Genomic DNA, 72,089 nt, shown 5'->3' on the forward strand with positions numbered 1-72,089 from the left:
AGCAATATCTGGGGGGAGATTTTGGCCTAAAATCCAGTCTCATGGTTGGGAGGAAATTTTTCAACTTATAGTTGAACCTAGTCCAAGAGGACAATAGTAAATTCTATAGAAACCATATAAGTATTTATATCTTAGATCATGAAACATATTGTTAAAAAATTAAAACATTGAATTTTGTTTGAAAGAAATAGATGAGTTAGCCCAGGGGGGGCTTTGGATTGACGGTGAATGGGTGCACTGCTAAGGCACTCCTTGCAATAGGTCACTGGTTCAAATCCCTCGTGGGTGCTTACCTACCAAAAAAAGAAAAAGAAATAGATGAGTAATTTCAGTGAAGTTCAAAGTTTTTCTTTAGAAACATTTTAGCATATTAGCTATCTTGCAGGAATGTGAAAACTTTAAAGAAAAACCACATTGGAATACTGTAAAAGAGATTAGAATTATTATATACAAATCTTTATGAACGAAAGTTAGGAAAGCAAGAAAATACTCTCAGTGAATAATGAAACTGTTAGAAACTTTCCTAGCAAAAGTATTATAGTTGTAGAAAGGAAATAATATTATTTGTAGACATTCTAGATAGGAAAATTATTGTTGTAGGGTTTCCACACTTTCAAACCCTTTAGCTATAAAAGAAACAAGAAGAAACAGTAGATTAAATTCTACAATTTTAGGGTTTCCACACTTTCAAACCCTTTAGCTATAAAAGAAACAAGAAGAAACAATAGGTTAAATTCTACAACTAATCAAGCTTAATGAGTTCATTCTAAGAAGAAAACCCGAAATAAATTCACCCTAAGAAATAGAGCAAAACTTGAACTAATTATATATACGAAGTAGTCTTGCCATGCAAAAATTGACACAGAGAAATAGAAATTTAAACCAGATATGTGTGAAAATGCTAGGAAAGAAGACTAATAAGTTTATGCTTTAAAAAATATAGAGGAAACACATAAGCGATTTATTGTTGAGGCATGGGTAAAAACCCCAACTACATAGCAGTATGAATGCAAAATTGACAACTAAACATATAATAATATTGCGTGAAATACGTATTTCCTGAGGGATGCCAGACGTATTTCCCATGGAGATTATGGGACTGCCTCCAAAGAGGAATATAGACTTTAGCATTGAGCTGATTCGTGGGGCTTCCCAGTATCCTGAGCCCCTTATCACATGAGTGTACCATAACTCACTCAATTGAAAATGAAGTTACAAAAGTGTTTGATAAAAAATATATACGGCCAAGTGTCTTACCTTGAGGAGCCCATGTACTCTTCATCAAGAAGAAGGATGGAATCTTATGGATGTGCATGGACTATCAACAACTTAACAAGCTAACAATTAAGAATGAATACCCTTTGCTTCGTATTGATGAATTGTTTGACCAGGTAAAGGGAGCAACTGTCTTTTCAAAGATTGATATTCACTTAGGGTACCATCAAATTAGAATAAAGGAAGAAGATATAGCCAAAATAGCGTTTAGAACTCTCTATGTGAATTACGAGTTCATTTTGTTTCCATTTGGATTAAATAACGCTCCAAAAACTTTTATGTGTCTAATGAACACATCAATATTTGGATAAGTTTTTACTAATCTTTATTTATGATATAATGATTTATTCCCGAAATATAGAGGAGCATAAGGAACATCTACAGATTGATCTAGAAACCCTCAGGGAGCATCAGTTTTATGCCAAGCATAGAAAATGTGATTTATTTAAGGAACAAATTCAATATTTAGGACATATCATTACCAAGGAGGGGATAGATGTGGACCCTGAGAAAATCAAAACCATCATGAAATGGCTCGTCCCAAATAATGTAGCTGATATAAGAGCATTCATGCTTCTGGATGGGTACTATAGGAGGTTTTTTTAAGGTTTTTCCATGCTGCCATACCCCGTTACCTCTTTGCAAAAGAAAGGAAAAACATTCACTTGGACCAGGGATTGTCAAACAAGTTTTGACCAACTTAAGCACTTACTTACTACTGCACCTATTCTGAGTATTGCAGACCCAAATACAGAATACATTGTATGTACAGATGCTAGCAAGGAAGGAGTTGGTGGCGTGCTAATGCAAGAAGGCAGAGTTGTAGCTTATGAGTCTCAGAAACTTTAGGAGCATGAACAAAAGTATTCAACTTACAAAATGAAGCTGGAAGCAGCAATCAACACATTAAAAATGTGGCACCATTATTTGTTGGGTAAGAATTTTTTATTAATGAAAGACCAACATAGTTTAGCTAACTATTTTAAGCAGCCTAGTATGAATCCCAAGCAACCCTGTTGGATCAATTTCCTGAGTGAATTTGACTTTGACATCAAACACATAAAAGGAAATGAAAACCAATTCTCGGATGCCTTAAGTCCGAAGGTAAAATACATTTACGAAATTATTTTTAGTTAGGTACATACCACTTTTAAAGAACAGATTAAAGGAGCAACAATACGAGATCTTGAATACAAGATGTTTGGGTGGCAAGAAAAAATTCCAAACAACGGAAAACAACAGTTAGGATATGAGGTAAATCAAGAAGGTATGATGATTTATAAAGGAAAAATCTATGTGAAAAACCATAAAGATTTTAAACAATTAATTTTAGATGAATGCCATAAAATTCCTTGTGCCAACCATTTCGGATATAAAAGAATTAATCACTGCACTTAGAAAATAATTTTTCTCACTCGACATGAAGAAAGGGGTGGCCAAATATTTGGTTCTCTTTTTGGAGTGTCAAAAAGTGAAAGCAGAACAACAACATCCAACTGGACTACTCCACCCATTTCCCATACCGAAATGGAAATGGGAAACTATTTCCGTTGATTTTATTACACGACTACCTACGTCTAAAAACAAGAATGACTCACTAATGGTTGTGGTAGATAAGTTGAGCAAGTCTTCTCTCTTCATATGAGTACAGTCTGCTTTTAAGGCTGTTCAAATTGCTAACGTAATTATGAAAAATATTTTTAGACTATACGGAATACCAAAGGTTATAATTTTTTACCACACTACTACACCAAGGGCACTTTTAAGACATTTTTTTAAGACAAAAGAAATCTTTTGTCTTAAAAAATCATTTTTTATTTTAGTTATTTTAGATTAAAAATTAATATCAATTGATTTGTCTTCAATATAAACTTTAAGACAAGAATAGGTTGAGACAAAAATATCTTAAGACAATTTTATGTTTAAGACAAAAATAGTTTAAGACAAAAATATTTAAAGACAAAAGTAGTTCGAGACAAAAATATTTTAAGACAAAACTTTATATTTAAGACAAAAATGATTTAAGACAAAAATATTTTGAGACAGAACTTTATATTTAAGACAAAAGTAGTTTGAGACAAAAATTTAAAGACAAAACTTTATATTTAAGACAAAAACAGTTTAATACAAAATTATTTTAAGACAAAAACAATTTAAGAGAAAATTATTTTAAGACAAAACTTTATATTTAAGACAAAAGCATTTTGAGACAAAAATATTTTAAGACAAAACTTTATATTTAATACAATGACCGCTTTAGATCAAACCTATGTTTAATACGATATTTCACTTCGAATGAAAATGGAGAGTGGAGCACTTAGGATTTGACGCTGCTCTGCAACTGGGAGACCTTTATAGACTGCGTTGTTCTGCCATTAACCTGCAGCCATAAGGCCGCTACAGCACAATAAGGAACAACTATCACGCAATGTAACCCCCTCAGGGGGAGGACATGATGTCTCCCCCCGCTGATATGGAAAATGGCCTACGGCAGACTGAAAATGTTAGGATGGACCATCCAGAAGATACAGCAACAGAGAATGAAAATACGCCAATGAATAACAACACAAATGAAGAATCATGAGTGACGTCGAACACATGCAAGCCGATAGTAGTTGACGGACCCAAAATCGAGCTCCCAAGTTAGCGCATGAACACTCAAGTCTAGTTTATGAGGGATCATGCTTTGATAGGAAAGTTCACAGGCCTTTGGCCAACGGAGAAAGCTTTGCACAGCTGGATCGTAGCCAAATGGAAGCCAAAAGGGCACATAACACTAAAGTTACGGCCTAAGGGCCTCTTTACTACCAATTTCAATTGTCTGGAGGGCCAAAATAGGGTATTGGATGGAGGACCATATTTCTTCAACGCAACAGGGTTATACCTAAGAGGATGGATAAAGTACTTTAACCCAGACAAAGAAGATCTGATCTAGGCCCCAGTGTGGTTGCACCTTTATTCTCTCCCTTTGGAGTATTGGGACGAAGACTCTTTGTGAGACATTGGGAATGGTTTAGGTGAATTCCTCAAAGTGGCATAGGAGAGAAAGCTGAAGCGATACACCTCCTATGCGCGGATCTATGTATACATGCACCTCAGTAAAGCTCTCCCGGATGCGGTAAGCCTCTACCATGATGATTATGAATGGTTATAAACAATAGATTACCAACATGTACCATTCCGTTGTCGAAAATGCCATGCCCTGGGCCATTTATTCCGAGACTGTCCCTCCATAATGAAATCCACAACCACCCCTTCAATGGAAAAATCCGACTCAAATGGGTTCACAAAAGTTCCCAATCACAAAAAGACCCATAAAAAGCCCTCTACCTCAGTCAAAAAACCTGTCACCAGCACGTCCTTGCCTTTAACAAGCAATAGCTTTGAAATCCTGCTCCAACCAGAGGTTCACATTTTAGATAATCAGAAACAACCTGAAGCCATTCCTAAGACTTCCATTCATTCTCCTCCATCAAGATGAAAGAAAGGCCTCACTTCTAAGCAACCCGCAGACACCAAAACGGCCTCTCCCAATAACATGCAGAAAAGGACTGCTCAAGGTATGGAGGTATATAGCACTTAGATGCAGCTTAGATTGTAGATGATACAGAGGCAGAGCAAGAAGTAGTACAACACATGTAAGTGGAACTAGAGAGCTTTGACATTGGAGATCTAGATATACTGGGACTTAAACAAGCTTGTAAGAAAAAGGAATATGACAAAATTCCTGAGTGACAGCTAGAGAACTTAGAAGTAATTCTCTCAAGAGCACATAAGCAAAGATCATTAGGCGTCCAAACTGGTAGTCAGTGGGATGGAAGAAATATCTTCAAAGACAACAAGGAACGAGGACAGAAAACCATCTTTAGAGAACCATCCACATAAAGGAGATGCTGGTGGAATCTGGAAGATACTCTAAGCTCACCAAATACTACAATCCCCTTCCCAATTGTGAATCATGAAGCTCATCTCATGGAACACTAGAGGGCTCAAAAGATCGGGTAAGGGATGATTAACAACGAATATGCTACAACAAGAAAAGCGTCAAATTCTCTTCTTGCAGGAGACCAAGTGTAATTCCACAACGTTGGATCAGATCCTTGTCAAAGCATGACCAGGAAGCAAAGAAGTGGCAGTGGAAGCCATGGGAGCCTTAGGAGGGTTAGTGGGATGATAGAGCTATAACACTTACCAACATACATGCCATTAAGCACTTTATTCAGGCCAAGTTTCATTTGACAGGGACAAATGTTCATGGACACTTAACTAATGTCTACTTCCCCCAAGAGACAACAACAAAGTAGACACACTGAACACCCTAACTCAGATCAACTCAGAAAGATCCCACCCACTTTGGATCATAAGAGGGGACCTTAACATGATTACAAGATTAGAGGAAAAAAGCGGAGGACGGATCAAGCTGGACTGTGAAAGCACGCACTTCAAAAACTACATTCATAACAACAGGCTTATAGATATGGAATTCAACAATGGCGTTTATACTTGGAACAACAAGCATGCAAATTCCCACCAAATTGCATCTCGATTAGGCAGATTCCTGATCTGTGATAACGCAATACATCTTGGCGGGGATCTCTTGGCCTCTATATTTCCACTCTCTGGCTCGGACAATTGGCCTATTAGGCTTCACTGGCAAAGACCGGGAGACAATGTTCGCAAGCCCTTTCGCTTTGAAGCCTTTTGGCTGAATCACCCCAATTTTCATAACCTAATAACAGAGACATGGAGAAATTTCACACCACCAGAAGGCGCAAAAATGTACAAGCTCCAACAAAAGCTAAAACATATCAAGGAAAAAATAAAACAGTGGAATCGCTTTACCTTCGGTAATATCTTTCAGGCGCAAAACACTCTTGAACAAGAAATGCAAAAATTACAGCAGAGAATCATAGCTGAAGGCAGATCCAAAACCATAGTAGAACAGGAACATCAAATACAAACACAAATCTCAGAAAGAGCAAGACAGGCAGAGATTCTTTGGAGACAAAAATCGAGGATCCGATGGCTTAAAGAGGGCGAATGCAATACAAAATTCTTCCACCATACCACTATCTAGCTGAGAATGCACAACAACATTACTCTCCTCCAAAATCGACAAGGGGAACATCTAGAGAAGCATGAAGATATAGAACAGGAACTCCTCACCCACTTTCAGAGGGTGCATCAAGAAATTGAGACTGATCGGTTGCCAGTTATAGAGAAGATCATCAAGGTTATTCCTAAGATCGTAACTAAGGAACACAATCAAATACTCCTCAGGCCTATTTGTTTACAGGAAGTGGAGACATCTATGCTATAGCTCAAAGTTGGGAAAGCACCCGAACCAAAAGGCTTCACTTCAGACTTCTTTCACAACTTCTGGGATCTAACCAAGGAGGAAGTCTGGCAAGTAGTCGAGGAGTCCAGAGTTAATAGATGGATGCTTCCATCCTTGAATGCCACCTTCATCACCCTCATCCCCAAGGAGGAGAACAGCCAGACTCCGGACAAATTCCGACCTATTGCACTATGCAATGTATTGTATAAAATTGTCTCCAAAGTGATCGCCACACACCTCAAGCCCCTGCTTCCTCTTCTTATATCACCAGATAAATCAGTTTACATGGAAGGAAGGCAGATCACTAATGGCATAATTATCACTCATGAAATCATTCACTACCTAAAGCAAACCAAAAGGGCAGGTATTCTCCTAAAAATTGACCTCTCAAAAGCTTTCCATACTTTAAGCTAGAAATATATTCAAAAAATGCTGCTAGCCTTTGGATTTAACCCCCCTTGGGTAAGATGGATTATGAGTCTCATCACTTTTACCTTTTTCTCAATTCTTGTCAACGGGACCCCCCCATCCCCTTCCACCCGTCCAGAGGTATCCGACGAGGGGACCCTCTCTCACCCTTTCTATTTTTTATTATGGTAGAAGGTCTTGGACGTTACATCAAATATGCCCTTCAAAACTAGTAATTACGTGGCCTTTCTTTCCAGAATACCCCTGCTTTCACCCACCAGCAATTTGTGGATGAAAATATGTTATTTGGTCATCCTTAAGTCTAGGAAGCCCATAAGCTGAAATCAATTTTATCCGACTTTTCAGATGCCTCTGGCGCCTGCATTAACAAATCAAAATCTCAAGTCTTCTTCTTTCACACGCCTCCCATCACTCAAGCCTCCATATCCAGAATTCTGGGCTTCTCGATTCTATCTTTGCCCTCCAAATACTTGGGAGCTCCAATGATAGCCTCTACCTTAAAGCACTCATCCTGGAAAATTATCCTAGAAAAACTGGAAGCCCGTATCTCTTCATGGACCTTCAGAGCTCTCAATATGGCGAGTCGCCTAGTTATAATCAAGGTAGTGCTACAATCTATGCCGCTCTACCTCTTCACGGTCCTGGCAGCAACCAAATGGGTTCTTAAAGTAATCAAAAATCTTCAACGGGATTTTTTATGGGGGAATACGAAACAAAAAAGAAAATGGGCTCTGGTAAAGTGGGAAACAGTTTGTCACCCGAAATCCTCTAGAGGCACTAGATTACGGGATCCTAAGCACAACAACGAGGTCATGGGAGCGTGAATTTGGTGGAGATGGCTCTCGAACCCATATACTCCTTGGGCAAAACTCTGGACAGCTAGGTATGCTCATAATAGACCAGTGGATGATTTAATTCAGCTCAAAGAAGTTGGCACAGGCTCTCTAATTTGGAATGCTGCCAAACAACATAAAGATCTAATCCAACAACATAGTTTTTGGGAAATTAGGAATGGAGATAATGTGAGGTTTTGGGAGGACTCCTGGCAGCAAAGACCAAAATTGAAGGACCTACTCACACCCCACCAGCTCCAGGATTGGGTAGAGAAACCGATGATCAAAGTAAATCAACTTTGGGAGGAAGTTCACAACCAAGGTTATAGGCAATGGTTATGCTCGAACCTCATTCTTGGGCAAGCCACACAATCCATCACAGATAAGAAAGACATCATCAGATGGGGTTATGAAACGAGAGGTACCTTCACCTCCCGGGAAGCATATCATATAATACTAAGGGACCATACTATTAAGGATAGCCTCTGGCACAAAGTTTGGGAACCACTAATTTGGCCAAAAATCTCCACCTTTCTCTAGTTGTTATGCCAAAATATAATCCTTGCTTGGGATAATCTAAGGAAACAGAGTTTTCATGGACCTTCCATCTGCCCAAATTGTAAACAGGCAGAAGAAACAAAGGAACATCTGCTAAACTCACGTCTGTTAGCAACCTGACTTTGGGAGAAGACTAGCTTCAGATGTCAAAGATATGGATGAAATAAGGAGAATTCAACCAGCACTATACGTTCTTGGGTAGCTCACCCTTATAAAAGCAAAATCTTAAACACCTTATGGAAGCTAATACCAGGTTTCCTCATGTGGACAATTTGGAAAGAGAGAAATAGTCGCATCTTCAAAGACCATTCCTCTGCCATAGAAGTTCTATGGATTAATATATGTCAAAACATATGAGAAACCTTAATGCTCCAAATGTGGCTTGATGATGATTTCCCATCCACACCACAGGAACAAAATATATGGCTGAACTGGAACCTTTAGTGGAACCATGAGCAGGTACACCTATGGAAAATCCCTCCCTCCAGAGATACACCTGACAAATGGACTCCACCCCCACCACACATGGTACTGCTCAACTTTGATGGAGCTTCAAAGGGAAATCTAGGTAAAGCAGGATTTGGGGGAATATTTGGAAATCACAAGGGCAATGTTCTCCAAAAATTCATGTGGTCAATAGGATGGGATGCAAACAACTCAGCCGAATTAGAAGGAATTTGGAAAGGACTTCTCCTAGATCAGAACAATAGATTCTTCCCACTCATAATTGAAGGGGACTCTCAGATCTTAATTAACATGATCAACCAGATCTTATAGGGAACTCCAGCACATAATGTGGGTAGCAGTTGGAGATTGGCGGAAAGGCTGGAACAGATTGAACAGTGGCTACTCATTCATAGATCAGTTACCATCGGGCACACTCGTCAGAATGGTAGAAAAGTAGCAGAACTCCTAGCAAACATTGGCGTTAGAAGTGGTAAGACTCTTCATGTAGGAGCTCTTAGCACTATAGCCAATACTCATCAATTACAAGATTTCAATGATCCAGTACAAAAGGAAAGGGAAAATGCAGAGGAAACACACTTGGATGTGGGTGTCAACAATGGCATTTAAATGACAAGACAGATCACCGGTGGGTTGGGAAGCCATCTGGCTAAGTGCTTCGTCCTCAGAGCTCACCGCAAATGGATTAAAAAAACCTTGCAGGTGACATTTATTGACTTTGAAAGTTGTGATGAGCTCACCTCCTTCAAAACCATGGCCTCTGAAAACTGTTTTGTTACTCCTCCCCTTCTCCATGGCACTTGTCCTCCACAAGCGACTAAACCATGTTTCATAACTCTACAAGTAGTCACTGCCTAATTCTCCCTTGTCAGGATTTTGGTAATGGTTTTTATTTTTCGCATTCCCGTCATTGTCTTCTTGATTGTGCTTCACGCACCCCTACTCCCGCTCATCTTCGCCTTCATTCCAATTCTTTCGCTGTCAATTCAACCATGGCTCGCCTCAGACACCGCATGTGTAGTAGGCATGGAGGTTTTAACCACTTGCGAGCTTCTACCATTTCAACCTCTGAGTCCCTCGACTCAACTACTGAATTTCCCAACTCGCTCATTAACCCCACTCATAGCTACCCGAATACCAAAAGTGGGAGAGGTTGGAGGGACAATGCTATCCACATTGTGGATCTCCCACTCCCTCCTCTTTCTGGCCCTCACAACACACAATTTCATTTCTCCAGTTCACTAAACAGGGCTACAATCACTGCTACCATCATAATTTCTTTCAAGGAAGAGTCTGCGATGCAAGCTTCTTTGTCCAGTCGTGATAACAAGCAAAACAGGGAAGAGATAGGTAGTCATGGGATCAGCAACAAGTAGCAAGGTGAAAGCAGTAAGGCTCTGCATGACAAAGATAAAGCTGGGGATGCTGGTAAGCAATAGATGGATGCCGAAGGCACTTTAGATGTTCCAAATATTGAAGGTCATCGCGTGTCTGAAGAGGATGATGATTAGTATCATTTTTCCTACCAGATTGAGGAAGAGCTAGCTCCAGAGGAACCACCAGCCAAACATGTGGCCTCATGCAAAGGTCTCCGGCTCCCAGGTGGATTCATCTCACTTTTCGTGGTTTTTAGTCTCTCGTAAAGGTGTCTGAATTCTAGGCAGATATGTTTCTATGATTCGTGGTTTTGTGGTCTCGATGTGTTCTGTCTTCACGCCAAGTGTCATGAATTCTCTAGTTGACTCTCTGCTAGGTGGAAATGGCATTCTATTACTTGGTTATGTCCCTGTCTTTTTGGTTCGGGATTGCATTCCTCTTTGTTCATTTTGGAAAATCAAGCTCTACTTTGAAATAGCTATTCTGGTTCAATGGCTGGTTTCCCCCATAACAGGGGCAGTCTTCAAAGCTTCGTGGACAGGTTTCCCTTCTGTTGGGGCAATCCAATACCAACAGTTGCATTTTGTGATGATCACTGATGCTTAACATCTCTGAGATCAGGTTTCTTTGTAACTTTTTTTGTATTATATTAATAGATCAGTACTACTTATAAAAAAAAACCTATGTTCAATACAATTAACAATTAAGACACAAACATACCAATTTAAGATGATATTATCTAATTACAACTGAAAAATTGACTGTGACAGTGCGCCCTAAGTCGGCCAGCTTGTAGACAAGTATTATCTTGCGCCTATACCGAGATTGTTATTTTACTTACCATTCATGTTATCTTATATAAAGACAATGATTTGTTGGGCTCTTTGTTTTGTGGGGGTAGTCGACTAAGAAGAACGCAACAAGTTTCACTGACAAGATTTCTCGGACATCAATTCCTCTTCTATCCCTTTCATATATGTTGATACGATTAGAGACAACTTGTCTATTGTTGCATTCGGCACTATTACATGGAGGGGGACTTTAAGAGAATTTTTTAAGAGAAAAGAAATATTTTGTCTTCAAAATTTCAATATGAGGCGATAGTAAAAAAAGGTAAAGGTAAGGGATTAGGGGTCTGTCTACTGGCATTCACTAAGTGGTTGGTTTACCATGGTTGTGAAGTGATATTCAACAAAGGAAAAGCATTCCTGAAACACATAGCCATGGGGAAGGTGAAGCAAATCGACGTTCGTGTGAAGAACCTGTATAAGCTAGATGTGGAAGAATGTGCTACATTAAGCACTAAGGTGGAGAAAGTGAAGGTCGCGATGTTAATGAACTTTGGCACAAAAAGATTGGTCATTTGTATCATGGTGCCTCGAATATTATAGAACAAATAACCACTCACCTCTCTAAAGGAGCACTTAAGCAATAGGATATGTGCAAATGATGTACATTACAAAAGTACATAAAATCCACATTCCATGATGAGGACAACAAAGCACATGCAGTCCTAGAAAGGATCCACTATGATATTTATGCACTTTTCTCGATAACCTACACTGTCAGACACAAATATTTTGTAACTTTTATTGATGACTTCTCACGGGAGTGTTGGATCTTCTTCACGTGGAATAAATATGAGACATTCTCTAAGTTCGTAGAATTCAAGGCACTAGTTGAAAATGAAGCTAGCAAGAAGGTGAACGCTCTGCTGTAGAGGCTGTAACACCCTCCAAAATTTTGACCTACACTTAAATTTCAGAGCCTACTATGGATATTGTGATCAATCGTTCCTTAGTCACTTATTGGTAAGTTGATGATCTCAAGCTCCCCTTTTCGATCTTAAGAGTTGTTTATGCTTTTATCTTTACATAGAATGTGTCATCTTTGGGCATGGGGGTAATCACTTGTCATGCAAAGGGAGGTTTGTTTTGCTTCAAGGGGAAATATTTATGAGAATGAGACATGTTTAACACTCATTTCACACACTCTTACACAAGTGTCGCCTTTATCCTCCCAAAGTCTATAATCAAAGCTGCACTTATCGTAAGCTGCCACAAAGGTTGTTGCATTAAGTGAAGTATGTGTTATATGTTCTGGATAGTCTATGTTGTATTTATAAGTTTTCAAGTGTGTGATCATAGTGAAGTTTTATCACTATTCACATAAGTTCCACTAATCCCACACTTTGCTAAATTTTTGAGTTTCTTTAGCAACCTAGCCTCATCCAACTTTCCTAAACTACACACTTCACATATGTAACCCTCAAGCTTTTCTATTTCTTGTTCGAACCGTGTAAAGTACAGAAATCCCAACCTCCCTTACCATTCAAAAATGTGCAGTGGTTTCCTCCAGTGTCCTTCCCTTAGCCAGAATCCACTGTCTCCAAAAACTGTGCAGTTTTGTCCCTTGATTACCCAGTCTGCCTTGCATCCTAAAATTGCATAGATGTGTCCACCCAGGGCCTTGTCCCAAGTAATTCCTTACATCCTAAAACTGTGTAAATGTGTCCTCCCAAGGCCTCATCCCGCAACTGCCACTGCCCGTTGAAAATACACAATTATGTCTCTCACGGGCCACGAGGAAAGATGACATGATAGATGACTCTCAAGGAGCTGAGGAGAAAAATAAGCAGACCAAGAAACCCAAGGTATGATAGAATATTAGGACCGCATGAAGACTCCATCTGATGCATAACCCTTTTGAGGCTAGGTATGGAAAACAAAGCACATCTTTTTAAATACACCTCTTAATGTAGCTTAAAAGTTTTCTTATCATTCTCGTATCATTTCATCTTCAATGACATTCATGGTTGCAAGAACTGAAAGTGATTCCATGTGTTTGATCTATGAGTCTTGCTCCCTTTCACTTGTTTATCACATAGCTTAGAAGATGAAGAGTATTACCACTTGTTTATTTAAGCTACTAAGGTTGTGACCAACATGATCTTATGACTAACCAGGCACAATGCAAGGCATCCTAAGTGGGATGAAAGATGTTTGATGATATGTATGTAGTCAGTACACTCCTCTGCATTACTCCTTGCATTAATCCTTGCTTTGTATCTTGCATGTACCTTCACCGCTTGTTAGATTTGGCTACCTACTACTAATAGTCTCTTAGCTCTTTCCTGATAAAGCAGGTGAAGGAATTTCCTTCAACCTGATTTCTTCAAGGTTCTTCATAGAAATTATAGAGCTAAGAGAGGGAGATGTGGAATCTCACTATCAAACTCTTGAAAATACTTTGCATGTTTGAATATATCCAAACAATTAAGCTACCACTCAACAACATTGTCAATCTTGGAAGACTCAAGAAAGATCACATCTCTAGATATTATAAACTTCTTATTCACTTCATCATATAGATGGTATGCTTTGGAGGTATGAGTACCCAAACATGATACATTTGGATTCCTTGCACTGAGTTTTTTATCTGTTCCTTCGGTATGAAGGCATAATATGAGGAACCAAAAACCCTGAGATGTCTCACCGAAGGAATGTGGCCATACCACATTTCATAGGGAGTCTTGTTTCTAATAGCAAGAGTTGGACACCTATTATTTATATACACAACACATAGAACCAAATCATCCCAAAACCTTATGAACTTAACATGTGAACTATGCCAAGTTCATAGTGAAAGTTGTTGGCATTATGATTCAGGTTTGGCACTATGGCATAGGTGTTGTACTTGATGGCAACTCACTCAAGTGGCAAAACCCTGTTCTGGCTCTCAAAATGATGAAAAATAAGGGGTTCGCAGGTACACTGTTCAAAAGGTGCGGACCCGTAGGCACGCCATTCACCAAGTGCGGTCATGTCCGCAGGTTATCCAAATAGAAGGTGCGGACCCCAATCCACTCACTCCAATGCAGAAAAAGTGCCACACATGGGAATTCTTATGTCTGCCCATGGTATTTAGCCCGATGTTCATGATCCTATGGTTTTGGCCCGTGGTATAGGATCTAAATTATTGAACCCCGGTTTGGATCCCTTGTATTGGTTTTCGATGGTTTTGTCCCATGGTGTGAATAAGGGCTTGACTATAAAAAGGAAAGATCACTTGGCTAGTCACTTGTGAAATTTGAATATCTTAAGATCTGAAATTTTGGGTGATCGGTTTTAAAAGCTAGATCTAAATCAAGGTGAAATTTAAGGCGAATCTATTGATAGGTCATGATCTCTCGGGTGCATGGTCAGATCTGTGGATCTGACTGTCTGTGGCACATTGGAGGACTGTTAGTTTGGCTCTATTCAGAGGTCCGCATGTGATCCACAGTGTAGGTGCAGGGGTCAACGGAGCAGCAGAAGGCGCAGGTGCAGGGGTCCGCAACGAAGCAGAAGGCGCTGGTGCGAGGTACACATCGCAACAGAAGGCACAGTGCGAAGGTATGCAGAGGAACAGAAGGACCAGGTGCGGAGGTACGTTGCCAGGTAGACAGTGCAGGTGCAGATCTGAGCAGAGGTACGCAGTGCAGCAGAAGGAGTAGGTGCGGAGGTACACAGAGCAGAAGAAGGACAGGGTGTGGATCTGTGTGGTTTAGACACAGAAGAGCTGTGGATATTCGCAGGCTTCTATTGGTGAAGTTGCAGACTTTTCTTGATATATTTTTTGGCTGTCTTTTATCTATTGCTGAAGAGTTCTGGGTTTAGATTACTAGTATTGCTGATATGGTTACATTGGCTGGCTCATTGGTTGATTGAAAATGAGATTGGTTAATTCACATGTACTTGATGATTATTTGATGTTCTTGGATCTAGTCAGAAAATTAATGAAACGTGGTCCTTAAGGAAGTAGAAGAGCTAAGAGGGTTGTAGCTCCCTTCCAGGAGAGACTGGAAAATGAGAGAGGGTTGTAGCTCTCTGCAGGTTGCAGCCTGCGTACTGGTAAAGCACTGCACCAGTACAAAATCATTGTAAAAGAAGTTTCTAATTGAAAGAAGATAGAGACATATTGCAGCAAGTGGTTTTCACCCACATTAGGTTTCCACCTTATATCTGGTGTTCCTTGATGTGATTATCTGTTTTTCTTGTTCTTGCTCATTATTATATGGTACTGACATACAAAATAATGATCAATATCTGAAGAATAAATTAAAGTATAAATCTAGAAGATATATTGAAAAGAATTTGATAATACTGATTCACTCCCCCTCTCAGTATTATTTCCAACAATTGGTATCAGAGCAGGTCCTTCTGAAGAATCTTGATCGCTTGGAGGAAGATCCATCATCATGAGCAACTATGAGAGGGAAGTATCTATTAGGCCACCGATTGTTGATGGGACAAACTTCGTATATTGGAAGGTAAGAGTTACTGCCTATCTTCAATCACTTGGTACAGAAGTCTGGGATATCATAGATACAGGGTACACCTTTCCTTCAGCAACTCCTATAGATCCGACTGAGAAGAAGAAATATGAAACAAATGCAAAAGCAGTCAATACCCTATTAGGATGCCTATCTCAATCAGATTTTGTCAAGGTAATGCAGTATAAATCCACAAAAGAAATATGGGACAAGATTGTTCTGAGCTATGAAGGAGATGAACAGGTAAAACGAGCAAAACTTCAAACCCTCAGGATTCAGTATGAAAATCTCAGAATGCACAATGATGAAAGTGTGGCTAACTATTTCCTTCATGTAGATGAGATTGTTAATTGTATGAAAAACTTGGGTGAAGAAATAAAAGAGGTTGTTGTGGTTGAAAAATTTCTAAGATCTTTGTCCCCTAGGTTTGAATCTAAAGTTTCTGCAATAGAAGAAAAGGAGAATCTTCGAAACCTTACCATGTCACACCTACACAGCATTCTAACTGCTTATGAAATGAGGAAAGGAGGACCATCAGACATGAGAGAAGTAGCTTTCAAGGCTTCAGGCAAAGGAGACTACTATGAGTTAGGACATGCATCAGAAGAGGAAGAAGAATCAAATTTTGTGAAAAACCTTCAACGGGGTACTGGAAGATTCATAGGTAAGTTACCTTTCAAATGTTTTGCTTGGGGGAGAGTCCGTCACTATGCTGCCAAATGTCCTCATAAGGATAAAACTGACAAAGGGAAGGAACCTGTTAGATGGAACAAGAAACAAAATGTAACTAAGAAAAGTTACTACACTCATGAAGATAATGATGGTCTTTCAAATAGTGATGAAGATGAACGAGGTAATAACTATAAAATTTTAATGGCATTTGAAGATGATGATTACATGGATGCTATAGATATGGATGGATTTTATGAAGATATTTCTAGACTCAAAACATGTTTAGAAGAGAAGAATGTGATCATTGATACTCTGTAATTCCAACTTGATGAAAAAGAAAAATGTCTTGAGAAGTTAGAATGTGAAGTTGCTGGCCTTAGAAAAGAAATTGAGAAAACAAAGGCTCTCAATCTTAAATTTGTTAAAGGATCTGAAACTCTGGATGATATTATCAATGTACAGCGTTCTCCACTAATCAAGACAGGTCTGGGGTATAATGGAGAAGCCTCTCATGCATCCACCTCAAAGAGTTATCTCAATGCATCAAGGAGGAATGAGCAAAAGGCGAATGGAGATCACCAGGTAAAACAGGGACGGATTACATCAAGAATAAAAAAATACTACCAGGTAAATCAGGGGAAATCCACCTTAAGGATGAACAAAAGCTACAACTAGCCACATGTAAAATCTTCTCAATTTGCCTCAAGAATGGATGACAATAGAAACTACAATCATTTGGCAGGTAGATTTGATAATCGCAGAAGTTTCTTCAATGGCCAATGTTTCTCTTGCCATAACTTTGGCCACAAATATGCTCAATGTGTTGCCTATAAAACAATCATGACTAGAGAAGCCCAAAAACAAAGGAGTATGACTAGGATCATGAAAAGGACGTATAACAACTTTTCGGCCCTTGAAAATGAAATTGAATGTTCTATTTGTAATAACTTTGGTCATGAAGATTCTGAATGCAGGAGCATGTTTTGGCAGACAAAGGAACAAGCCTCAAGTACCAGAACATGGAGAATAAAGGAACCACAACCAGAAAGATGTGGGATAGCTTTTAATGCAGAAGGACAGGAAAATCAATGTTACATCGACAGCGAATGTTCAAAGCATATGACAGGTGATAAAGAAAAATTTGAATCATATAGTGCTTTAGAGAAGGGAAAAAAAGTTTCTTTTGGAAATGATACCCCTGCAGTCATAAAAGGAAGAGGCACTGCTCAGTTGAAAGAAAAGGTCAAAGTTGGAAATGTTTTGTATGTTGATGGCTTGAAGCATAATCTACTGAGTGTCAGTCAGATGTGCGATCAAGGAACTGAGGTAATATTCCGATCAAATGGATGTAGTGTTCGTGATATTGATACAGGAAAAACAGTGATCAAAGGCAGAAGAACTCAAAATAACTTATACATATTTGAAGAAGGACAACAACAATGCTATTTTAGCAAGGATGATGAACACTGGTTATGGCATCGGAGGTTGGGGCATCTAAGATTTTCACAAATAAGGAAAGCATGCAAATACCAGGCAGTTCGTGGTCTTCCAGATATCAAAATTCTAGACAACACCATATGAAAATCATGTCAGTTTGGTAATCAAACCAGAACTAACTTCCCTGAGAAGGAAGGATCAGCCAGCAGGCCTCTTGAACTAGTCCATACAAATGTATGTGGTGCATTTAGGAAAAGGTCACCTCTAGGAGAAGAATACTTTATATTATTCATTGAAGACTTCTCTAGGATGGTTTGGTTAGGACTTATGAAACACAAAGACGAAGCATTTGAAAAATTCAAATCTTTCAAAGCTTTGGCTGAAAACGAATCAGATCACAAAATTAAGTGCCTCAGGTCTGATAGAGGCGGGGAGTTTACCTCAAATGAATTTTTCAATTTTTGTGAAGAAGATGGAACAAGAAGGGAATTCTCTACAGCTAGGACTCCTTAGCAAAATGGAGTGGTGGAAAGGATGAACAGAATGGTTCAAAAAATGGCTCGTGCTATGCTTGATGAGTCTGGAACTCCCGCAACCTTCTGGGGTGAAGCTGTATTTGCTGCAGTTGTTATTCTCAAAATAAAAAATGTCCGAGTGAACAACACTCAAACTCCTCATGAGCTCTGGTATGGTGGGACTCCTTCGGTAAAGCATTTCAAAATTTTTGGAAGCAAATGCTATATTAAGAATAATTATGAACAGCTTGGCAAACTTGAACCTAGAGCAGATGAAGGCATTCTCCTTGGTTATTCTCCACACAACAAATCATATAAGTGTTACAATAAAAGACTTGGAAGAATTGTTGACAACATGGATGTGGTGGTTGATGAAAAAGGAAACATTCCTAGGCAAGTAAATTATGAAAATATCGAAGAGGATGAAGACTACCCTCCAAATCAGACTGAAGATGAAGAAGAACCTCAAGAAGCACCAGAGGAACAGACAAGGATAGAAGAGAAGACTCCATCCAGGTATGTTCAAAAGAATCATCCAGAATCTCAAATCTTGGGGCAAAAGGAGGCAGGCATACAAACAAGAAGAACAATTGCAGAAGCTTCAAGCTATTTGGCATCACTCTCCTCCATTGAACCACACAATGTAAGAGAGGCATGCAAAGATGAATGTTGGGTCAAGGCAATGGATGAAGAACTTGAGTAGATCGAAAATAACAACACTTGGGAGTTGATTCCTAGACCAAAAGATAAGAATGTCATAGGGACAAGATGGGTCTTCAAAAATAAGTTGAATGAAAATGGGGAAGTAATTAGAAACAAGGCCAGACTTGTTTGTAAAGGGTATGCTCAACAAGAAGGAATAGACTTTGAAGAAAATTTTGCTCCTGTTGCAAGACTTGAGGCCATCTGAATGTTCCTTGCTCTCTCAAGCTTTCAGAAGTTCAAAGTATTTCAAATGGACGTGAAATGAGCCTTTCTGAATGGAGACTTAGAAGAAGAAGTCATACATTGAGCAGCCAGATGGTTTCATTCTTTGGAATGATCCAAATCTTGTATGTAGACTGAAAAAGGCTCTCTATGGTCTTAAACAGGCTCCAAGGGCTTGGTACTATCGTTCGGACAAATATCTTCATCAACAAGGCTTTTCAAAGGGATCAGCAGATAGCAATCTTTATGTAAAAATTGAAAATGACAAATTTCTAATACTTGTTGTGTATGTAGATGATATTATCTTTGGTAGAAATGAAGAAACTATGAGTCAAAACTTTGCCTTGGTGATGCAGAAAGAATTCGAAATGTCATTACTTGGAGAGCTGACATATTTTCTTGGTCTACAAATCCAACAAAATGAAGGCGGTATCTTTTTGTCTCAAACCAAGTACCTCAAGCAAATTTTGAAGAAGTATGGCATGGAAGATTCAAAACTAGTATGTACCCCTATGGTTACAGGATGTAGCCTCAGTGCAAATGATGAATCAGCAGCAGTGCATCAACCAACCTATAGATCCATGATTGGAAGTCTACATTATTTGATAGGTACCCGACCAGACATCATGCATGCAATGGGAATAGTTGGAAGATTTCAAGCTAATCCGAAGGAAGCTCATCTTCAGGCAGTTAAGAGAATCTTCAAGTACCTTCAAGGAACTCAAAACTATGGCTTATGGTATATTAGAGATACAGATCTCACACTTCATGCTTATACAGATGCAGATTGGGTGGGCAGCGTGGATGACAGGAAGAGCACAAGTGGTGGTGCATTTTTTATGGGTTCCAGATTAGTATCTTGGTTCAGCCAGAAACAGAGTTCGATTGCTTTATGTGTAGATGAAGTGGAATATGTAGATGTTGCATCTTGCTGCACTCAACTCCTTTGGATGATGCAGACCTTGCTGGATTTTCAAATCACTTGTACACCGCCTATCTCCATCCTATGTGATAATACAAGTGCTATCAACATTTCAAAGAACCCAGTCATGCATTCAAAGACGAAGCATATACCTATCAAATATCATTTTCTTCGGGAACAAGTGCTTGAATAAAAGGTCAAGTTGGACTATGTTCCTTATAAGGAACAAGTTGCTGATATACTCACCAAACCATTGCCCAGGGAGACCTTTGAATACCTCAGGAAAAAGCTGGGGGTAGTTGATGCATCATCTTGTTGTTGAATCTCATCTGTTTCAGAGATTGTTGGTTGTACGCAAGTTTCATATGGGGTATACGTGTACATTTGCTGGGTTATGGATTGATCGAAGATCGAATGGCACAGGTTCAGGGGGAGCATATATTCTTCTAATAATGCATTGTTGGCATTATGGTAGAAGATCTTGGAGGAGAAAGTATAGAAGGAAAACATGGATGCTGATCTGAATATTGCTACTAATATGTCTCTATCTCTCTTGTTAAGGTCATGTATGGTGTATAGTAGATTATGGTTCTTCTTGAAGAATTTTTCTTTTGCAGATCTGCTCTATAGTAAGGGGGAGCTCATTCAAAAATTTCAGTAGGGACTTACGGGGAGTATCGATAGCAAAGGAAGAGAATATCTTGGTCCACCCTTTGCCCTTGATGTTAAAGGGGGAGAATGACTTTGAGGATCTTGGGGTTGCCATCAAGTCCAAAGGGGGAGATTGTTGGCATTATGATTCAGGTTTGGCGCTATGGCACAGGTGTTGTACTTGATGGAAACTCACTCAAGTGGAAAAACCCTGTTCTGGCTCTCAAAATGATGAAAAATAAGGGGTTTGCAGGTACACCATTCAAAAGGTACGGACCCGCAGACACGCCATTCACCAAGTGCGGTCATGTCCGCAAGTTATCCGAACAGAAGGTGCGGACCCCAGTCCACTCACTCCAATTTAGAAAAAGCACACACACATGGGAATTCTTATGTGTAGCCCATGGTATTTAACCCGACGTTCATGATCCTATGGTTTTGGCCCGCGGTATAGGATCTCAATTATTGAACCCCGGTTTGGATCCCTTGTATTGGTTTTCGATGGTTTTGTCCCATGGTGTGAATAAGGGCTTGACTATAAAAAGGAAAGGAGATCACTTGGCTAGTCACTTGTGAAATTTGAATATCTTAAGATCTGAAATTTTGGGTGATCGGTTTTAAAAGCTAGATCTAAATCAAGGTGAAATTTAAAGCGAATCTATTGATAGGTCGTGATCTCTCAGGTGCATGATCAGATATGTGGATCTGACTATCTGTGGCACATTGGAGGACTGTTAATTTGGCTCTATTTAGAGGTCCGAAGGTGATCCACAGTGCAGGTGTGGGGGTCCGCAGAGCAACAGAAGGCATAGGTGCAGGGGTCCGCAGGGAAGCAGAAGGCATTGGTGCGAGGTATGCAGCACAGCAGAAGGCACAGTGCGGAGGTACGCAGAGGAATAAAAGAACCAGGTGTGGAGGTACGCTGCCAAGCAGACATTGCAGGTGTGGATCTGAGCAGAGGTATGTAGTGCAGTAGAAGGAGTAGGTGCCGAGGTACGTAGAGCAGAAGAAGGACCAGGTGTGGATCTGCGCAGTTTAGACACAGAAGAGCTGCGGATATTCACAGGCTTCTAATGGTGAAGTTGCAGACTTTTCTTGAAATATTTGTTGGCTGTCTTTTATCTATTGCTGAAGAGTTCTGGGTTTAGATTACTGGTATTGTTGATCTGGTTACTGCATTCTGAGAAGTTATTGGCTAATTCATTGGTTGATTGAGAAGGAGATTGGTTGATTCACATGTACTTGATGATTATTTTATGTTCTCGGATCCAGCCTGAAAATTAATGAAACGTGGTCCTTAAAGAAGTAGAAGAGCTAAGGGGGTTGTAGCTCCCTTGCAGGAGAGACTGGAAAATGAGAGAGGGTTGTAGCTCTCTCCAGGTTGCAGCCTGCATACTGGTAAAGGAATGCACCAGTACAAAATCATTGTAAAAGAAGTTTCTAATTGAAAGAAGATAGAGACATATTGCACCAGGTGGTTTTCACCCACATTGGGTTTCCACCTTATATCTGGTGTTCCTTAATGTGATTATCTGTTTTTCCTGTTCTTGCTCCTTATTATATGGTACTGACATACAAACTAATGATTAATGTATAAATCTAGAAGATATATTGAAAAGAATTTGATAATACTGGTTCACCCCCCCCGCCCTCTCAGTTTCATTTCCAACAAAAGTAATACATTCCAATGAACTATGTGTTGAAAAATGCAGCAAGAAATTCTCAATTTGATTTTTCCTTGATTAAATTGAAAAAATTCAAATTTCCACATCAACAGACAACTTGGATGATGTTAACCTATGTGACATGGCTTGTTTCACCTAGTTTACTCAATAAATTCGAGTTGGAGGAGTTAGAGTTCAGTTCTGCATATCTGATTGCTAACTTGTGGCAATAAAGGTCAATTATCTCAGGTTGTCGTCAATTAAACTAGTTCTAACTTTTGGAGGAACTAGTGGAAGGTCATTTAAGTAGCGGTACTTTAGTCAAACTCGGTGATCATCTAGTTAACCGATCAATCAATCCAAAATAGTTAGGGCATGAAGAGAAGTCAAGTCCCGTAAAATTGGTGGAGATTCGAAAGTAGTTTTAATTTCTTGTAGCTCACACGGTTGCAAGAACTTGCTATAACCATAGTGGAGGAGGTATCTTGATTAGGAGCTTCTTGTGAAATTAGAGAGTGAATGATTTTTGGTAGCATTAATAGCCTACCAGCAATTTGTTTTGCACCACACTTCAATGTTTTGGGAATGGTTTTTGAGGGTGGATATTTTTTTTAATGCTTTTTGGTCATGCACGTCCTCACTAAGTATCGTGGGAGGTCTGTAATAGTTCCTTGGATGCACATCCTCACTAAATATCTTTTGGGATGTCTGTACTAGGTCATTGTAAATTTCTCTTTTCCAAGGCTTAACTACTTATGATCTTAGGTGCTCACAAAAATTCGACAGTTTACGGCACTTTCCAAATCACCATTCCTAAAAGGATCCAAGAAAATGACTTGAGAGGAAGATGAAAAGGGAAAAATCTTATTGGAACTAGCCTAGAACTAGTGGAATTGGTTGGTCCCAATGGTTTTAGAGTTGTACTAGTCTAGTTTGGTGGTTTAGATTGGATAAGGTTGGTCTTATATTCAATTGACCTTAACACACCAAATTCACTAGTTCTCTAATAAACTGACTAATTCTGAAGAATGTAGTGCAACATATCTAATGACCACCAAATAATAATTTTTTAATAAAAAATACTAAAAAGGAAAAAAAAATTATTAACTCGAGGTCCATACAAAACCTAACCCTAGTAATTAATGGTAATATTTAATTTTTAAAATTAAAGAAAGAGTTGACATTCTCCTTATCTTTCCTTTTTGAAAAGGAAAGGTAAGGATAATGTCAACTTTTACTTAAATTTTTAATATTAAAATTAATTGTTTCGAGTTGTTTCAGAGTGGTTCCAACTTCATTCAATTTTGAGAAAGTCAAATTTTAGATCCCATTTGAAACTTAGTGGTTATTGTCTGAACCACTTCTTTATAATGAGTCCTAGACTTTGACTTCCGATTTTTCAGGTGCAGTTATTGCATAATCATATTCCTCATGAGACTTTGTAGTAGAAGTTGATCTTTAATCCATTACAAGCACTTGACCTAGCATAGGGAACCATCAGCTACCCCTCCCAAGTTGCACCTCAACATTGAAATTTTCTTTTTCAGTAGACATTCATTTTATCAATTACATAATTTCTTCCACTGTGACAGTCCAACAACACCCATGCCAGCATATGCTTGACAATCCATCTCATCTTTACTGCTACGTTATAAACACTCTTAAATTTTGTGTCTCCAATATAAAAGAGGAAGAACCAGAAAGGGTCTTCTTGGCCCTGTTCACAACCCACAATATGTTTAGCTTCTCTCTTATGCTTACACTCTAGTCTTCTCGCGACTTCAGAATGGTGAATCTTAAACACAATCTCATGATGTCCATTCAGGGAAGCATAATTCACCATTTGTTTGAATCAAACTACCCCCCTAGCATTCCCTTTACCTTTAAATGCAAACATATATTTTCCTTCTAGATGACTGTTAAGCTTCCCATCTCTATTTCGCCTCCCTCTCCTACCCTCATGAACCCGATAAGCTAAATTTAACCAATCTCAATGTATCTAAGATAAACAATCCATCCAACTGGGTAGACTGAGTTGAGACCCTTTTGGAAACTAAATCCATCCCTCGACAATGATATATCCCTCCCCAACAACATCATCATGCTCTGTTCGAGATCTATCATTCCCATGATCACTATAAATTTCTGAGTCCTTCACTTACATATTTGGTAACATCATCATTCAGATCACTTAGACTTTGTTGTGTTGTTTCTTGTGTTATGGTTTCCTTTAATGGAAATATCTCCCTAGTAGGCACGAGTAACTAAATTCAAGTTCTTATTGAAATCTTGCATTAACAAACTTAATTTTCATTTTGACCTATTCGGTTTCAAATTCTTTTGTGGTTGGTTTACTGGTTGACTACTAGCATTCACCAAGTGGTTATTGATGATCATAGTTAGTCTAGAGTAAACGTTGGACTTTGCCTTGGAAACCAAGCCCCAAGAATAAGAACTTATCATGGAACATTTCAGAGCCCATACCAGTGGAAGGCCAATTGTGCTGTGGGACTTTAGTCAAACTCAGTGATCATCCAGTTAATTGATCAATCAACCCAAAATATCTAGTGCATGGAGAATTCAAGTTACCCAAATATGGTGGAGATTCCAAGGCAATGTAACATCAATTGTAGACAAGCCTTGAGTGTACATGTGTTAGATACTTTCCCGATTTTCTTTCTTATTCATTCATTGCCAAACACTATACCACTAGTTCTAAGAATCTTGTGGATACTATCACCACAATAAATGTATATTTTATTTTATACGAGACAAGAATTGTATATTTACCTTTTGGACACTCCAAAAATATTTTGATGCACCATTGTGACCTTTATGACTTTATGACCTTAATTCCCATTCCATGTTCATCCATGTGGATGCACTTTATGATGTTCTACAACAACCTAATGTCCTTGTCAACTTCCTCTCATCTTCCTTGTCATGTTTTCAGGACTTGTGTATCCAACAAGAAATTTGGGAGATGAATGTCATCAAGTTAGAAAATAAAGGGGGTTTCAAGTCATTTATTTAGGGTTCCCACTAACATAGTCCCACCATATGATCCACCCAACCCGTAAATTGGGGTCTATTGCTATTTCAATTAATTATTAGATGATCATGGTGGGCCATAATTCCAGGTTAAATATTATGACTCTTCATATGATATTATTGGAGATACTTGAGGAGACATATTTTTAGCTAAAGGGTTAAGGGAGGATTTTCACTTCAATATCGACCCATCAACCATATCCTCAACATATCTAACCAAAAATCAAGAAGAAAACTTAGGTGAAGCATGGGCATCCTCTATCGACCATGTTGTTCAGCATGTATATCAATCTATGAATGTCTCTACACTCCACCAACTTTGCATCAATAAAATTTTGGGTTTCTCCACTGTCCTCCAAGATAGATACAAGTTGTCCCTGCATTGTGCCTTTGATTGTAGAGTGGCTAATAATCATATTTTATCGTGGATGATTGTGATCGTACGTAACATCCATGGTCCAATTCATTTGTTTGGTGCCCAATGTTGGTGAATCATTGTATTGCATCATGGTAGCATATATTTCCTTTTTTAAAGCAAAAATATATTGAAAATAAATTAAGTTATGTCTCATGCAAATGTTCAATATTATTATGTTGTGAGAGCTTTGCATCTTATATGTATCATATATCTATCATCACTTATTTCAAGCCTACTTTAAGAAATAAAGGAAGAGGTGCAAGCCCTTGCCACAAGGACTCCCACCAACTCCTCTTCTCGTAGAAAATTTTCAAACATTGGCCCAAAAATCAAACACATGCCCTCGTTTCTGTAGTTTGGAAACCCTTGGATGTTTTTGACAATGAACTCCTCCCAACCACTACTTTAACCATCTACTGAATGTCTTTGATTGGTATGTGTAACTTATTGTGATTGATTCCTGGAGAGGTGTGAAATCTAATTTTGCATGACATGATACAAACATCCAATATTAGATACTTCACTAATTATTCAATGGGTAATCTACTTAACAATATATTAAATATTAGAAGCATTCATATTAATATAAAAAATAATAATAGTATTTAATATTAAGTTATAATGCAGGTAACTGCCAAGTTGACATATTCTCTGCCTTGGAAAGTGAATAGTCAACTTGACTTAATGTCTGATGTTATTTTTAAAACAATTAAGATAAAATTGTTTAAGAGAACTCACATAGATCTATAAGTGCTGAGATGATAAATATGATGGAAAAATTTACTCAAAAGTTCACATTGTAAAAGAGCTTTTCACTTATAATAATATGACCCCATTCCTCCCTTGATAGATCCAAGGTTAGTATATTTGTCCCAATATAATAAATGTGTTTCTCTTTTATATTATTAAATTAGGTTGCTTCAGTAATCATGTCCTTATTGTTAAAGGGAGATTGTCTTAAAGTAAGTGTTGTCATAAGTAGTGTGATAGAAGTAACAATGGGAAACTATATCTATATATTTTTTTATACATGTGAAAATGTAATCCCTAATTTACTTATGTCAATGGTAGTGAAAATCTATTTTTTATAGTGGTAGCTCAATTATTTGTCATGTCATTATGAGTAGTGGTACCTTGTGGTCATTTTATTATGTTTAGTAGATATAGTAATAAATGGTGTAATTTAAAATTTTTAATTTAGACTACATTTACATCACAATGTGATACTCTATAATTGTACCAAAACTTAGCAGTGAAGACATGACAAGTAACTAGATGTATTCAACAAAATTTTAATGCTTATCATTGTGTCTTTGAATAATATTTATAGTGCTAGCTAAATTGGGTAGTATTGACTTACTTTCACGATTAACATAGATATCATCATAACTCATTGGTTTTGATACTTGATTATTTGAAAATAAACGTTGGTTAAATTAGGTAGTATTGATTTAGTTTTCCAATGCTAGTTAAATTATTAAGTCGGTTAATGCTATCTTAGAGAACATGTGTACATAGCCAAATTGTAGGATTTTAGTGGCTCGTAGTGATGGATAAAGTTGTTTGAGTGAAAATGGAAGTTGAAGCACAACATGAGAACTCTGCTGCTCTATGCGAGGCCTTATGCCTTGAACCATCTCTCGGCGTGTGGCTTTGAATGCAGAATATCTCTCTGCATTTGATTTATCGCTATGACCCATGTCTCTGCGTGTGGCATTCCTTATATCCAGCTACCCTACGTGTGCCTTTTGTTTTTCAGGTAAGATGTCTTCATGATTCATAACATCATTTTGGTCTTAGTCTACCATTAACGTTTCCTACCTAGACGAGTGGATCTCAGTTTTTATCCTTGTAGTTATGCATGGCCATCTTTAGTCTAGCATATGGCCTTTCCCTTCTTTTTTTTCCTGGCACATGGTATGATTCTAAATTGGTTAGATCTTTTTTGGCAACTCGCATACTAGTGATGGCCTGAAAATTGTAGGACTTTCTCGCAATTTCATTTCATTCGTTGAACTTTCACCTTTTTCCTTACTCACATCCATGACCATAGATTTGAGTCTCCATGATTACAGATGCCTGCCAGTTGTAATCCTCTTCTCATCATCCTGAGTGGGTTTCTTTTCTCATCCATGTTTAGCATGGACTGAACCTTTTCTTTCTGTCTTACTCTTTGGAGTATATCAGGAGAAAGTATGGTTCTGGTCATCTTAATTCTTCTTCGGATGGGTATTTGATAACCTTATTTCCCGTTTTAGTGAGCATTAGTATTATTTCAGTTCTGAGATTTCCTGTTGAAGAGGATCATTGTTCATTGGGTCTCGATTTGTGGGCAGTATTGATGGTTCAGGCTTCTCTCTTTTGAAATGAAGGCCTCACGTGGAGCACAGAGGTATGGTATCAGTTCTCCTTTCTGTATCTGATGAGTTGTGCGACTATATTTCAGTTTTTTTCATATCCTCTCTGTGGTTTTTTAGTTTCAATCTGAGTGATTCCTTACTCCTTGCAATTGATATGGTAAAGCTGAAATGCTTTTTGCTCGGTTAGAATTACTATTGCAGAGTTCTTACCTGATATTTAAGGAAGTCTTTGCTTCAAAATTCCCATGCACAATATTTACAAACCATTTCATTATTTCCTAGCCATGCATTGATGCTCACTGTAGAATAGGGAATTCCTGGTGTATATGCTATAGTTGTATATGCTGTTGTCCTTATTGTTCCTCATTTCCATGATACTATGGTATTTTTTCAGCATATTTCCTGCTACGGTCTAAGGAATTTCCATTTTCGTTTCACTTGGATAGCTCTTAGGTTCAGGGTTCTAGAAGGGTCCTCAGGTTTGCAGGTCTCCTGGTTTTTCTGGGGTTAATTTCCGGTAAAGTCTCGGTTTTCTGACTCCTTGCTCTAGAATACTCTGGAGTGGTATGGACTCAAGTTTTCATGTTTTGGTACTCATGACACATGGGTTGGCACATTCTGCATGACTTTCTTAACTGTCATTTTGGCTATGACGTGATCTCTTTCATCATATAATTTTAGATTTTTAATTAGGTCTATTGGTTTTTATACCCTCGCACATATATCTCATCAGTGCGTAAGGTTGTACTTCCCTGAAAATATTCAACATTCAAAAATTTCCACTTAAGTGAATCTGATAGGATTTTCTCACTACCATTTCCATATCTATCCGTATATCTGATCCCTTTATATTTTCTGTAGCTTTTATTATCCTCCTAACTTTCTGAGCTACATGTGTCATTCTTTTTTAAAACAAGCTGTCTCCAGTACTTTCTTTGTCCCTCTCTGTAGTACATATGGAAATCCCATCTGATATGTCTGCTTCGTCAGCCTTCGTGCAGGCTATTATAGAGGCAAAGAAAGCCTTTGGTAGTGGATCATTACGTAAATATTGCCAATCTGAGGTGGCTAACACAATTATACCTCCTCTCCATATGACATGGAATAAGGAAGGTGGCGGGGATGATTTCCTGTGACGTAAAAAATATCACAAGCCCATGAAGACTACTTCACCACCCTCTGCATGCAACCTTGACAGTGTTTTCCATGCTGATTGAATTACAAGCTTACAGAAGAGAGCCCTGGTTGGAAAGTGGCATTTCCTGGATATGGATAAGTCACAGATGCGTGCATGGCTTGGGCATCGATGGAATCAATTGCTTGGATATATTCCTACAATTGTGAGATTAATGAAAGACTGGTATAGCTTTCATTTCATTGATGAGAAAGATCATAAGAAAATCCTCTCTATCCTGTGGGTGGATGATAAGAGTTTCCTAGCCTTCCATAAGTGATATATCGGTTATAACCCACTGAAGAATACACTTGCTAATAACCTCATCTGGATTAAGCTCCCAGGCCTCCCTATAGAATTATGGACTCGTGAGACTCTTTCTGACATAGGGAATGCAATTGGAAAGTTTATATATGGTGATAGCTTTGTAGATCTCTCATTACTCGTTGGTTTGATACCTTAATTACTTTTGTTTTCCCATTTTGTATTCAAAAGTATATACAGGAACATAGAGGGTTTCAAGGAACAGAGAGGGTTTCTACAAGGAACAGAGGAACGAAAAAGATAGAGGGTTTCAAGGAATAGAGAGGGTTTCTACGAGGAACAGAGGAATGAAAAAGATAGAGGGTTTCAAGGAATAGAGAGGGTTTATACAAGAAACAGAGAGGGTTTCTGCAAGGAACAGAGGAACGGAGAAGATTAAGAAATGTTTGCAGATTCATGAAGATGGTGACAGTGCCACACCAATGTCACTTTGTTTCTGTTGTGCTAAGAGATGGCTAGAGAATTGCCTCGATTTTTTCCAGAGGGATTCTCTAGACAGCACGAGAAATTGGGATTTTGGGAGGAATTGATGGAACAGAATCTAGTGGTGGTCCTGGCAGAACTACTCCATTCCCTTCCTGATTCCTGGCACGACTTTCCATTACGAATCCACTGGAAAATGGTGTTGCATCTTCATCAACCAAACCTTCCTCCACACTGCAATGAACCAAAACCTTTGCTTCTACAACCAAACCTTCCTCCTCGTTTGCCCCATTGCAATGGAGGGTTTGTCGAGAAAATGGAGAGACAAACACCAATGTTTGAGAGCCATGAGAGTAGGGTTTCTGTGATGGGCATTAAGGGCATGAGGCCCAACAACAGCAGAGTACATACTCATTTATTCGTGGGTGGTAGGAGATAGATATTAAGACCCTCATTCTTATGAAAAGTGCGAGACATGGGTGGGAAACAATGGGAAACAGTGGGCTAGGCCATCTTAAAATGGAAACAAGACAGCTAAAACCACCGAATTTTTTTTGGTGTAGAGGCCAAAAATCTTTTTGCCACTAAATTGTTTTAGTTTTTATATGCTGGGATTTTCACTGTTATTTTGCAAAGGAACTCGAAGCTAGAAGTTTCAAGGAAGACATCAAAGGGTTTAGTTTCCATAGGTATTTTCCTTTCAATTTGATGTATTTCCCTTGCAAAGATGTTGGCATTGGTATTATTTTCCTTGCATAGCTATATTTATTGGTATAGCTGTAGGAATTGGGATTATTTTCAGGCTATATTTGGGTTTGTGAGTATAATCTAACGTGTTTTCCAACTAGGGAAAGTACTTTTGAATTATACTAGTGCATGAACATGGAACCCCAACCTAATTTGAATTAATTGGTCTCTAGAAGAGTCTATATGTTGCATTCATGTTCATCAATAACATATTATTAGAAATTTGAATTGTCTCTCTCGTTCATTAGTTAATTTCTTAGTGGTTTTATTTTCTCTTGTTTCTTGTTATGCAAGTAACTATCTATTATTTTTTCACACTTATATCATTCTATTATAGTTTTATCTTGGCTAAGAAACTCATCTTGGTACCATTTCCTAAAGTCTTGCATTATTGTGATTTGAATCTATTCTCCCTCAAGGAAGTTTTGTTCAAGAATGCTTATTTTTATTTTTCTTATGTAATTCACTCTTGGAACCATTTCCAAGAAGCTAATATGAATTGACTATCCCAACCTTAGACGAATCAAATAATGATTCATTACTAGATGTATCTATCCTTTTAGCATGGTGTATTTTTATGGAGGTGATTTTCCTCATTTGATAAATTGTAGATAATATGTGTTTTTCAACCTCTCAACGAATCTTTATCTTTGAAATTAAGCATTGGTATCATTAGGTCTTTGTAGCAATTGCTTCTGAATTTCAGATAGAGTTTCTAGCAACAATGCATTCAATTCTAACAATCTTTCTCTCTCTTGGATTATCCTTTTATTATCTATCACGTAGCTTTAGAGTATTTCTTTTAGGATCCTCACTATTTTTGAAAGATTTAGGAGTGTTTCTACTTTAGGATCCTCACCATTTCTACAAGATTTAGGGGTTTTTCTACATTCATCCTCTCTTGATATTCCTCACATTTGACATGGTTGGTTTCTTCAAGAGGACATCATACCATATTGGGTTTTTCTTGTGATGTTGGTTCCACTTTTTTCACTCAATTATATTTTCTTTTTAGTGTTGTAATGCAAAAAATTCAATAATTAGTTGTAAATTAGCATCAAAATTTAAAATAATAATGGAGTATAACCTTTTATATGCAATTGTGTCTTATAACATGATAGTGTTGCACCGTAACCCAACATTCAACATTGTAACAATCCGAGTTCCTTTGGGTGTGTTTTGAGAAATGAGGTCATCCTTTTATGAAAATGCACTCCTCATTGGCTCATTGCTATATAATTCAACTTCTGTGCAGTAAATGGCCACATTGTGTCACTTGATATCTACCATTCTAGGAGATGCACTGGGATGATCTTTTTCTTGGATATGTGATCATGTGTTTGGCACTAGACACTAATTATTTAGCATGAAATAGGTCCATATCACACACAACTTTCTTTTACCAGCAAGATAAAATCACATATAATATGGAAATTTTCTTTATCAACAATATAGGGAATGGTCCTTGTAAGTCCAATTGCAAATTTTGTAATCTATTTCTCAAAGTCAATATTCTGTCTACAAGTTTTGTTCTTCATGAATCACATTTACTAGGAACATTCATATCATCCAAAATAGTATAACCCTCATCTACTTCTATAGATTCTACAGGATTTTATGTGAGGAGAATACTTTCAGAATGATCTGCCCCATCCAAAACCGTAGCATCCTTCTCCATGACACACACATGGTCTCCAAGTGGGACATGTAGTGACAAATATTCAGTCTCTGATGTCACATCAATTTCTATAAGCTCAAGATTTTTCACTAGGGTATCATATTTTGGTCCCTCAGCATGTTCAAGCCTCTTCAATGGATTATCCAAGGAAATTTGTTGATTGCAAACATCATTGTCTTCTAGAAGAGATTCATTCATACATAAACAAGGGGATATATTGTAACTTTTTCTAAGTTCCTAAACTTTTTGATGGAATAATGGAGTCCAAGCCAAATCAGGTTCTTAAACAAGGAGATATATTATATCCCTCCATAACCTCAGGGATCCTCAACAGAGTATCAAATTGGGAAGGTTCCTGCTTTCTCACCACAATCTGTATACTTTCTCCAACTTTGAAATTTTGGGTCTCTCAAGCTTCTTGGCCATTGTTTCCCTCACTTTTGGTAGGGTCCATGAATCACTCATGTTTTTCCTTGTTGTCCATATCAAACAATTGTTCTCTAATTGGACTTCAATCAGTTATGCCATCAAAAATAAAAATTCTTTCCTGGCATGCTCCATATTCAACTTCATTCTTTCCACAGCTATATTATATCCCTCTGTAACCTCAGGTGTCTTCTGCTTGGATATGTGATCATGTGTTTGGCACTAGACTCTAATTCATTAGCATGAAATAGGTTCTAGAGGGGTGTTATGGAAATATGATTGGTTCTCCTCTGAACATCTCAAATCTCCACAAATCTACGCATAGGTATAATACTAAGCCATGATATTTGTAACTTGCGTCTTTGAGAAGTATGAGGCATGAAATTGGCATTATTTGGTTTAATCCCACACCAACATTTACTCATGAATTGATGAAACTAGATCTCATGGGTATTCACTACATTTTCATCCATTTGAATTCACTTATTCTATGTGTGGTTAACTATATTCAAGGGTTAAACATAATTCTGGGTTTTTATACCCTCTCTGCCACCAGTACTCTACATGATTTTATGTCTTTTCATTTTCCAAGCATATTTCAAGGTTCTTTATTGCATATTGGTGCTCTTCTAAAGCAGAAGACCTTTATGTATATGGAGACATAAAGGTAGCGGTTCGCCATGTGGTCTTAAGTGGAGATTACCCATACTCTAACAATTAATCAATGCTCAAGCACAAGTTTAGTGGCTGGGTTGTGTTTCATGGAGTAAAAACACTTATAAATGTGCAGAAAACACATAATTACTATAAATATAGAGGAAACCCATATTTTTTCTTGAAGAATAATACCTAAACAAGGGAAAAAATCAATATTATCTTAAGAATTGATTTTATTTTGAACAGTCTCCTCAGCCGTGACTGCTTTTTCAAGAACAGATTCATCCATACCTGAACAAGGAACACATCATTACTGTCGGTAAGGTTGGGCTTGTTTAATGGAGTATTGAAATCATTATAGCAAAGGGAACACATCATTAATATTAATACTAGGGGAACTAGAATAGAGTCAAGGCATTCCCGAACTAGCGAACACATCAATACTGCCTTCAAAACTGTTTGAAGAATCAACAATTTCCTGAGCCGTGTCTGGTTCTGTTTCTTTATAATTACATGAACAACTTAATTTCTACTTTGAATTATTGTTCTCTATTTGTGTGTAGACATGAATCCAATCAACCTTGTAATGAGATGTCTCACTTGCATGCTAGGAAACACTAGGCATTAGCTCATACATACTAGAGAAACTGTCCACTTTCGAACCATACAATTCATCAAAGCCATAAAACTATTTGTCATTCTCTGGACTCTAAATAATGAAATTTGTCTTCATGAACTTCATCCTCAATAGATGAGTTATGAGGTTGCAGACCAACATCTGAAACTCAAATATTCTCATAAGCTTCTTGAGGTTCATCGTATGATGAATGAATCAGTTGATGATCTCCAAATTTCAAAGAAACTGCATTAGACAACATGGGACAACCATCATTTAGGCTACTATTATAATTCTTATGTGATTTTTGTTCTTCATCATCGTGAGTTTCACTTTTGTAAACCTGTTCAATTTGCTCTTCTTTTTCAACTACATGATCTTGATATCTTTCAATTGCATCTGAATTCTTAAACCCATACTCGTGAGTTTCATTATTAACAAGTGAGATGGGATTTTCCTAAAGAGAAGTAGATGAAGTGTACTATATGGTGCATTCTTCAACATCTCGAACTTCATTGGATGATGCGTCCTTTCTAAATAACAATTCTTTCCTGTCAATGAAAAACTATCTCATTTCTAATTAAGACAAGAAAAGGAATTTTCTTTATGTATCCCATGGAGTATAACCTTTTATATGCAATTGTGTCTTATAACATGATAGTGTTTCACCCTCACCCAACATACAACATTGTAACAATCCTAGTTCCTTTGGGTGTGTTTTGAGAAATGAGGTCATCCTTTTATGAAAATGCACCCCCGATTGGCTCATTGTTATATATTTCAACTTCTGTGCAATAAATGGCCACATTGTGTCATTTGATATCCACCATTCTAGGAGATGCACTGGGATGATCTTTTGCTTGGATATGTGATCATGTGTTTCACACTAGACTCTAATTCGTAAGCATGAAATAGGTTCTAGAGGGGTGTTATGGAAATATGATTGATTCTCCTCTGAACATCTCAAATCTCCACAAATCTGCACATAGGTATAATACCAAGCCATGATATTTGTAGCTTGGGTCTTTGAGAAGTACGAGGCATGAAATTGGCATTATTTGGTTTAATCTCAAACCAACATTTACTCATGAATTGATGAAACCAGAGCTCATGGGCATTCACTACATTGTCATTCATTTGAATTCACTTATTCCATGTGTGGTTAACTATATTGGAGGGTTAAACATAATTATGAGTTTTTATACCCTCTCTGCCACCAGTACTCTACATTATTTTATGTATTTTCATTTTCCAAGCATATTTTAGGGTTCTTTATTGCATATTGGTGTTCTTCTAAGGCAGCACACAATATCGCTTCATCTACCATAATAATTCTTTGGACTTCGATTAGTAGTTTCCATGCATGCTTAATATGCTTCATATGCATTGCTTTTCAAATGTTGATTTCATAGTTTAATATAAATTGGTGATAATTTATTTAAGTATTCTATATACAAAATGATGCTTGTTTGTTAGGAACACTGTTTATTTTTTGAGCACCATATATGGAACCTCGTTGGCTTCAATCCATAATTGCAGAGAGTCAACCAACCAGACTTTCATTTAATTTTCTAAAATCTCTCACTTGAATCCAAATTCTGAATGTTGTTATATAAATGATCGAACAGACACTAACTGTGGTGTCAAACTATCTTTAGGCATTATCTGGGCAGCGAATCATCCCTAAGACATTATTTGAGGCATTGGCCTATCTCTAAGGCATTATCTATAGCAGCACATTAAATCTAAGGCTTCACTGTGGCAGCAATATGTCTATGAAGCAATTTTGAGATAGAAAGATACCTCTAAGGAATTGTTGATAACAATAGATCATCCTTGAGGTATCAATTGTGGCAACGAACCACCTATAAGGGATTGTTTGTGGCAACAAATCACCCCTAAGGTTTTTATGTGGCAACAAATCATCTTGAGGTATGGTCTAGGGTTTTGAGGCAAGCAAGGCCTGGTTTGGAGTTGATTGTGGCTGCAATGAGATAGTTGAGTAATGTTTATTTGCAACAAGGAGATATTCTACAGAGATTACTTTGCATTATGCGACAACAATTTAAGACAGTGCATTACCCTTTGTAATATAATCCAGAGAACTCCTCAATGAACTTAGTATTACATGCATAGAAGTTTAAACCAACATATTTTAGAATAATTTTATGGTTTTACACGTTGTCATATATTTCAAAATTTATTTATGTAATGATCCTAACTAATGTCCACAAACTTTTCTTCCCAGATTTCTATTACATTATTCTATACAAAATGGCAAACCAGGTATTTATGTTTCTTTTGGTATTTGTATTATTTATGTTGTTGATTTAGTTAGAGGTTGGATTTATTTTAGAAATAACTTTAAAATGATGCTTCAAAAGATTGTTTGTGACAAGTTAAAGGCTTGTTGGAACACTCTGATAAGCTTGCCTCAAAGTGTTGGACAGATCTTCAATGCTCACTCAACACATATTTGGTGTTATCGATTCTATTTTCTTATCGATTTTTTTATCAAGGTTTTCTTATTTTTATGTTGTTATGTGTTTTTTTAAGAATGTACCCATGGGTGTTACCGATGCTACTATGGGGGATTCAATGATATTCACTACTTTTATGGAAATGTTAACAAATGAACTAGGGCAAGACACTGCTATGATGATGGATGAGGTAAGCTTGAATATTGTCTTTTATATGTTCAATTATCTTATATTCCTTATTATATTATGCTAATTTATGTTTGTGGATTGCAGGCAATCGTTAAAGTCATTCCAACCCCCATAACACCTTATAAACATCTAAGGTAATGATAGTGGTCAAACTTGATCAATATTTTTTTGAAATTAGTTAGCTTATTTCACTATATATATTTATTAATATTTGTGTTTTACTAAGTGTGCATTTTGTTGGCATGCAGGATTCATTTATGCCCCTCAATACAACCAATGTTGGCATGCAAGGATCATTAATGCCCCCATATACATCTAATGTTATGCAAGATGTAAGATTCAACCATTTAGTTATGTGAGTTTGATTATGTTATTTGTTGAGATATCTAGGGCATATATCTAATAAAGTTTTTGCACAACGACTCCATGATTTATGAGGTGTTACGAAGAGCTACATCATGCCTTCAAATGGATCACCCCATCCATTTTTTTATTCTTGTACATACAATACTATTTTAACAAGTAACCCAAGCAATATATTATTCCAAAACATGATGTCAAGTTACTTTTTTAGGGTTTTTATGTAATCAAGAGGCATTTTTAGGGTTTCTTAAATTCAAACCTTATATCATACTCTTTTCCCTTTATGTCATTCTATAGTTTATCCCGTGCCCTAGAAATCAAATCATAGAGAACAAATACCTTAAGATTAAGGTTTCTAAATACTAGGGTATTTCTTAAAATATAAACCCATAAATTCAACCCTACTACATCTTATGATGGACCCTTTAAAAGAAAATTATTATACATACCTCATGTACACCTATCTGTACTGATTAGTATTTTGGTTGCCATGATTATTTGCAACTTTACTATACATTTCATTGATCATTTGCCACCTTCATGACCTTTTAATGAGTCTTTCGAGATATTGTCATTCTATAATGGGACTTGCTTCTTCATGTCTTCATGAAACCCATGCCTCAGTCATAACAAGAATGATCTTCTTTTTCTTTTTTTTACATAAATTACATAGAATTGTGATTAGATATGTCATTATGAAGATCGAACCTAGTTACATATTTTAACATTATTCATCTATTATTCCATCTTATTATTTATATTTTTGCCTTGCAGGATGTTTCTAGGGTGACTCCAACAAGTATACAATCTGTTGGTATAGAGGGTCATGTTATGCCATCTACACCTAGACTAGAACCCCATAACATGCCCTCTACATAAAATGTGGGTCTAGTCAGCATTCTCCCACCAGGACTAGAACAAGTTTCTTTGAGGAGTCTTATTGACTCACGAACAAGAATGTTAAGGCTCCTACTAGATATTCTTGCAAATGCTCAAATCAGACAAGAAATAATTAAACAAAATCAGTTATGGGAAATGTCATTGTTGGAGAGTGTACTTTAGGAGATGGCTTAAACACTCCCTCATTGCCACTATGACATGATGTACTTTCTATCCCATTAACTATTTTGGTCATCTTTTTTTTCGCATGCTTTGTAATACTAAGTACTTTTCCTATCTATCAGCAGATATCATGAAGTTCGATGCGTGCAAAGGAGTATGCTTCTGGATACCCTTGCAAAAGAATTGGCTCCAGGAATGATCAGATTCAATGCTAAAGTTGTTTCCATTCAACAGTCTACAGATTCTTCTTTATCCATAGTAAAACTGGGAGATGACATGCTTATCAAAGCTAAGGTAGCATCTTAAATCCAAACTTTTGACTCCCATTTGAAGTAGTAAAACTTGGGCATAATTCTGACAAATTACGTGGCAGTTACGCTACAATAAGCCTTCTGAAGCTGAAGCTAAATAATTACATATGCTTGGAATGTAACAATGTAGCAGAGTGCTAAGCCCCTCTAGAGACATCCTTCTATAGAATTTGATTCTGAAATGATATTTGAGGCATCCCTGTTCTCCTATGTTTTTTACCTGTTTTCTATGGAATAGGGATGAGAACAAGAATACCACAAATATCATTTGATGCATCTCTAGTTTTGTGGGAATGGCTCATTGGATGTCGCTAGGACATCCCCTACATGAAGGGACCATTCATAGGATATTCCCAGCCAGAAAGGCACTATTCTTCCATTCCTGAAATTTGGTTCTATGTTGGAGCCATTGGTGAAATTCATTTGCTTGCCAATTCTTGCTGGAAGATAGAGTCATTAACCTTTGGCCCATTACAATGTCAACCTGCAAAGACAATTAAAGCAATGGATAAAGATTCACCCTTCATACTACAAAAAACCTTTCATAGGTTGTTTGAGACAAATAAAATGCAAGCTGAGTTGACTTCAATGTTATATATCCATAAATAGAAGTTCCACCTCAACTGTACATTGTATATATTATAACCACTGACATAATGATGGCATGATCTGGTGAGAAGCCTTCATTAAATAAATTACATTATGTTATATGGAATTGTCTTGATCTACTATTGAGTACTCACATGTCTGTTTAAGGTTGAAAAATTAGTAAACTGCATTCAAATGCATGCTAGTCACATTATTTTCTGTTGGACAATTATATTGCAGATAAGTAGGCAATGTGCTGCTGGACAATTGTTCAACTTATGAATAATTACAGGTAACTAATAAATTTGGTTTCTTTGGTAGAGAACTATTTAGCAGAAAATGAAAATAGATTTCTAGTCTTTGCTTTCAGCTACGACTAACATCCTTTGAGTATTTTTCAATATTCAAGACAAACTATTTCCACTGTTAAAACTTAAATAGATATAAGGCAGAGGGTAGGAAATATTTAGCTGGCTAGAGGCCAAGACTACTTTATGTAACCCAAAGTATAATCGTGAACAACTATAGCTTGTATTGAAATGCTTGCATATAGGCAATGAGGCACACAAAGTTCCATCGTAAGTTCCACATGTACATAATCAAAATCTTTGCTATTAAATAATTTAAGAATCAATACACATTTTAGCCTAGGAGACCATGACCATATACAATGATGAGAATAGAAAAATTATTTCCCAACTTAATATTCAACCTCAGTTTGATTTTCTTGCTTATAATCCAAGAAACCATGGTAAGAAGACCTGTAGATCCGGAGGAGGAGCTCAAAATGATGGCTCTAGAAGTTCATGGTTATGTGGAAGCTATTATGAATGGTCTTGCTACAAATGTTCCCAAAGTAAGACATCCATGTGGATGAGCACACAATACAACCATACAGAATCTCAGTGTTTATTCAGTCCATGATACTTGAATTGATGATTTGATGATTTGCAGGTTGTGGTGCTTTGCCAAGTTAAGCCAAGGATGAAATCTTGACCCAGCTTTATAGCTCAGTCAGGTAAGGTTTAATGACAAAATGTAGTTAAGGTACATCAATAATTAGTTTGATTATTTTCCCATTTCTGTATTTTCCCAGACTGATTTTGATTTTCACTTGAAATCAGGTCTCTTAGGACTTTACGAAAGTAGTGTTTTTTGTCATCCTCTGTAGGTGTAGTAGACACCTGTTGATTGGAGCATTGTACATTTGAGCTTTTGGGGTGCCTTTTCAACTTTTTGTTTAAAAAGGTCCTACATGGATTTAAACTTGGATCGATCGCAAGAGAACTTTTGACTTATCAATTCTATTTTCCCGTGTTGATATGTATGTAGTGTGGGCTCAATAGAAAAACATTTTCACCCCAATATCAATGACAATGGAACAACTATGAGCCCTTTTTTGGTTCCTTTTTATTAGCACTCTGTTTTACTCATTTATGTCTCTTTATTCTGAATTTTAATTTAATTTAATTTTGAATTTATAGACAGACTGTGTTATGGTTGTTTTGATCAATACCGGTTTTCTTTTCCTACTTTTGTTGGCATTTTCCTCATTGAATTAGCGAGGGTTCTATATTTTTCAACTTAAATTTATTTGAATTTTAATTTAGTTTAATTTTGAATTTATAGACAGGCTCTGTTATTGGTTGTTTTGATCAATACTGGTTTTCTTTTCCTATTTCTGTTGGCATTTTCCTAATTGAATTGGTGAGGGTTTCATGTTTTTCCACTTCTATTTATTTGTTTCCTTCTTATTTACTGATTGGGATTTTGTTTGTTGCAGTATTCATGGGAAATGTGGAGTTATCATGTTTGATGTTACTACACAATTGACTTACAAGAATGTCCCAACGTGGCACAGAGATCTTTGCGGGTATCTCTTTTGAAGAGGGGTTGGATCTCTAAGTAGAAATGAAGGTTCCTTAATTGTGTGGTGGCACAACTACGTGAATCAATTAGCTAAATATCTTTGTGAATTTCAGAGTGTGTGAGAACATTCCTATTGTTCTTTGTGGAAACAAGGTTGATATGAATAATAGGCAAGTGAAAGCTAAGCAAGTTACTTTTCATAGAAAGAAGAATCTTCAGTACTATGAGATATCTGCAAAAAGTAACTACAAATTTGAGAAGCCATTCCCGTACTTGGCACGAAAGCTTTCAGGGTGAGCCTTTAATCTAGTTTCTGATGCTCCCTAATATGAATGTTATATTAAAATATTTGCATTGATTCTATAATGGGTTATTTTTGTAGGGATCTAAACCTTCATTTTGTGCAGTCACCTACTCTTGCTCCTCTTGAGGTTCAGATAGAACTTGCAACCCAACAGCAGTAAGTAGAATGCTATTTTTCTATTTTTTTGTTAACTCTTATTCAAATAATTCGTTCCATTTCTAAAAGATTGAAACCTTGGCTTATAATATTTTATGTTTTCAAGTATGAGGCAGAACTTGTAGGAGCTGCGGCCCAACCCCTTCCAAATGACGATGATGATGCTTTTGAATAGCTTTGTTAAGATGCTTTTGCATATTTAGGGATTGGCAGATTCAATTAGTTTTGTATCATTGGAGTTTGCTCTTGAGTTCCAACATTTAATTCTGATTTGTATTTGGGGCTTAGAATAGCATTATCGCACCTCTCTATATGTGATTTGGGTACTGTGCAGAGGTTTTCATCAGTGGAGTTGGCTAAGCTATCTTAGTTCAACTCCATTATAGAGCTATTTTTATATGCTAAGACAGTTTTTTCCGTTATATACTCTTGCACATTATTCACAACTTTTTGTACTCTTCAAATATTTCAAGAATGCTCAAGTGCCTTTCGTTGTGTACTGTTGGGGGAAATGCTAGTTGCGATGATTGTTGTTTGTAATATATTGTGGCTTGTTAAAACTTTCTCTGAAAATTCTAGCTATGTCTAAGGATTTATTTTAACTTTGAAATTGGTTGACATAGTTGATAACTATGGCTATCAAGACTGCCTGGGTATTCTTGTGGGTATGTTGTCTGTCGAACGCATAAAGGTATCACCATTTCATTAATTGGGCTCTCGATTGATTTCTGCATAAATATTTGCATTGTCTAAATCTAAAGTCGTTTCCATTCAACAGTCTACAGATTCTTCTTTAACTATAGTAAAACTGGGAGATGGAACGCTTATCAAAGCTAAGGTAGCATCTTAAATCCAAACTTCTGACTCCCATTTGAAGTAGTAAAACTTCGGCGTAAATTTAGTAATGAATTGAATCCCCTCTTGCTAAACAAAGGTAACATTAATAACCCATATGTGCTGGTTTCTATCAGATAGGAATTTTTATGGTGGTTTCTCTCATACAAGAGTACTATTCATAAAATTTGAATGTGAAACTACTTTCAAAGAACATTCAAAATGATTTTATTTATTTATTTTTTTTTTAAATTTTTATATTGTCTCTAGAGAGACAATAGTTTGAATTATGGACATATAGTCTCTATAGAGACAATATGTTTTTAATCTTAGCTATTTTCTCTAAAAAGACCAAAATGTAATTGTCTCTAAAGAGACACAAACGAAGTTGTCTCTAGAGAGACAAATGAAATTGTCTCTAGACAGACAAATGAAATTGTCTCTTAATAGACAATAATTATTGTCTTTATAGAGACAAATTTTTGAGACATTATATTTTGCCACACCCGCTTAGAGACAATATTTAAGACAATACATAAGTTTCTTTTTGTCTTAAGTTAAGACAATTCACTCCAATATTGTCTTAAATATTGTCTTAAAACCCCCGTACATGTGGTAGTGCCATGATGTAAAATTCATATCAGGCTTTCGGAAATATTTGTTTGGAGGTTTAGGAACACAACTGCATTTTAGCACTACCTATCACCCTCAAATAGATGGCCAAAATGAGCGGGCGAATCAGTTAGTAGAAGACATGCTGTAGACTTATGTAATGCAACAACCTTCTAAGTGGGAGGATAATATACGTTTAGTGGAGTTTTCTTATGATAACAGTTACCATACATCCTTGTAAATGAGTATGTTTGAAGTATTATACAGACGTAGGTGTAGGACACAATCGATTTAGAGCGTACTGGAGGATAAGTTAATGTTGGGTCATGACATGTTAAAAGAGATGGGAGATATGGTTAAAAAGGTGTGCTCCAGTTTAAAGACTGCTTAGAATCGATAGAAAAATGTTGCTAACTGGAAGAGAATTTTTCAGGAGTTTCAAGTCGGGGATCATGTTTATGTTTGTATACAAGCCAAGAATATTACTTTGCATCAGGGTGGGTGTCCTAAATTAACACCACAATTTTGCGGTCCTTTCCAAATCCTGGCCCAAATTCGACATGTGGCTTATCAGCTTAGTTTTCCCAGCCACATACGTGTGCATAATGTTTTTCATGTTTATGGATTAAAAATTCTATTTATGATCACAACAATATAATCAATTGGTAGGATATACAGGTAAGTAGATTATTTATAAAGCATAATAAATAATTACCAAGATAGAATGCCAAAGAAAAGGATTGACTAAATTTCTTTTATCATATGTAGGTCGAACCAAAAGGCAAGTTCTTGGTTGAACCCCTGGGTATATTCAATAGGAGAGAAATAATATTGCAGAGACAAGTTATCACCTAGGTTAAAGTGCAATGGCAGCACTTTGGGACAAAGGGGGCCACATTGGAGGATGAAAAAGTCATGAAGGAGAGCTTTCCAAATTTGTTTTCAATAGAGAAACATTGGGACGATGTTTAATCTTGGGGGGGAAGATGTCATGTCCCCGGTAGCTGTAAATATTTAATTACTGCAGTTAAAACAAATTGGATATTACTATTTAAATTTATACATTTAAGATTTTGATTAATTTATGCATAAAGGAGACGTTTGGCTGATAACAAATCTTGTAACTCTCACGTGTCAAGTAGTTAGTATAAGTAGTTACGTAACCCTAACTAATTCCTTGAATATTTACTCTCCGGGAAGAAGTCAAGAGTGTATTGGTACTCGAGATGAAGAAGGGAGAAGAAAAGGTGATGTTTCAATGCTGATATGTTAGAGAGGTCCAAAGCCTAAGTCTGGTTAAGACCAGATAGCTGTGAAATGATAAGATTGTTAGTCTTACAGGAAAGCATCCCTCATGTGAGCAATGTAGGTTTTAACCCCATACAGAAATTACCTGTATACAAATTCTAAGAAAAAAATAAACAATGCGAGATCATAACACATAAAACAAATATACACAGAGATTTTCCCCTGGATCCCAAAACTGGGACTACCAGCTTGATTTTTCATTATATTCCTTTAAGTGTTACAATACATATATATACATGCCGAAGCATCAAATACCATGGACAAAAAACCATCACACTAAAAACCATGCGCAAAACCATAGGCAGGTCGGCCCACCTAATATAGGGTGCAAAAAAAATTCCCCGAACCTCGTGAAGGGGGGCTAACCACCCCCCTCAAACCCCCTCTCACCTCCCACTACACAATCACTGCAACTTAGGGGGGGCTATGCCCCCCCTTCTAACCCCCAGTTAACTAGGAATGCTAGTCGTGGAAGGAATATAACACAACCCCAAATTCTCCCACTTGTTTTCTTCATTCCACAGGGGGCCACAGGAGAGCTTAGTCATTTATCTAGCCCTGCAATGCCCATTGTTTCTATACAACAAGAGAACTTCTCAAAGCTCACAGATTCTGTTAATGCATCTGCAGTATTCGTCAAAGCGTCCAATTTTACCAACAAAACCTTTTTGTCTTCTATCATATACCTCACAAAGTGATACTAAACATCAATGTGCTTTGTCTTTCAATGGTAAGCAGGGTTCTTCGCCAAGAAAATGACACTTTGGCTATCACAGTCTATTCTTGTAGCTCCCTATACTAACCCCATGCTTGAACACCATCTTTAGAACTAGACTGTTTCCTTGCTTGCATGAGTGGCTACCATGTATTCTGCCTTTGTAGTTGATAATGCCACTATAGATTGTTTCTTACTCATCCAATTGACTCCACCTCAAAATAGGTTAAACACATACTGACCTGTAGATTTTCTCTGATTCATATTTCCAGCCCTGTCTGCATCAACAAAGCCACAAATATCCATTACTCTTTCCAATCCTTGTCTTCCTGTAGGTTTTAACCCCACACAAAAATTACCTGCATACGAATTCTAAAACACAGAAAATAAACAATGCGAGAGCATAACCCATAAAACACATATGCACAGAGATTTTCCCCTGGATCCCAAAACTGGGACTACCAACTTAATTTTTCATTATTTTCCTTTCAATGTTACAATACATATTTATACATGCTGAAGTATCCAATACCATGGACAAAAAACCATGGTGTCCAAAACCATGTGCGAAAAATCATGTACAAAACCATAGGTAGGTCTGCCCAACCTAATATACCCAGATCCCATAGAGTTGGGCTACCTGCACCCTTCAAATCCCTTGTAACCCACCCGCTACACAATCGGCACAACGAAGGGATGGCTTCACCTCGCCTCTAACCCCCCAACTAACTACATGGGCTAGTCATGGAAAGAATATAACACAACCCAAAACTTCCTTGGTAGCACAAACCATAATCACTAGTGCCACACAAATACCTAAAAGCTCACTTCACTGCTGTCCAATGCTCCTTCCATGGTTTTGACATAAACCTACTAAATACTTGCACTTCTTGTGCAATGTCTCTCGTCTAGTACAGACCATCACATACATCAGGCTACCGACTACACTTGCATATGGAACATGGGACATGTCCTCTTCCTTTTCTTGTGCCTTGGGACACTGTTAAGAAAATAACTTCATACCTACAGGAATAGGACATAGTGATCTTCTTTTCTTCTAGCGAAGCCAAGTCCTTGTATAAATGTATCAAATTTCTGATACCACATCCTTGGTGACTGTTTTAATCCATACAAATACTTTTTTTACTTGGATACCAGTTCTTTCTTACCCTTCACTGCAAAGCCTTTAGGTTGCTTCATGTAGATCTCCTCTTCCAGATCCCTGTGAAGAAATTTTTTCTTCACATCCATCTATTCTACCCCAAAATCAAAAGCAGCAACAACAGAGAAAAGTAATCTAATAGAAACTACCTTGGCAACAGGAGAAAAGATATCAAAAAAATCGATTCCTGGCACCTGGGAATAACATTTTTCTACCAAATGAGCTTTGTATTTCTCCACCTTTCCTTCTACATTTGTCTTCTTCTTGAACAGCCATTTGTTGCCAATGGGTTTCCGTCCAGCCAGCAACTCCACGAGATCCCAAGCCTCATTTTTATGCAAATATTCCATTTCGTCAACCATGGTCTCTTTCCATAGTTTACCATCCTTTAAATCTATTGCTTCCTTCACAGTTCTGGGTTCATCATCAGTAATAGATAAAGTAAAATTTGAATAGAAAGAAAATGGACTATGCCTTTCTGGTTGGCTTCTTTCTCGAACTGATCTTCTCACAACTGAAGTTTGTGGCTTTTCATCTTTTGATTCCTCTTCTACTGTAGAGTCTAATTCTTCCTCCTTTAGCTCAAACTCTATCTTCTCAGGTTCCTTTGATGGGACTTCATGTTTAATAACATATTTCACCTCTCTAAACATGACATCTCGGTTGTACACAACCTTCCTTCTTACTGGGTTCCAAAGCTTATAGCCTTTTAAACCATCCTAATACCCAATAAAGATGCACTTTTCATAGTTACTATCCAACTTTGTTCTTTTCTCCTTTGGAGCATGTACATATCCATCACATCCAAATACCCTCAGACGTGAAAGAGAGGGTTTCTTACCAGTCCATACCTCATGTGGTGTCTTATCCTCCAATGTTGACGAAGGTGATCTATTGACTGGGTAACTAGTTGTCTCCACCAACTCTTCCCAGAATTATTTTCCTAACTCGGCACCACTGAGCATGCTTCTTACCCTTTCCATCAACATCTTGTTCATTCTTTATGCAACTCCATTTTTCTTACGTGTGTATGGAGTAGTATTTTGTTGTGCTATACCACACTTCTTACAGAATTCTACAAATTCCTTCTTGCAAAACTCTTCACCATTATCTGTCCGCTGCACCTTTATCTTCCTCTCTGTCTCATTTTCCACCAGAGCCTTAAATTATTTAAACCTGTCAAAGACTTTAGATTTCTTCCTAAGGAAATATATCCATGTATTCCTTGAGAATTTATCTATAAACGATACATAGTACACAGACTTACGCAGTGATGGAACCTTCATAGGTCCAAACACATCATTGTGCACAAGCTCTAATATCTATTTCGCCCTCTTACCACCACAGGGGAAACTCACCCGATTCTGCTTTGCATATACACAATTTCATAGAAATCAAAATCCATAGAGCTATTAGTCATACCTTCTACCATACCTCTACCATGAAGTATTCAAGGCCCTTCTCCCTAATATTTCCAAGCCTTTCATGCGAAAGAATGGTCTTTTCTCCAGAGACAACTAGATTTTCTGCTCCACTTTCAGGAACCATAGAATTGTTGCACCCATCAAAAATAGTGCTACATTGTAGCTTGTACAGAGTTCCAATCTGAACTCCCCGCATCAATACCAGTGCTCCCCAAACCATCTTGCAGGTATCCTTATCAAACACTGTTCTTATAGCTACATCATCAAACTTGCTTACAAAAATCAATTTTTTGGTCAATGCAGGAATATGCAGAACACCTGGAAGTGTTCTAATCCTTCCACCTTGAAAATTCAACTTAAATTTTCCATGACCAATGATTTTAGCCTTGATGTCATACCCTAATAAGACATCACCACCATCATATTTCTCATACTCGCAGAACCACTCTCTATGGGAAGTGAAGTGAAAGGATTCCCCTGAGTCAATCAACCATGCCTCATGATCTACATAGTGTACTTGAAGAAGCCAAGTACACATCCCCACCTTCATCTGAGATAGTTTTCATCTCCGAAGAAGGAGCATCATCAGATCCCTTTCCTTTGTTAGGAGCTGTAGATTTAAAGTCCCTTTTTTAGTGCCCTTCCTTTCCACATTTCCAGCACACTTTTATAGCTTTTCCTGGAGATTTAGATCTCCCACTCGATGAATTATTTTTTCTTTGTTCTAGGACTGTCCTTGTACAAAAAAGGCACTACAATTTTGGCTCTCCATATTTTTTCATGTCATCTCCTCCGTCAGTAAGGATGAGACTATTTCATCAAACTACAAGGCTATTCCCGTGTTACTTATTGCAATAACCAGACTATGCGACAAATCTGGTAGAGAACATAACAAACTGATCTGCTTATCTTCATCTGAAATTTTAATGTTAACATATAATAACTGACCTACCACAATATTAAATGCATTCACATTATCTATCACTGAGTCTCCATCTTTCATCCCTAGGTTATACAACTTTTTCTGTAGGAACAGTTTATTCACCAGAGACTTAGATTGGTACAAAGTCCTGAACTTGTCCCACAAATCCTTCATCCTAGCTTCCCCTGATACATTCAATAATATTGAATCTGAGACACACAATCGTATTGTGCTCTTTGCCTTCCAATCCAACTTATTTCATTCTTCATCGAACACTCCTGTTGGTCTAGTACCCAAATCTACCACGATCCACTCATCTTTATCCATCAACAGATCCTCCCTATTTAGTTTCCACAACTCAAAACTCTAACAATTAAATTTCTTGATCTCTATATTTCCACTTCTCACCATCTTTTTTCACCACCAGAATCAATCCCACAGATCTCTCACTGAACAGGGTCTACCACAGGCCCGAGCGAAACCCCTTAGTAGTAAAGGCATCCCCTTGAAGCCAAAACAACTCCGATACCAAATGTAGGTTTTAACCCCGTACAAAAATTACTTATTTACAAATTCTAAGAACAAAGAATAAACAATCGAGAGCATAACACATAAAACACACATACACAGATATTTTCCCCTGGATCCCAAAACTGGGACTACCAGCTTGATTTTTCATTATATTCCTTTCAATGTTGCAATACATATATATACATGCCGAAGCATTGAAAACCATGGACCAAAAACCATCACGCCCAAAACCATGTGTGAAAACCATGTACAAAACCATAGGTAGGTTGGCCCACCTAATATAGGGTCCAAAAAAAATTTCCCCGGGCATTGCCTTGGACCCTGTAGAGGGTAGTAACTGGCCCCCTCAAACCCCGTGTGACCCCATGCCGTGCAATCAGTGCAACGATGTTAGGCCCCTATACTACTAGTGTAACCCCTTATTGTTATTAGTACAACCCCCTTGTTATATTGTTGTACCCATGTAGTCCTCATATTGTTACTATTGTGTCCCATAGAAGCCTACTATTGTTATTATTGTGCCCTTACATTATTATTGTTATGTTGGCTCTGATTATATTATGACCCCTTATACTCCTATATATAGAAAGGAGGTCTTGTCATTTGAATCATCTAAGAATTTTTCATTTGTGTAATGTAAAAGGAGGTTGCCCCCTCGAAGAGGCTTATTTCTAAGGCATCGATCTATCTTTTCTATCTTTTTGTGACCTCGTTTCATAACATTTGGTATCAGAGCTATGGATTCTAGGGTTTCGCTGCTCTAAACAGGTCATGGTGGAATTTTCACTATAACCTTTTTCTGCCACGTTTCAGATGCTAAAAAAAAACCATTTGGGTTGAAATCGTTCTAAACCTTGGGTCTGAATTTCAGAGATTTTTTTGCTATATCTGTGGAGATATGATCTGAGGAAGTTGGAATTTTTGCAGACTCCCGAATTACATTCCAAACAGGTGACTTGGAGAAAATCGTCATAACTTTTTTTTTGAGTATTAGATTAAAATTTTGTAAGAAGTTATGGAAAGACGACGAACTGTAGTTTCTTGTGTATATTTTTCAGATCCTAAGGTCAAAACAGTGAAATGTGGCATTTCATAAAAGTTCGCTCTTCTGAAAAGGTATATAATTAGGTCATCCTGGGAGATTGTGCATAACTCTTTCTTGGAGAATGTAAACTTTATTAGACTGGTGGTATTGGAAAGAGGACACAGAGGTCTATTGCAAGCTACAATTTTAGAACATAAAGATTTGAAAGTATAGAGTTATAGTCGTTTCAAAATATAGGTCCTAAAATCAAGAAAAAGCGAGATGAGGAAGTTTGATGGCAAGGATCTGGTAAATTGGATACTGCAGATGGAGAAATATTTTGATCTACATGGTGTACCACTATTACAAAAGGTATGTATTGCATCTTTATATTTAGAACAAGATCAATTTTTATGGTATAAAGGGCTTTGTTCTCGTAAACAACTTGTTACGTGGTCAATTTTCACAGAGGAAATTATAGCACATTATGAGAATACAAAGAGAAACACCTTATTTAGAGCAACACCATAACAATTGGAAGAAAAAAAGAGAAAAAGGGCTTTCTTACAAAGTGGAAAGCAAAATTGTGGCAACAAGGAATTCTACCCCTCACAACAATAAAGATGGAAGTGTTGTTTCTCGTAACCTTCCACAACCTACAAGGGTTACACCACAACAATTGGAAGAAAAAAGAGAAAAGGGGCTTTTTTACAATTGTGATAGAAAATGCACTAAAGGTCATAAGTGTGCTGAGAGGAAATTATTTTACATAGAGTATGAAGAGGAGGAAGAAAATGATCAAGAAACATAAAAAGAAGAGGATATACGCTAGGACCAAACCCCAGAGAAAGAAGATATGAATCCGTCCATATCTTGTAAAGCATTGGAAAGAATTACCACTCCTCAAACTCTCAAGATAGAAGGACATATCAAGAAGAAAAAGGTTTAAGAAGTGAAAGATCACATCAAGGAAGAAGAAATTAATCCAACCATATCTTGTAATACATTGGCCGGAATTACCACTCCTCAAACTATCCAGATAGAAGGACATATCAAGAAAAAAAAAATTCAAGAAGTGAAAGATCACATCGAGCATCAAGAAATGACTTCGACCATATCTTGTAAAGCATTGGAAGAAATTACCACTCCTCAAACTCTCAATATAGAAGGACATATCAAGGAGAAAAAGGTTCAAGTAGTGAAAGATCACATAGATCATCAACAAAAAGTTCTCCAACTTTTAAAGGATATCGCCACTTTGATGCAAAATCAAATGAAATAATAGGTAGATGAACATCGTAGTGAAAAATGTTTTGATGTAGGTGATTGGGTATTTTTACTGCTACATCTTAAGAAAGCTATTTATGAGAAGGAAATGTTGACAAAACTACCTAAACTTAAGAAATGGTAACCTTACCGAATGGGAAGACACTTCAAGGTAAAAATGGATCCTGATTGTCTTAAATACTTTTTAGAACAACTATTATCTTTAGAAGAATAGAAAAAATGGGTCACAAATATGTTGGGTTAAGACTTTAACATCATCTATAGAAAAGGGAAGCAAAATTTTGTTGCATATGCAATCTTAAGAAAGGATGAGGATGTGGAAGCTATTCCTATTATCCAACTAGATTGGATAAATGAAGCAAGGGATGAATGGAAGAAGGACGAAGGAGTATGGCCACTCATTCAAAAGTTGCAGAAGATGCCAATTCAAACAATATTGCTAGAACTTGAAGAGGAAGGAAAAATCATATTGGAATCTGGAGCAGTCATAGAAATAAGAACCTAACAACTATGAAATTGATCAATTTCAGATTATCTCATTAAGTGGAAGAACTTACCCACCGAAGATTTCACATGGGAGGACAAGAATTTTATACAGAAGCATGAAAAAGTACTCAAGCGTTGAGGACAACACTTTTTGAAGGAGAGGGGCATGTTAGGCCCCTATACTACTAGTGTAACCCCTTATTGTTATTAGTACAACCCTCTTATTATATTGTTGTACCCATGTAGTCCCCATAATGTTACTATTGTGCCCCATATAAGCCCACTATTGTTATTATTGTGCCATTACATCATTATTGTTATGTCGGCTGTGATTATATTATGACCCCTTAGACTCCTATATATAGAAAGGAGGTCTTGTCATTTGAATCATCTAAGAATTGTTCATTTGTGTAATGTAAAAGGAGGTTGCCCCCTCGAAGAGGATTATTTCTAAGGCGTTGATCTATCTTTTCTACCATTTTGTGAGTTGGTTTCATAACAAAAAAAGGGGGGGCTCTGTCCCCCCTCTAACCCCTGGCTAACTAGGAAGGCTAAACATGGAAAGCATATAACACAACCCAACGAGCAAAAGCCTGGGGGGAGACTTTGGCCTGAAAGCAAGTCTCATGGTTGGGAATAAATTTGTCAACTAATAGTTGAACCTAGTCCAACAAGACAACAATAAATTCTATAGAAACCAGATAAGTATTTATATCTTGGAACATGTAACATAGGATTACAAAATTAAAAATTTGAATTTTGTTTGAAATAAATAAATGAGTTATTTCAGTCAAGTTCAAAGTTTGTCTTTAGAAGTATTTTGGCATATTAGCTATCTTGCAAGAATGTGTAAACTTTAAAGAGAAACAAAAATGGAAAATGTAAAAGAGATTAGAATTATTACATACAAATCTTTATGAATAGAAGATAGAAAAGCAAGAAAAAGCTCTCATTAAATAATGAAAATATTAGAAAAATTTACTAGCAAAAGTATTCTGAGTTCTAGAAAGGAAACAATATTATTTGCAAACATTCCAGATAGGAAAAGTATTGTTGTAGGATTTCCACACTTTCAAACCCTTTAGCTATAAAAGAAACAATCAGGAATAGTATATTAAATTCTACGACCAACCAAGCTTATTGAGTTCATTCTAAGAAGAAAACCCGAAATAAATTCACCCTAAGAAATAGGGCAGAACATGAACTAATTACATATACCAAGTAGTCTCCCCATGCATAAATTAACGCATAGAAGCATAAATTTAAACCAAATATGTTTGAAATTGTTGGAAAAGAAGACTAATAAGTTTATGCCATAGAAGATATAAAGGAAACACATAAAATGATTTCTTTTTGAGGCATGGGTAAAAACCCAACTGCTTAGCAGTATGAATGCGGAATTGACAACTAAGCATATAATTATGTTACGTGAAATACTAAAACCTTGAAATTGGTTAATTGATTAATTCCCTCATATTACCAGAGAAGGATGAGCCAATTCGAAATGAAAACCTTATCAAAGCATGGTAGAATATATACCTCTGCTGAGTAAGAATTTCGATATGCTTCCAAATACGCATAAATATATAATAATAAAGCATGCATGGCACATAGATTCAACGTAATAAAGTTCTGTAGATTCAAGAAAGCCAGATTACAAAATATAACCCTTCCATAACTGGAAAAGTTAAATTACAACATAATTTCAAGGGAAAACTAGAAACCCTTCTCGAGATGCTTACCTAGAACTTTATGAGCAGAGATGAGAAATATAGTGCCTTGCGCATCTATACATTAGATTCATAAAACATATAAACAACAACTAATAAATTCTACAAATAGTTCAAGGAATTAAACACCAACTTGGCAAAGTTAAGACAGTGAAACCCTGAAGACATTTGACCCTTTGTTCCAAGAAATTTCCAGAAAATCTTTCACCTTACCTAGAGTTTTTATTCAGATTTGAGATTGGAGACTCACGGAGTGGCATAGGTAGGTAGGTTCTCAACCCAGAATGATCATTCTCTTGCTACTGGAAGCCCTCGGTGAAACCTAGCCAAAATAGTAAGCGTTGTTAATTAAAAAGGAAGAGCTAAGAAATATTAGTAGAAAAATGAAAATACTAAAAAAAAGAGACAAACATCCAATACCTGGAATGATATGTTGTGTGAAATTTCTCTAAGGAAGAAGCACCAAGGCCATCTCAATAAACTAACCACCTAGTAAGCATCCACGATGAAACTATGATAGAGAAAGGAAGGTATAGTCAACAACATGAAGAACCAAAGACAAACCAGAAAGGAACCTCGAATTCATGACCTAGAACTGGGTAGCTCTTCCAGAGACAGAGAGAAATGCCAAAACTTCCCAAGGACGCATCGAACAAAGGAATTAAGTAAAATACTATTAGTCGTACGATGGAATTGAGCCATAAAGGACCATCAATGGAGCGACCATACTAAGAAGGTGATGAAAAGTTGCATAGCAACCAAAAGAGTCCAGAAGTCCTCTCCCACCAACTCTTACAGGTGGGAATCCAAGGTTCATATGTTAGGTTATAGAAACATCAAACTTAAAATCATATGCAATATGTAAACCATTATTACAGTAAATAAATATATATGTTATTACGAGTAATATACGTAGAATGTGTATTAAGCAGTGATTTACATGTGGCCATATAATAACCTAGACATTAATACTTTATAGATGAACGAAATAAATTTTTTTGTTTATGTTATCATTGTACTATGGTAATTATTGTTTAAATTAAGAGATGTGACAAAATCTAGGAAAATCATCCGATGCGGTGGAGAAACAACACTCGAAGGTGTGGAAAAGTGTCGTAGAAGATAAGGGCATGCTTTAAAGGATGAAAAAAAGGAAAAAATAATCTTTTTACCAAAAAAACAATCATAGGTTATGAGGATAAGAAGATTCCAAAAAAACATGACATTGTTTTAGAGATTCTACTGTGAAAGAAAAATATAATTAAGACCTATACTAGACCAACAAGAGTTGTTGGTTCGGGGGAAAAGGTTCGATCTTAGCTCAGGGGGAACAAACAGAAAAGGTTCATGGTTGGGAAGAAAATTTTTCTGACCAGTGTGATTCGGTTACAAAAGGTAAAGTTCTCGTAACAATGTACCCATTCACTTGCTTTGATTATGTTATAAATTATGTTACAAGTTTATATTCTGTGTCTGTTCTACAGTGGAGTTTAATAGTCATGTATATCAAAAGTTGGATTTTTACTACCTAGAAATCATAATGTTGTGTTTGTTATTAAAAATGGTACAAGACCTAGTAATATACGGAAATGAATATTGTATTTCTATTGTCATAATATGAAATAATGCAATATATAGAAATGAATACTGTATTTATATTGTGATAATTAGAAATAATGCAAAATCTATTTATGAAATTAGTCGTGCATGTGATTTTGAGGAAATATATATAGTAAATAGATTATGCCTATCATCCACTCATGCAATGAATACAGATATGATTATTTTTTCTTACTGTGTCTAGAAAATGAAGTATATTAATTAATTTCATTAGATAATAACCTCTGTTCGTAAGAAGAACCTGAAGGAAAAAGTATATGTATAGGATTGACACTACACCGAGAAGCTCTAGGAACCTATGTTCGGCCAAGAGAGCCTAAGGTTGTAGGCCATCATGTCCTATATTGTTTCTCGGAACACCTGGCAAAGGGAGCAGAATAACTACAATGGAAGGAAACTATAAATATCTTTCTCAAAGTAGTAGGGATAACCTAGATGTACCAAGGAGATAGTCATCATCATGTAACTGGTACTCTTCCTTATATATTAGAGCGAACCTGAGGGATTCTATAAATTTATGATTTAGGGAGATCTAAATGTTGGAACAAAAATAGAAATCACTACGAGCAAGATTATTATGCCTAAGTATTGAAAAAAATAATAACTATTGTGGATTATGGAGAGTCATTAGTATAGAAAGAACTGAAGAAACTAGATTAGTTAAGTAAAACCATAGTAAAAACATTTAAATAAAAATATCTCAATACATCGATATACGATATATATATATATATATATATATATAGATATAGATATATTAAGAATACATCATATGACCATCATGAAAACAAAGTCCCTAAAGACTGATGTTGTAAGGGAAGAAACATAGACAACTGCACAACGAAGACCATGTTCACAGTATGTGGAAAAAGTAGAATACTTTGATGTCTTTTCCCAAAAATTCCAACAGTTGAATAACAAGAGGAAAGAGAAGAAAACATATAACCAGTATATTAACACATAACTTCCATTAAGCATAAATCATAATTGTTTAGGAAAGAATTATTGTAGCCATTGAAAAAGAATAGAAGTGCAACATATAGAAAATTAGCATAGACTACCATATGATTTATGCACAAGAACTAGAAGTCAAGAAAAACAAGTATTTTAAATGAGACAACCAATTTCAAATAACCAAATATGTATATAAGAATGTCATATACTGCAGATAACAGGATGGCACTCCAAACACAATACATTTGAATAAATTAAAGACAATGTATGAAAAAATAAACCAATTGATGTAGGAAATATAGTCGACAAGATATAGCAACAATACATCCACCTCATAACCCAATTGGGTGAGGGTTAACACTTCCAAATCATATAAAAAAACCCAGTGCCCAAATCTTGTTACAAATGTGAGACCCCTACAAGAAGTAGAGGACGCCCTTAACAACAAATTAAATATTTAACTAAAGAGACAACCAAACTGTAGCAATTGACATTACTCGATGGTTGCCAGAACAAAAACAAAACTGAACAAAAATCCACTTCCGGAAATGGGGCGACCAGGGTAGTGCAGTCATCCGGGTAAGAAGCCCAAACTAGACAAAACCCTTAGAGAAGGCAAGGAATCTGAAACTGATGTGGTAGAGGAGGACAACAAAGTATCAATTGATGAATATAGACGAAAACCCTCCCAAAACACTTCAAAGATCATCAGAGGATGAAAATTTACGTGTAGGTAAAGCAAAAATCCTTAGTTTAAATGCTCAAAATTTAGAAAAAAAAAAGACAATCTAAGTGTACAAGAACTTAGCCAATCTAGAAATATACTTGAGAGGGGTTTCGGGACTGACAGACACTAGGAAGGAGACCTTGAATCAACCTTGGCCTGTTAAATATCAATTCATGAAGTGGAAAACAAATGTAAAAAGAGAACGAAATAAGGAAAATGCAACAGGGTCGATAGTAACTGAGCCCATCATACCCTCCATAAAAACAAAGAGATTGGTGGGAGAGGCACTAACAATTCCAAAAAAAATCGGTGCAAGAATACCCTATAGTGAGGAACAAACATCCTATCAAAATAATGGCTAAAACGATAACCTCAAGGTCAAGGCATATTTAAAAGTAAAGTTGCAACAAAACTAGTCACCTTATGCATGAAGGAGACATGAAACCTTGAAATCCATTCGGCGCAGATATTAATTAAGAAGGGCATGTGTGACCACCCTATAGCACCACGAATGTCACCATGGAAAACCTCCATAGAATCTAGAGTTATAACACTCTCGATCTAGGGAGACAGAAACCTAATACCAAGAAGGAACAAGAAGAGCAGATGGGTCGCAACCCTCTCCACTGCAAGTGGTGATGACATAAATGAAAACACAACCAAGGGATTCATGCACTTAGGGTTAGGAGGCGGATTGACATTCGTTGATTTCCTCTATGAAATCACCACCCTTAGAGTCCTTTCGATCAAGCGCCATAACCAAAATACACGTGGAGGAGTGATCACATGGGTTTTGTAACATGGTAGAGTTTCATTCACCCAAAGGACAGATGAGTTTGAACCATATTGAATGTGAATAGGGTAAGGGTAGAGAGGGTCTCTCCCTTAACCTGTTTCAATGTACGTGGGAATGGTTAGTGTAAAAAGTTAAATAAATCGAAGTTAGGTAAATGAAATCAAATTCATATGGTATAGATGGGAAAAACCTTTGGTATGAACATATATAAATAGATAACTTGATGGGTTGTAGCTAGGTAATGATAACTTAGGGGAAAATCTTCCAGTCAAAAAGTCTTAGATATTTATTGTCATAAGAGAGGGCATGAGTATATAGGTTGATAGGAGAAATGACAAGTAAAATGATTAAGGGTATGATCATTACAGGTAAACCAATGATTTCTAAATGTTTGTTCTATACCATACCAAATTTATGTACATGTATAATAAGGAATTATCATGGATGCATCTAAGAATTATTAAGACTCTCACTATCGAATACTTAAAAAATAAATTAAAGAAGGGTTCATGACAATAATCGGAACCTTAAATCTTCAAAATTATAAGCCAAAGTTGTAGAAATCCCATAACAAATCCCATAACAATCTCCTTTGGTGAAAAAAAATCATTAATGTAATCAAATATTAGGATTGTAGACCTAAATCAAAATTAAATATTAAAAAAAAATAAAACTAAGAAGAAAAGAAGTATATGTTGAAATGGATTATGTGAGGTTAATAAAGCAATAAAACTACTGTTACAACCTTTGAAATAATCATTCTATCCTTTTGGTAAATAAGATATAATATCAATTTTATATACAATTATCTCGATAATAAAAAAACATTTTAATATGAGTTATCTATTAAAAGGGAAAAAATAATTTACATTAAAAATCTTTAAACTTAACCATGAGTAAATACTCTATAAAAGTGGTTTCACTATTTTGAAAATAAATTTATACGCATACATATCTCAACAACAAAATTATGATTATTTTATAATTTAAACCACCCATACCAATTTTTATGATCATTCTATAATTTAGTACCAGTTTAAAAATAGATAAATAAAACACATCCCTCCACCCAAATCCAATAAAAATAGATATTCTTAGTAAACACGAAATTATTAATAACAAATAAAACACAATATTAATAATTTCAAAAATTCGTAAATATTGGCAATTCATACACTTTAGGAGAATGAAAATAACATTGAGTTTGCACATTATGTTTCTGGAAATGAAGAATGGGTGGCTCCCCTTTTGTTGGGCCAACAAAGTTCTCACATACTCTAAAATTCCACATACACGTTCTTAACAAAATAAGAATTAAGCATTTCACTCTGTCATTGAGCATGGGAACAAATTTCTGACATATCAGAAGTTTATTTGTACACACTTGATTAGGAAGATAAGAGTGATAACACACCGAAATCAAAACAAAATGGCAACATGAGCTCAAGTGACACACATATCTCTCCTGCTGTGAGAGGAAAACGTTCTCATACTTGCACAAGTTTGTTTCAGTTTAATATTTTAAGTCAAGTTATCTCCGTTTCAAATTTATACCTGATCTTAGACAGCATTGTTGGAAACGTAGAGAGCTATTTAGCAGAAAGATGCAGCCACAAGAAAAGTAAACTACATACTACTTTAGCATTGAATATTAGGAAGGTTTCCATTGATCAATTGACCAATTCTCCCGTATAGGGCAGCGCTATCAAAATGGCGAAAATCTGAGAGCTGCAGGGTTAAAATAGAAATGTTAATGTATTTGAGGGAAAAAAAAATCCAGATAAGCATGGCAGCTTCAAGATTATCATAGAGTAAGAGATTACCTTCGAGTGAATGCTATAAAAGCTCCTATCATTTATGGTAGAGACCGTAGAACTCACAACGTGGACTCCGGCTTCTTCTAACAGCACTAAAAGACTAGAGAAGTCAATCTGATTCTTGAAAGTATTTACAATAACTTGAATACCTGGACCGAATTCATTAACCCTTATTGTCTGAAACTTGTCCTGTACCTTGGAGACTAGAGCCTTGGAAGCTTGAAAATTCCTATAAACACAGGACCTGTTGGAAAATGGTTTAACAGTAACCGAGAGGTCTAGAAGATCTCTTTTCTCTCTGAGATCTATTACCGTATCTTGTAAGTAGCGAATGTATTGAACAGCTTCCAGCAGTTTGTCAGCTAAAGTGCATTTTCTCTACAAAAAGAACAAACACAAGTAAAACCAATACTCCTTTTTCCTTTTTCCAGTTAACAACTTTGTTGATATGTTTCATTTACAAAAATGGCAAATACAAGTAAAACCATTGCCCCTTTTGTTTTGGTTTCTACACTTTTATGGATACGACATAGATATAGAAAACCTAACCTTTCGGTACTCCTCGGGGAGCAGTGACATCAGTGTTGAACAAAGCGCTTTCATTTTATTCCGCCTCTGCCTTTCCACCAGTTTGTGAAAATGATCATTCCCAATAGATTCCCTATTGGCCTCATGATCATGACTTCCTCCGGTTGCTTCGCGTTTTTTCCTTCGACGGCACCGCGTCGGTGGGAAGACAGGGTTCGTGGAACTCACCAAAGAATATACCGGCGAACTACAGATTAGGGTTTGAGCTGGGTCGCTAATGTTGGCCGCGAATTTCTGCCAACATTGCATGTCCATCGCTGAAGAATCATCCTCAGCAGTTTGATCAAACTGCACCGCTGGCGCTAGAGAAGCTGTTCCGAGCAGGCCGTAATCATGTGGGCTTTTGGTGGAAATGCCGTCAAATATTACCGCTGCGGGGCGATCATCACCAATACAAGTTCCGGGCAGCAAAACTTTCATTGATTCGGTTGGTGCTTGGATCTGAATACCCTCATTCGTATCAATATCACCATGATAATGAGGCAGAGGCGCTGCTACCTGAGAATACGAAGACGAACGCGGATCGTATGAATATTTATAACAGGTTCTCCGCAAATCTTCCATGCTTAACTCTCCGCCCCTACGCGGCTGATTAATGAAGATTAGTGAGGACCAATAACCAAATGGAAAATCAGAATCTTCAACTCTCTAATCCAGCCGGGTGTCTTTCTCGCATGGCCGGTAACAGGTGTAAGGTTTACCAGTGACCGGTAAGCCGGAAAAGGAATAGGCTACACAAATGTGTTCAAAGCTGAGCCGAAAAAGCAATAGCGTCCATGCACATGTGTTTTAACCTTCATAAAATTTTAGATTTGCCTCGGACCGTATTATTTTCTACCATGTGTAATGTCGTCCACTCACAAGAGTCATTGTCATTGGTAAAGCAGGTTATGCCTCCGCGCCAATTAAAATTTTTACCTTTAGAAATTATCATAGGAAGGTGGGAACAAGTTATATCACATTAATATTTTTAAATTATAGGATTCCATTTATGGTAGAATGAGCATCGACTGTTCCTTTCAATGTTGATATGTATACATAGTCAATGTGTAAAACGGTTAGAAATGCATTATTTAATTTATAGTCAAAGAATTTGATAAGAAATGCACATCTTTTGTGTTTAGGTTGATCAACTTTTACCATATAATGTAACATAAGAAATAAGAATGTGAAAGAACAGCTGATTCCAATCTTTTCCTCGTGCAATCTTCAGGACGATTAGTGTTTTTTTGCGTCCTCTTGACATGCATGATTACGAAAAGCTTTCTATCATATCCTTACATGAAGCTCTATACTAGTTTCTACGAAATCAATCCGTTTTCAATTAAATTTAAGTTATTAGTCTAGCACTCGCTTCTCACTCAATGTGCTTTGAATCTTTATTATTTTGTTAAGTTTTTACAATTTCAACCTAAGTTTTGAATCTTAATTATTTTGTTAAGTTTTTACACTTTCAACATAAGTTTTGGGAAAATGTTGAATATTTTTTTTTCATAAATTCAAAACTAATTTTCTATTTCTGAAAATATTATTTCTAATTTTGGATTGTCTAAGCTAGCTTTTATGCGACATAATTGTCTTAGTCAAGGGAGGTTTAATTTTTATTTTATTAGTTCTTAGCAAATTATTTTAAAATGAAAAATTAGACTAATTCTGTGAGTGGTCATTCTATTATTCAATGCTCTAACACTGTTATGTCTGAGATTGCTATGCTCAATGGTGCTAGAACTAAGAGGATTCGAGGTCACTTACGTAAGCGAGGAGGTGGAGCGCTTAAGAAATATGTAGAGGAAGGAGAAAAGGTGTACATGAAATGCGGGAGAAAGGGTGTGCAAAGAAATGGTGTGTGGGGGAGCTTGTTTAAGAGTGGAGACTATATTAGGTCGAGCTTTCTTCCTCCACATAAGGCTAATTTAATATGGAGTATCAAGGCATGGACAAAAAAGGGTAATTTTGTTAGTGAGTCCTCTGTCCAATGATGCTAAAACTGAGGAGGTTGCATGTCCTTTACATAAGTGGCAATGGGTTGAACAAATATGCAGACAAAGATTTTATATATTAATTTAATATGAAATTTCTACTATTTTGATGTGCAAAGGAAGGGTGTGTGGGAAGTACCTAAGAAAAGGTGTGCGAAGAAATTTTGTTCGAGGGAGTTTGTTAAAGAGAAGGGACTATATTGAGTCATGCTATTTTCCTCTGCATTTCGCGCAATGTATATTTTAAAATGTTAAAAATTTGTCTACATATCAGATGGAAACCAATATATCTAAGTATTTAATAAGCTTGCTCATAACAAATGATATTAGTTTCACTTACAAATGCTTACAACATTGTCAAGTGTTCGAGGTTTCGATTTTCCTTAACAAGGAACAAGAACTTTTTCAATCACGCATGCTTCTCTCATACACCTACCTCTTTGACTGTGCAGAGTGCAAAAGTTATCGCATACCCCCGTGACCTAAGTTTACAATTACCTACTAGGTTCCCATTCCTCAATTTAACTTTGATTAAAGTTAGATTCAATAGTTGTCACAAGTATAATTATTCCACCATTACATGAACAAATATTATTCATGCAACTATACTCATACTCTTAAAAATTTGACAAAATCAAAATTAATAATCCATAAGATAGCATAATGCAATTATACTCCTAATTTTAAAGATGTGACAACATAAATAGTAAGGAGCCACATAAAGAACATCCCAAGCAATTGAAGTCAACTAGATTACCTAAAGAAAGTCACTTGAAAAATTGAGCACCACCATCCAACCGAGAACTGGCTTCTTCCAGTTCATCCTCAAGCTAGGAGTTCTTGCCATCGATGAATTACCTCCTCTTGACCTCTTTAATGGGTATTTAATATCCTCTTTCATGATATGGTTTCCATTAGCGGTGTCCCATTTTTATGGATATTTTTATCTATTTTCCTAGGCCTTTCTCTGAAAAGCTCGCCTTTCTCTCCTACAAGGCTTTTCCTCATAAAATCATTCCTTTCTCTCCCGCAAGGCTTTTATGTTTTTCTTAAACTTAGCATTTTTATTAAGCTAAGTAAATTAAGGTATATTTATCTCCAATCCATCAATCTTATTTAGAGTTGGATCTAGAAACCTTGTCATGAAAAAATTTCCCTTCCCATTTACTATTGGGATTTGGCAAGAATCTGATCTCTTATTATCTCACTTTTCCAATTGAATAATTTATTTTATTTATATAACAATAAAGTATTTAATTTTCATGTTACACATGAGACCAATCTTGGCTTAGGTTAGCAAAGTTTTACATAAAATGGAGGGGTGTTCCATACTCCCCCCTTATATTTACACCATCCTCGGTGTATTACTCCATTTTACAATATTAGTTCCTTGTTCAGAGGGAGTTGTTTATGAATTTACACACTCTCATAACCTTGCCATCTTATGCAGATCTTCTGATATGTATCAGTTACAAGGGAGTTCTACCACTACATCTCCTTCCATCTCTACCTGTAACATTTGTTTAAATTCATTTTGTGCGAAATTTTAGATGCATAAACTGAACTTTGTTTACTATAATTAATACCATATCTTGATATAATATTTGAGTAACTACAGGTTATGTTTCCCTTTATTTAAATATGATTCCTCATGTTCATTAAATTTGAAGAAATGCTTATTCTTCCCCTTGATTCTTCGAATGCATCTGTGTTCTCACTAAACACTCGCTTTCCTGCAAATTCTCTGCATTAGTCACAACAAGTCAAATGACCACTTTTGACTAATCACATGTATAAAATATAATATCTAGTTAGCTCAACATAACCCTAAAAAACATACTCCATATATAACCAAAGTAAAGTATAAACATAAGTCATATGTATACTAAAACTAAAGCAAAATACAGATAGTTATCCTTAACTTACAATACAAATTCTTAGTTTCCACTTTTATCCTCCCTTTGCATACAATGTGCATTGGTTTCCTTACCAGGGAGTCACCCAGTGTCTTCTCTTCTACCATGCGCATCTGCACATAATGTGAATTACACAAAGCTATACACACCATATATCATCATGCAATACACACATCTATACTAGAAGCATATGTACCGTTTGTACATAGTACCACATGTAAAACTTGTATACATATACCTCATCCACATGTTTGCAACCATGTTATTATTATGCAAAAAATTCCTTTAATTATTCATATTATCTTTAGGCAAATATGATCAAATCGTTTGTCATTTATTGATTGTGAAATAAGGAATTCATGAACCTACTCGACTTTTGCAACTAGAGTATAACTGAATTTTTTTATGTCAAAGTATTCAAGTTCTTTTACTTTTTTATGTATCTTGTGCTTGCAGGAAATTTTCAACAAATGATAACATAGATGCATAATACAACTTTACAAAACCAATAACTCGGAGTTTTGAGATTGATTTGTCCTATAGACAAGGTTTTAACAACAATGGAATATGTGTTCCACTTAATCATAAAGTAGACCATTAACTATGATGGTTAGTCTATCATAGATATTAGAAGTCTAATAACAACCTTAACTTTTTCTTTAGCCAAGAAAATAATTGTTTGGTACTTAAAGTAATCCACATATAAAATAATCATGTCATATGCTTTATTATTTCTCTTTTTAAATTTCTTCTAACGCCTTGTTGGCCATGAATAATTCAGTGTATTTCTCATATATGAGTTATAAAAAAAAGGTGATAATATTCTCAATTTCACACCTATTAATTTTTTAGGTACTATGTGTTCCAAGTTGTGAACTTAGGTCCTTAGTATGTTGATACCCCACTTTAACACTAGCTCATGACCTTGTAGAATATAGTTCATAAATTGTCCATTCAATTGTTATGTTTCCATATTCCAAACCAAACAACACTATCTATGAAATATGACACGTAAAATTCTCCAAGATTGTCTGATAAGAAATAGTGGTTCAAAATATGCATCTCAGATTGTACTATGATTTGAAAAATTATCTTTGCACATAACAATCACACTTACCAATACCACATAACCATCTAATATGGTTAAAACATCATATTGATTCAACGATAAGTTGTTGTATGGTTTATTATTCTCTCTTCTAGAACCTTTTATATGTCACTCCTTTGTATTATTTTATTACTAGCATAAGATCCTTAGATCCTTATAAGTTATTGTAATGCGAAACCTTTTGGGTCTATCAAGAAATTGTTAATTATTTTGGACGATTCATGCTTCGAATCTAGGGTACTTCTTACTATTCATTAGGCTTCACTGAATTTCTCTATTTTTAATTTAAGTGCATCAAAACCACCATATCCAACGTTTTTGTCATATAGTCTTTATATACCCACAGATCATTTTAATCTTATCACTTCCCACATGAGGTACCTTTGAGAAATCTACAATCCTTCTACTCAAAGCATAATTTTCTTCCTTCAAATTGGAAAGATTCCCATTGGTAAGATATGAGTTGGATTCCATCCATACCCAAATGTTTTTCACATCACAATTGTGAATTTTGTGATTACATGACTTGAGTTGACACATTGGAGTTTGAGTAAACTCAATAATGTGGCCTTGAACTTCTATTTAATATTGTCTTACTAATATTAATCATGATCCTTAGGAGCTTCTTTTCTACTTCCATTATGTATTGGTAGTTTTGGGTGCTAGTCCCATTCACCTACTTATGAAGGTCATAAAATTATTAATGTATGATGTCTTCATGCATATAGTAAGTTGTATTGCATGTGTGCATACTCTTCACAACTCTGATCCTATTTCAGTCTAGATTTGGACATATAATTTTTGCATCTTATTTATATTAGTTACAATTATTTAGATATGGTTTTACTCAAAGAGACCTCTAGGTGCAAAATATTAATATGTTATTGAGTATAATAACCTGATAAGGTTGAGTTCCCTTCAATAGTATTTTCCGAACGACAAAACTATATTCAAAATGGATTGCATTATTACATGTAGATGCATCAATTAAAATATTAAGTTGAAAGACAATTTTCAAAATACATAGTCTCCTACCACACACAGAGACCTTTGATTTATGAGTTTAATGATTTTTCATGGGAATTTTGTTAACAAATACTCATTCAATGACAAATACTTTTGATAGAATGTCATGAAATTATTTCGAGTGATTTATATGGATTCCATCTACATTTTTTTCCTTAAGGGTTCAACATTTCTGCCCTTCATATTTGAAGATCTCTATACACATAAACTTTATTTCAATAAGTTATGTCCTTGACTCGACTATCTTTACCTGCATTAGTCTATATTTTATTTAGCTTTGTCCTTGCATAGAAAACATACAACTTATACTTTTATTGTAATATGAGTAGAATTATATGATGACCATATCATTAAATTTCATCATATTTTTAATCCAATCACTTATTCACCTCCATATTTGTTTATAATTTTCATTTGATAATACATCCATTATTCTTCATAAGCTGGTTATATTCTTTAATCCTCTTATGTAGAGGAATTTAACATTCGTTAGTGATATATATATTCTTCTTACATATATACTACTTGTCATTAACATTGTGTGTATAGCATTCCTCTTTCGATGCACTAACCATACTTTACAATTATTACAAAATTGTTTATTTCCTCCATTCTATGATGAAAATTCACAAGAGAATTCAACAATAACTTAAGTTTTGGAGAACATATAAGGAAATAAAATTTAATCTCCATATAAATCCAAATGCCTAATTAAGTAGGAAAAATAAAACACTGACCAATTTGTGCATTTCTACTTATCGAAATTTATCAATATGTTAATTCTTGTTAGTCTTTGTATTACTCTCAATTTCACCACATCACTACAAGCTTATATTTTATATAACCACCTTGCAAAATGATTTGTTCCTATTTACTTTTTATGGTTTTTTATCCACTCCACCTTGATACTATACCTATCCAAAGACTTGAGTATCTAATATAGGTGTAAGGATTAAACCCAACCTTGTTAATTTATATAGACCCTTGCCTAAAAAATTAATTAAAGAATTATAAGATGGATATAGTTTAACATTTAACATTTATTGAACCTTCAAGAATCAAATACACCACATATTTTGAACCTCTAAATATATTGTAAAACTCCCACTTTGTTTCTTCCTCAAGCTAGCATCTTAACTCATTTTTTTCTAATCTTTGAGAATTTTTATTCATTCATGCATGTAAGCATGCCAAGGCAGCTCATTGCAACCAGGCAATGAACTCTAAATGCAAGCCTTACATAGGCATGTAATCACATCATGTGTATCCCCTTGAATCATAATGTAATTTAGCAACTCCGAGGATAAAGCATTCATATTCTTTCTATTTTATGCATAATCCAAATAACTCATATAAATAGTACACATTCTTCGGTGTAGTTCATTTTCGCACACATTGCCCCTATGTCATTTAATCTAGACAATATCCTTATCATCATGGAATTTGTGAGTAAGAAAACCATGGCATATATGTCAACCAAGTTACACATATCTTGGTGGTTTTTTTTACACATTAATGCTCACATTTAAAATAGGTGCGGTGCAATCCTCCTCCATACATACAATAATTGTATAGATGTGCACCCTTCTTATGGATAGGTATTTTCCGAGCTATGATTATTTGACCTATGCACATTATTTATAACAACTATGCGACTAAATGACTCTAAACTTGTCACTAAAAGGCCCTAAAAGAGTCTGACCAAAAAAACCACGTAGGTTAGAGTCAAACTAAATGATGATTTATAACAACTATGCAAGTAAATAACTAGAAATAGTTCCACTTCATGGTCAATTCTCTAAAGGGTAAGATGTACATATTATTTTAATATCGCAGCCTCCAGAAGAAATATTTGAATATTATGACTTTCCAATGCTTTGCATGTACCCACAACAAGAAGGTATATAGAGACAACAAATGTTACACATGTTCAATACAAACTAAAAATATTCACAAAGAGCTATTGAGTTCCTAAGGAAACCCTCAGATAGCAGGTAAAGAAAACCACTGAGTGTGTGATATACTATCCTAGGCAATATAAAGCCTTATAATCGGATGCAAGTGCAAGTCCTAAGATTAGGCTGATGAATCATTGATGAATCGAAAATGAGCTTTAGCATGACTTCCATCTTGGAAAGTAGAAACCAAAAACAGAAAGCTGTGAAACACTCTTCGTGAATGATAAGATAAGAAAATAGTTTAAAATCATGTTCTAGTAGAGAAAACCCTCCTAACATGTCACGACCATCTTAAATTGGAAACTTGCATTGATTTTTTTCCTCGGTGAGGTGAACGCAGTTTACCCCAATTTTACTATATAGGTAAGACTGATTCAAGTGTCCACTACTTGATGAACTGATAGGTCATGTGCGTATTTGGGAAATGTGGCCAAAAATTTAATCCATGATATGGGTCGCAATTGAATGGCTCTTCACAAACGACAATGTGAGAAATTGAAAAAAAAAATCAACGCAGGTAGTGTGGTTGCAATAAATAAAAAAAAGAATGCATAAATTATAAAGTCAATTCAGTTACCTTCCTAATGACCACCATCCATGTCTACCCAACGTTGATAACTCAGATGCATATAGGGGTTTTTAAAAGGAACTTGCCGAACCCAATTATACAATGTAAGGATAAGATAAAGCTATAATATAGAGTCATGTAGACAACCCTTCTCCAAACTGATTTCGTTGATGGCTTAACATCCAAATAAGCATTATCCACTAAATTATTTTATGAGCATGACCATAAGGATAACCCTTATCTGAAGGGTATTCTCATTATGAAATATCTCCAGCTCAGCGAGCAAAAGAAATAGTATTGAAAGGGAAAGAGCCATTAACAATGAGCTTTTCTCCAACTATCCAGTTGAAAAGTTGTCGTTCTCTTTTAAATAAAATGTTTCCACAAAGCTTAATGGTGCGGGGTTGATTGCAACTGTTCCGTTTCAAGTGCTATAGAGGGACAAGTCCATTCATTATTAACTTTCAACACATATAATTTTTGAACATCCTGATTTATCTCAACCCTTCCACAGTCAAATCCGATCAACACTTACAGACCAGGGCTGTTAATACTGATCAAACAAAGACATATTTTTTCCACAAAACCGCAGTTGAACATAGCACTCGTACTATGGAATCTCTCTTCTAGATAACCAAGCACGGAGGTTTTTGAGGTCAAGTTCATGAGCAGGAGGCCAGCTTGACCATTCCTCCAATCACCATTGTCAAGGATTGGGGTTGATCAAAATGAAAGTTGATTTCCCCCACATATAAAATGTCCTTAAGAAGTAAACCTTATGTGGATTTTGGCACTCTATGAGGTCTTAGATCTCTGGTTAAAGATAAAGTAAGTCATTTCTGGCATCAAGAGGTACGAGGTCTGGGATATTTATTCGCATGTTTTTAACATTTTATCCAACCTAAAGGGTAGAGTACTTAGCAAAGAACAAACTAATCTCCGAGACAAATATTAATCTCAAAACCTCACCTTATGAGAATCTAATCTTTTCACATGGTTCGATTTAAAACTATCAACGAGTATACACTTTCAATCAAGCAACGAAGTGAGGGTATTATGTCCCTTCCAAAACTGAATCATCTCCCTGAATTTTGATTAACAAATTTATTGGAACGAATTTTGATCTGCAAGGAATTGATTGTTTTACCAACATCTGAAATTTTGAATTCCACAACTTCCGGCTGAGGTACAAGGGCTTCAGTTCCACATATTACGTACCACTCAATCTGATATGAATTAGCTAGTGATTTTCGAATTCAACCTTGAAAAAAATATATATAGACCATTCGTAATATGAACTACCATTTTTATTCAACTATTTTGCACAAACACTAATAATATTTTTCCTCAATTGGCCTCATTATACACTCCGTTTACTTAAAAATATTTCATCTTATGACTAAGGTTTGGAGGATTAATTTAATCCACTGTAATTTATTCTTACAATACTTAAATTTTCTTTGAAGCTACTTCCTTTAGTGTGGTTTTCACTCTCAGGGTTTGTGTTAAACTTCATGGCTTCTGGAATATTTTTCTTATAGCAATTTATAACTGAGCCCCTCATTCAAACTTCTTATTTGTGTATGACTAGTTTAGGCCGCAATATTTGAACTTAGAGATCTAATACCATTTGTCACTTACCCCCATGACCTAAGTTTACAATTACCAATTCAGCTCCAATTCCTCAATTTAACTTCAATTAAAATTAGATTCAATAGTCGTTACAAGTATAACCATTCCATCATTACATGAGAAAATATCATTCATGCAACCATACTCATACTCTTAAGAAGTTGACAACATCAAAAGTAATAAACCATAAGATAGTACAACGCAATTATAATCCTAAGTTTAAATATGTGAGAACATAAAGAATAAGGATCCACATACAAAACATCCCAAGAAATTGAAACCAACTAGATTAGCTAAAGAAAGTCACTTGGAAATCCGACCATCGCCACCCATCTCAGAATTGGATTCTTCCCGTTCACCCCCGAGTCGAGAGTTCTTGCCATGGATCAAATTCCTCCTATTGATCTCTTCAATGGGTATTTAATACCCTCTTTCATGATATGGTTTCCATTAGCAAGATTCCACTTTTACAGATCTTTTTATCCATTTACCTAGGCTTTTCTTAGAAAGGCTCGCCTTTCTCTCCTACGCGGCTTTTCGTCATAAAAGCTTTCCTTTGTTTCCCACAAGGCTTTTATGTTTTTCTTAATCTAAGTAACTTAATGGATATTTATCTCCAATCCATCAAGCTTATCTAGAATTGGGTCTATAATCCTTATCCTGAAATAATTTTCCCTTCTCATTTACCAATGGGATTTGGAAAGAATCTCATCTCTTGGTGTCTCGCTTTTCCAAGTGATTAACTTATTTTATTTATTTAATAATAAAGTATTTACTTTTCTTGTTACACATCAGACCTAACTTAGCTTAGGTTAGCATAATTTTACATACAATGGAGGGGTGTTACAGAAGTGCAAGTGATGGTAAAGTTAAAAATTAATTAAAAATTACCAATATAAGGAAATATAGGTTTAGCTAATTATAAAATTCAACTCAACAACATCTTTTTTTTAATATTTTATGCAGAGGTGCACATGAAACTTTAATTATGATCCTTTCATACCCACATACAACTGCACCGCTACACTTAGAGCTACCGGGCATAAGTTTGAGAACCATGCAAAGCAATATTTATAGATATCTTAGGTGGAGGAAATAAAAAGGTTGTGCTAGATGTGCGAGAGAAAGGGTGTGTGGAGAAATTGTGCCTGGCACTAAATAAATATGTCAAAGAGGCTCTAATATATTAATTTAATATAAATATGCTATGATTTTAATCTATCTGGGTGTATAAAAACAAGTGAGACATTACATTATGGTAGGCAAAAGTGGGTCCATTTGATAGGGAAAAGCACAAATGAGAAGATTTGAACAAGTTTTTTCTCTAGCTATCAATGAACAAATGAAATTCTTAAGAATATTTTCTCTCATCAGGAGGGAGCGTGCTCACTGTGGGATGTGACCAAATGTTCACAACGTGTAGGAGAAAGGATGCGTACATGATTTGTATGTGGGGGAGTCTATTAAAAATCAAGGAAAATATCAAGTCAAGTTTTTTTCCTCCAGACTCAGAAAAATATAGGTTTTAATCTTGTAAAAAAATTACCTACAAACAAATTCTTAAAAAGTAGAAAATATACAATGATGAGAAACACAAAATAAACACATATAGACTTTACCCTAGATCCCAAAACTAGGACTACCAAATTGATTTTTCATTATATTCCTCTTAATTTTACAATAAATATATATACATAACAAATAATTCATAAACCCCAATCCATTAACCCTAGATTAGAACATAATCGTAGTTCCCTTAACCAGATCTAAAAAATACCATGGGAAAAAAACC

The 72,089-nt window shown here is 36.2% G+C and overlaps 1 protein-coding gene and 1 pseudogene across 1 annotated transcript; one reads left to right on the forward strand and one right to left on the reverse strand.

Annotated features, from left to right (window-relative positions):
• Positions 1-11,498: 11,498 nt before the first annotated feature.
• LOC149160045 (GTP-binding nuclear protein Ran1B-like) lies at positions 11,499-41,748 on the forward strand (annotated as a pseudogene).
• Positions 41,749-59,343: 17,595 nt separating this feature from the next.
• Positions 59,344-60,576, reverse strand: LOC149160046 (transcription factor bHLH162-like). The gene is made up of 3 exons (XM_089434494.1): positions 60,072-60,576; positions 59,529-59,900; positions 59,344-59,433 (listed from the first exon to the last, which is right to left on the reverse strand). Exons 1-3 carry the CDS (start codon positions 60,528-60,530, stop codon positions 59,344-59,346), a joined length of 921 nt encoding a protein of 306 aa, XP_089290620.1. The 5' UTR covers positions 60,531-60,576.
• Between the last annotated feature and the right edge of the window lie 11,513 nt (positions 60,577-72,089).

The sequence above is a fragment of the Pinus tabuliformis genome, chromosome 5_2 (genome assembly GCF_031772625.1).
Source record: "Pinus tabuliformis cultivar Carrire ecotype Pingquan chromosome 5_2, CPIR1, whole genome shotgun sequence".
Taxonomy (NCBI): domain Eukaryota; kingdom Viridiplantae; phylum Streptophyta; class Pinopsida; order Pinales; family Pinaceae; genus Pinus; species Pinus tabuliformis.

Bases quoted from the DNA above. Each gene is read 5' to 3' on its own strand.
- LOC149160046 (XM_089434494.1), bottom strand. From the start codon at position 60,530: ATGAAAGTTTTGCTGCCCGGAACTTGTATTGGTGATGATCGCCCCGCA. The intron at 59,901-60,071 runs GTTAGGTTTTCT...TTCTTTTTGTAG, and splicing joins TCCCCGAGGAGTACCGAAAG to AGAAAATGCACTTTAGCTGA. The intron at 59,434-59,528 runs GTAATCTCTTAC...TTAACCCTGCAG, and splicing joins TTTATAGCATTCACTCGAAG to CTCTCAGATTTTCGCCATTT.